Source organism: Ictalurus furcatus, chromosome 19 (assembly GCF_023375685.1).
Source record: "Ictalurus furcatus strain D&B chromosome 19, Billie_1.0, whole genome shotgun sequence".
NCBI classification, from domain to species: Eukaryota; Metazoa; Chordata; class Actinopteri; order Siluriformes; family Ictaluridae; genus Ictalurus; species Ictalurus furcatus.
In genome coordinates this window covers 6,579,262-6,651,350 of record NC_071273.1, presented here as the reverse complement: position 1 = coordinate 6,651,350, position 72,089 = coordinate 6,579,262, and the positions used below count along the sequence as shown (strand labels likewise).

The window sequence follows — 72,089 nt, the reverse complement described above, 5'->3', positions numbered from 1 at the left end:
GACTTTTCACATCAGTAACCGTCACCGTTTTTCTTTTCTTTTTTTAAAAACGACCCTTGCATGCACTCACTTAAGTGGGATAAAAAATGAATATGATTCCCTGGCCTCAGTTCAGTAATGTGCTGGAATGGTTATGCATTGCATTACAGTCTAAAATTATTAGCCCGATTAAGCCGGTATACTGTTCATATTCCATCTCACAAGGATAACAAAATGTTTCAGGTGAGTTCATTTGATTTATTTATTTTTTTGTTGGATGATCTCACACAGGAAGAGAGCGGAGAAAAACTTGCTGTATTACCGCAAGGTCCTTGACTCCCAAGGGCAGCAGGAACTCATCAACCCCCGGCCTTGTGGGCATCTCTGCAGCTGCTGCACATGCCTAGGGTGTAATGGGGTAACATGGACTTAACTATTAGTGTATATTATGAAATTGCAACTTCACTGGACCAAATGGGAAAATCATATGCAATATGAGGGGCCAAGCCAGAATCCAGAGAAAAGCTGCTGCTTAATATTCTATATTATAATACATAATGTTTATGTTCTTATTTCATAATGTCTTGGAATTCTGTAACATAGGTGTACAATACAAACCTTTATACAATGTATGGCACCATTGAAAACACTAACGTTCCTTACAAAGAGCTGTGACTCTAAATATTAATAAGTGGATGTGTGTTTGTGTGTGTGTGCATGTACAGATTGACGCTATAGAATACTACAGTTCTCAGTTGGCTCAAATTGAAGAAGAACTGAGAAAGCAAAAAGACAGTAACATGCAGCGTCCACTGGGAATGGCTTTTGTCACGCTCCAGACTGAATCCATGGCAGCTTAGTAAGTATTCATTTAACAGTGTTTATTAGTGCAGTGAGCAAATGAAGGCTGTTTTTGTAAAAATTGCTCTCAATTGTGTAAATTTCTACACAATGTCCTTCAATGGGAAACATACGAAATTGTTTTAGGGCCACTGTTTAATTTTTTTTTTATACATATCAATCATAATAAATTCATTCTACACATCAGGGCAAAGTTCGTGTGTTAAAATGAGGGACGGTGAGAGTTTGGTGAAGTTATTGTCTCTTTGGTTGATGGAGAAATCATAGGCAGTGAAAGGCATGCCATTCAAGAGGGTATATAGTTGCACAGGAGCCATTGAGAATCAAATTTATCGATCTTGAAGGAATGGAACTCTGGCGCATTCGGCATAGGGTCCCCAATGCATTATGGCATGTGGATGATCAATCTAAGCCTTATGGTGAGTCCATATGCCATAACGCATTGTGTGCTCAATTGCTGTACTAAGTGCACCAGAGTTACAGCTGTTACATCGCAGATGTTGCCATTGATACCATGGTGATCCTTGTTAGTATACTCATGGTTCTTTCTTCTAAATATACTTCTTCTTTCTTCTAAAAATACTGTGTTCATTTTAACATTCATCATTCATCATTTTAACACAATAATGCTCTGATACAATTTTGCCATAGTATTGTTATGACTTTATTCTTGAAATATAGTGACTTTTTTAATACAACTTTGATTATTGTGATATTTCAGTAATACTCAGTTTGTTTCTCATAATGTAAGATATTCTGACTTTTTTTTTTCTCAATATACTAGGACTTTAATCCTTGAAATATTCTGACTTTATTCTCAAAATCTTGTTTTGTTTACATTTTTTAAACAGTGGCCCTAGAACATGCTACCACATCAGTACTCACAATTTATTTTTTATACATCAAATATGGTGCTTATAAACCAGTGTTTATTCCTCATACCGAGTGTGCACTGTGTGATAACGTCCATTGTCCTGATACACAGTGATTTTTGCAGTTGGTCATAACAAGATTGCTGGGTTTTCTAAATGCCAATGCTTAAAAACGTCTGACGAAAGTACATTGTGTTTCTTTCCGAATTTTGTCCTCTGACAGACGAGTCCTTTAAACATTTTTGAATTGTGATGAACTAATTGGTGCTGTAAAATCTACAAGTGCTTAAATATGGTTGACAGAAGTATATTATTTTTGGGGACAGTCTCAAGAATGAAACATAATTAACGAGAAAAGATCAGAGAGAACGCGTCATGCGTTTTCTGACCACACCACATTATGGGTTTTTTTTTTTTGAGCAATTATTCTGACGACAGTCTGCGTTTATTAGTGTGTTAAAATATTTATGAGCTGTGAGATCTCTCAGAAGGAATTTCTGATTACGATATGTGTGCCGTCCCCTCTCACTCTCTCTCTCTCTCTCGTCCTCTCTCAGCATTCTAAAAGATTTCAATGCTCTTGAATGTGGAACTGGGTCTCAGGAAATGTCAAGAGTGAGAGAAATAACATGTGGCTGTCATAGGGAGCCGCAGCCTTCATCCACTAGTGAACAGCTGAAAGTAAAAAAGTGGAGAGTGAGCTATGCGACCCATCCAAATAACATCTATTGGTATAATAATTATTAACTGCCTTTCTTATACAATGTTGTACTTGAGTTGTTTCTTTTGATGGCTTTCCTGTAATATCTTCTATCTTCCTAATGTCATTTTCTCTCTCAGGGAGAACCTGTCGATGCAGAGCTGGTATTGGTGGTCTCGATATTTAATGCTGAACATCTTACTCTTCATTCTGCTCTTCTTCCTCACCACTCCATCGATTATCATCTCTACTATTGACAAGTTCAATGTCACAAAACCCATCCACTACCTGAATGTGTGTGACTGCACAATTGCACTGTAGCTCACATCTGCACAAACAGCACATACTGTGTGCTGCAAATGTGTTCTTACACTGTTGAGGGTTCCTTCTCTTACTTATATTTCCTGTTGTGTATCTGATCCACCAGAGTGCTATCATCAGTCAGTTCTTCCCAACTCTGCTCCTGTGGTCCTTCTCTGCACTATTGCCCACTGTAGTCTACTATTCTACACTGCTGGAGGCCCACTGGACAAGGTATAGACGCGCGCACACACACACACAAACTCACTCTTAGACATACAGAAATTAATTGGAAGACTTTGTGCCTAGGTCGAGTGAGAATATGAGTATGATGTACAAGCTTTACATCTTCCTGCTCTTTATGGTGCTCATCCTGCCATCGATGGGCCTCACCAGGTTAGTCTTTATCTTCTATATCAGATCTGTTACACCTATTACATCCATCATTCTATTCTATTCTATTGCTTTACTTCACAGTTAGCATTCTATTCTGTTCTAAATAAATTGCTGTGTTCATTAAATTACATTGAACACACTATTGTATTATATTGCAACGAACATTCTATTCTATTCTATTACATTACGATAACATACAATAATATTTTGTTACATTACATTCCAATGAGCATTCAGTTGTATTTCATTCTGTTTAATTACATTCGCTTCTCTTTCCTTTTCTTCCCTTCCCTCCTTCTCATTAGTAATCAAATTAAATAGTATGTGGGTGTTTCAACACCGTAACTGTAAAAATTCTAACATAAATATTCAGTTAAATTTTATTTATATATATATAAAAAAAGCTTTTATTACAAACAAAGGCTTCTCCACAAAATATTAAATAAATTTTAGTTAGTGTGTTCAGTACTTTTTTCCCGTGTCATTCCTCTTTATTACACATAACTTCATTTATGGACTTTAATGTTGTGAATTATTTATATTTCCGGATTTCTTGAGTTAATACTGAAGTCTGGTGAAAATTTCATGTGAATAGCCTCATTTTATATATATATATATATATATATATATATATATATATATATATATATATAGGAAATACATTTACGGAAAAAAATTGCCACGTTCAATACTTATTTCCCCCACTGTATTTGTATATTTATTTATTAATTTAACAATATTATTACATTACATTATTGCATATTGTTCCTTTCCACTCACAGTTTAGATGTGTTTTTCCGATGGCTCTTTGATTCTCAGTCAGAGCGGAAGCTGAGATTTGAGTAAGTTAAGCTTGGTGTTCTCTGGTATTTACATCGTTACCTTTACACGACAACACCTTTATATGATTTTATTGATGTTGTTATAAAGTGTGACACATAACAATAATTGATGATTCTTCATTTTTGCCACAGGTGTGTGTTTTTGCCAGATCAGGGCGCGTTCTTTGTGAATTACGTGATCGCTGCTGCGTTGGTAGGTTCCGGGATGGAGCTGCTCAGATTGCCGAGTTTACTGCTCTACACTGTGCGCATGGCTCTTGCACGTTCTGCTGCAGAGAGGAAATATGTTAAACAGGTAAATGTATGACTCCTGACTTATGTTACTTAGTGAATAGCTTTGAGATATTCTCCATTTGTTGTGAGCTTCACTGCTGGTCCTAATATATCAATGTATGATGTTTATTGCAAGTGTTTACTGTATTATATACTGCACCTTTGGTGACAAACATCATCTCTGTTTGTTCTGTGAAGAATCAGGCATACCAGTTTGAATATGGGGCAATGTATGGATGGACTCTGTGTGTCTTCACAGTCATCATGGCCTACAGCATCACCTGTCCCGTTATAGCACCATTCGGTAAGAGAAGTGCGCTCTTTACATAACAAATATGAGCGCTATGTGATGAGTAATAAGGTTGACTCAGACAATTCTAATTAAATACTCTCCCATTTATCTTCCTCTTCAACCCATCCTTTTGCATGTAGTTAGACCTGTGCTTATATGGACAAAAACTGCAATAGCCCTTTGGATGTGCACAGCTTTAACCATGTTTGGAAAAATAATAGTCCATAATTACAGGGATATTGCATCTGTAATTGTAATAATCAAACCAGTTGTAAGGATAATCAAGGGCAGCTGTAGGAGTGCACTAGTAAACAGATGTGGAACGATTATAAATTTACTTTTGGCCTGAACCATTAGAATTCATTTCGCAGCACCCATATTATGGTCCAAAACAATTTTTTGTTAGGTCTTACTTACAATGCATGCATAAGTCATGTATAGATGTTGATGACTCATGATTTATTCAATCACAGGCAGTGTACACTCAGGTAATGGGGCATAATCATTTGTAAATGGCATTATGGTTTAATAAGTAAGTAATACATGTGTATGTTTTTATTCATGAGAAGGGCTAAAGGTATACTGAACTTGAGAAGATTTACAAATGAACCTGAAAGTGTGGATTTCAAACATGTAGCATCTAGTAAGGAAGTTGCAATTAAGTTTCGTTGTAAAATGACACTGAAGATACTCTATACTAGTCTGTTCCATATACATTTCCATTACCTGTCTATATAGGCGGGTGAGTTAAACAGTAGACATGTTATTTTAATCCGTTACTATAGCAGTTCAGCCTCTACCTGCTTTTCACTCACAGTGGGCAGTGACAGTGTGGATAAGCATCTGCCAGATGACATTTCTTTTATTTTTATCGTTACAATTGTGCAGATTCGTACACAAGTCCTGGATTACAGAGAACCTGAATAAATACCTCTTTGTGCTTGAGTTTCTGGGAGGAATGTATGACGTACGGTAGATACTGTGTTTGTGGACCATCATTTGTGGCCAGACAGTCACGATGGGTCAGTATTACGTGGCTGCCACTTGTAATTTAGGTTGAAATCGGCTCAATTTTTTCTGCTGCCACGTAGCGAAAGTCTTACCTGCTCACGGCCCCACAGTCCCTGTATTTTTTACCGCTCCCCTTTTAGAATGAATGGGCACAACATTTCAGATAAAAGATTCTGGATGGCAAATTCCCATTCAGTGTGCTCTTACTGTAATGACTATCAAAATGGCCACTATATACAATATATATATATATATATATATATATATATATATATATATATATATATATATATATATATATAATACGTATGTGTAATATGGATGTATAATATTAGAGCGAGAGACTGTGTGTGCATTGTGTATTGACTTAAACTTGTACTTGGGCATTGGTCTCATTAAATTTATTCTTGCTCTTTACGGAGAGTTTATGAGAAATTATATTTGTGTTGGCCTTTTCGCATGCATGCATTTTGACAACAAACAGCTTAATCATTGGCGCAATGCATAAATGAAGCCAACCAATTGAAGGACAGGCTTGGCCTTGAAAAGGATTTGATGTTTTCAGTCTTGGACTTGACTCGGTCTCACTTTTATTTGGACTCGATCTTGGCTTGGCCTCGACCCTCTTGAGACTCGGGCTTGACTCGATCTCTGCTAGTCCTGATCTTGTAATTGTCTTGGACTTGGTGGTGTTGACTACAGCCCTATTCCTTACATCACACCATACAAACAAATTTGACATGTTTTACAAATACAGTGTCTGTGTACATATGCAGGTTTTCTGTATATAACCTTGAAGTACCTGGTGGACAAACACAATCTGTACTTTGCGTACCTGCCTGCTCGCCTCGACCGACAGGTACACCTGGGAGCTGTCAATCAAGCCCTTGCCGCTCCAATCATCTGTCTGTTCTGGCTCTTCTTCTTCTCTGTGTTGAGGACAGGTAAAACCCATCCATCAAACAATTATTTTATTGTAATAACTTCTGACAATTTTACTTGTAACTGTTTTGACTCCCTATATGTGTGTTTTTGTTTTTCAGGATTCATGGCTGCCACTTCTCTCTTCACGTTGGTGGTTCTGTGTGTGACCATTTTCATTGGCATTAGTCACACATGCTTTGGCCACTTCAAGTACCTCAGTCCTCATAACTATGTTGTAAGATCATTTTGTGTGTGCATATATTTACTCCCTTGTTTACTCAGGAAAATGGACTGTAAAATGCTAGCACTACAGGAAAAGTGTTTCTTCCAAATCAGTCATTTTTTAAACAATCCTTTTCTCTTAGGAATCGTTTGATTACAATTACTTGGAACTACGATATATAAATATAAGTGGAGGCCTGGGAAAACTTTTTCTTTTCTCGTCCTCATAATCTAGGCTAAGATCACATTGAGTAAGGATCCAGTTGTGTGCTAAAAAAAAACAGTCAGTCTGTCTAAATACTGTATGTCTTAAACGTTGTTATTTCCTCACATAATGAATGGCACATGTTCCCAGGGGTGGCTCTGGATCCACTGTGCTTTATCCTGATCAGGACAAAGCTGTTACTGAAAATGAATGATACCTTTACCTTTTGTTGTGATACATGCAAAAAAAAAAAGAAATATATTTCAGTTAAGGGAAGCTGTAGTTCAGAGCCTCATCTAAAGTAAAAAAAAATATATTTTTTTTTTCAATTAATTTTTACATTTTCTCATTTATAACAAGCAAAACACAGTGATTTTTTTCAGTTTTCAATTTTCAGTTCCTGATTCGTGTGTGTGTGTGTGTGTGTGTGTGCGCATGTTCTCACATACCAAATAGGTTAAGGACAAAGATGAAGACTCTGATGCAACTTCAGAAAGTTCCACTGGCTCTGTAAGTTCCCACTTAGTTCACTGAGTCCACTGCTGGTTTATCTGTTCTCTCTCTTTCTCTCTCTCTCTCCATCTCCCGATCGCACACACCCATACACATACACACACACACACACACACACACACACATACACGCATTGCTCTTTTTTGCTGTGAAATGAGAAGCGTCATGAGGAAACAATGCTGCTATTCTCAGTGTCCTATAACAGATGGAATTTCAATTTAACTTCCCTTTTACCCTTTTCTTCAATAAACCTTGTTTATTTTTGCCAAGTCATGTAGTAAACCATACGTTCGTCTTTTTTGCAGGTGTACCTTCCCAAGGTTATGTACCCTGAAGATGCCTCCGAATCTCCTGCGGTGGTCAGCCACCCCCATTCATACGGAACGACGGACGCAAGCCCAGCTGTTCTCAGCACGCAAGAACTGCAGTGAGATTAGGACACTTGACATGGACGTCAAGCAACTAAAAAGCAGTCTAACGTTCACGCCTTTATGCACTTAATCTACAACGCAAGCCGGACGGTGTAAGAAGCTGAGATGACAGGGGTGTGACGCTTGACAGAGTATACAAAGCGGACCTGAAATCTGAAATTAGTCATGGTGTTAATATTTTAATGATGTCACAAAAATGTTGTTTCCAGATGTGGGGTGTCATATTTATGAGTTTTAAAACAAGGAACATGAGTCAATTTTTGATACATTACTGAAGGATGAGAGCAGACCTGTCAACAAATAGTTTGCACTGCCAGTCCAGAGTTGTGTCATAACGATTTACTATCACAGCGTGTGACACAATTATTTAATGCCATCCGCTCCGATAAAGTTGTAAGTAAATATTATGATGTCTTGAAAGCCATGACATCAGTTTGTTTGGTTTTCATACCGTTACACCCTAGACTGTGAGCACATGACAACAAAATGGACACTTTGTAGGGCTAGAATAAATTCAGGGATGGTGGGATGGGATTGTTTGATTATAACTATATACTCTGGGGTTTTCTTCTTCATCAAGAATGGTTTACTCAGTGCTCCACTGAAGGGCGTAATCCAAATGTTGCTCAAGCCTTTTGGAGCTTTTACCAAGGAGAAGAAGCCAAATGAATCACGTCTGTTTGTCTTTGGGTTAAAAGTTACTTTGACCAAATGAGTTCATAGGCTGAACAGCTGTGTTAGAAACGACTGATTACATTTTCTATCAGTGTAATGAATGATGATTGAATTTTTTGTGTTATGTTTATAAATAAATGAAAATCAAAGGTATTGTTAGAAAATGTAAAATTATAGTAGGACATGTTCTGATTTGATATCCTGCTTTTGAAACGGTTTGATATTCTATGTTGATGCTTCTAATATATATATTAAAAAAATCTGATTTCTGAAAAATACACTGTACGAGTTTTATCCATGCTGTCGTGTATGTGGTTGTGTGTGTGTGTGTGTGTGTGTGTGTGTGTGAGTGTGTGTGCATGCGCGTGCATGCTCCTTGACTCCTATACCATTCTGTAAGATGGTAAGTGCTAAAAGTGCTCATTTGAAATACACTCTGTAGATGGCACTGTTTTTCTAGGATGCCTTTTAGAGCTGAAAACAGATTTTAATGGGAACAGTTTCGGACTATCCAACAAGCATCTACATCATAATAATGAAAAGACAAAGGCTGGTAACTTCACAAACTCTTCCAGAACTGCAGACCCACTGACTCTGTAAACAGACCGTGTCTGTTTCAGGCCCTGTGCTTTATTTTCAATAAGAACATTAGTACATTTGATGTTAGATAAGAGTCTGCTGTCTGCCTTGTCTCTGTAGCTGTGTCATCTACTGTAACGTTTTAATGAATGGCACAGATATAAACTCATAGATGTAGACAGTTTAAACATGATATGTCAAAAAAAATTGCCTTGGGATAAACTTATGTATTTCATTTCTCTGAGAGATTTCTATTCTCTAAACCACATGTGCACAGCATCATAAAATGTACATCAACCCGTACATTTATTATATATACAATTTCATAGCTTTATTTCCTGTAAAATACGACAGCTCGAAACAACTTTGTATTAAATAAAAACTTCAGAACATTTAAGAGGCTTAGTAGGGCAATAACCAGAAGATGAACTTGGATATAAAATACCATATAGGTGCCATTTAAACAACCAGCCAACTCAGATGTAAATCCCTGATGGAGTTTGATGGCAGAAAAGTGTGCCTCAGTAAGCACCAAGCACAACTGATACAAAGGTTTTTGGTATATTGTGGTTTATACTTATAAAGCATGTAGCGCAGTAATATTTAAACAGCCAGACAGGTCAAATATAGATTAGCAAAAGATTCTGCCCCAGGGTTGATAAGTGTGCCTCAAAATGAGCTTTAGCTTGGATGCACTTTGCATTCAACTTTGCACTGAGACTCACTATATGCTGTAGCTACACTATATGGCATAAAAGTTTATGAACACCTAACCATTACACTCACGTGCTTGTTGAACATCCCATTCCAGATTTATTCCCACTTTCCTGTTATAATAAGCTCCACTCTTCTGGGAAGGCTTTCCACTAGATTTTGGAGCGTGACTGTGGGGATTTGTGATCATTCAGCTACAAGAGTATTAGTGAGATCAGGTACTGAGGAGGTCTGGGGTGCAGTCGGTGTTCCGGTTCATCCCAAAGGTGTTCAGTGGGGTTGAGGTCAGGACTCTGTGCAGGAAACTCGAAAGTTCCACTTCAAACAGGTCTGGGTTTCTTAGTTCCCGTGAAAGGAAACTGCAGTGCTAAAGCCTGCAAAGACATTCCATACAATTGTGTGCTTCTAACTTGGTGGCAACAGCTTAGGGAAGAACCACATGTAGATGTGATGGTCAGGTGTCCATATACTTTTGGACATACACTGTATGTAGTGGGTATTTGTAGGTGTGCACATGCATGTAGGCTGAAGCCAGATCATGGCATTGTTCAGAGAAGTCATCCTTGACTTTAGGAAATGGCAGAGAAGGTTAAAATGTATAATATGCATATATGCTGTAGATAGAGCTACACTAACCGAGAACATTATTAGGAACACGTGTGCACCTACTCATTCATGCAATTATCTAATCAGCCAATCATGTGGCAGCATTGGAATGCATAAAATCATGCAGATTTGGCCCAACAGCTTCAGGGTAATGTTCACATCAACCATCAGAATGGGGAAAGATGTGATATCTGGGATTTTGACCGTGGCATGAGGTGGTGTAATGGTGTGGGGAATGTTTTCTTGGCACACTTTGGGCCTGTTAATACCAATCACCCATCACTTCAATACCACAGACTATGTGAGTATTGTTGATAACCATATGCACCATGTCTACTTCCAGTATGATAATGCACCATGTCACAAAGCAAAAGTCATCTCAAACTGGTTTCATGAACATGACAGTGAGTTCGGTGTTCTTCAGTGACCATCCCAGTCTGAATCCGATAGAATACATAGATCTGATAGAATACTAATATTGGGATGTGGTAGTATTGGAGATACATAGCATGAAAGTGCACCTGAAAAATCTGCAGGTATTGTGTGATGCAATCATGTCAACATCGACCAGAATCTTAAAGGAATGTTTCAACATCTTGTGGAATCCATGCCACAAAGAATTGAGGCTGTTTTGAGAGCAAAGGGAGGCCCTGCCTAGTATTAGTATAGTGTTCCTAATAAAGTGCTCAGTTTTTGTACATACACAATCCAATTTCTGTATTCTAATCACAAATGAGGATACTGAAGGCACGATCTGATTCTGGCCACATCACACAGTATTTCAATGTATTTGTTGTGTGAGGATCTGAGCATTTTTCCACTAGTGGATAGTCAGACAGGGGTGTTCAAAGTCTAGTCTGGCTCAAGTTATAATTTATGAGAAAACAAAGCCTAGAGGGGGGAAAAAAAACCCACACATTTTATTTTCTCCTTTGCACCATACTTTGTCATAAAATCTTGAAGATATCAAAGTGACACCCTTCTCTTAATACCTAGAGGGAAGAGAGGAGGGAGTCGATAAGCAGAAAAAATGCTTAGTCTTGATGCCAGTGCATTAGGAAAGATCATGGGAACCAGAGGCGATATCCAGAGAGTATTTTGGAGCAGGAGTGGGAGTGATTTGGCCTTGCTGTTCTTCTGGATCATGTCGACATTCTGTTTCCAAACCTTATCCTGAGTTGTGCTTTTCTATAGCACCTTGCACCATGGTTATGGTGTCTTTCAAACGTGGCATGTGGTCTGCTGTAGACTTCAGTTCACCTCAATGGTTAGTGCACATTTTAGATAATCCTGTTCCAGCTGGCTATGGACTACAATTGTTGAAATCCTGTAGCTGAGTAATTGTTTTTACAGAGTGGGTGTGTTGGTTGGATGGTATACAGATTGCAGCGTGGGATATTTCAACATGAACCAACACATTTTGACCATATGTTCAATTATGCTTTTCTCTCACCAACCCCTTTCTTCAACACACACACACACACACACACACACACACACACACACACACACACACAGTTATACCATTCATACCTAGAATAATATTATTTTTAGCATCCAGTGACTAGCACTGATTGGAAATGTATTGCCATTTTTGCGAATTGATGTTCTTTAGCTAAATCACTATGCAGAGAGCCTGAGAGTATTTAGCTTCATAAAAGCCGCATGTTTAGAGGGAAGTATGTCGTAGGCTTGTAAATTTGTTTTTAATTTTATTCAGAATAGCATGGTTTACATAGAGTGGGAGATGTACAAACCACAGTCCCATTCATTTGGCAGATATTATTGTCTTGAACAGATGTTCGAGGGCCCAATAGTGGCAGTTCTCAATATCCACATCCATAGGCCAATTATAAGATAGTACACTTTGTAGCTGAATGATGGTGACATTGAGTTCACCATCTAGCTGACATGTTTAATTTTCCATCTGTTTCTGAAAATACTCTAAATCCTTTCATTTCATAACAACACTAGTGTATTTTCCTTTCATATCCATCTGTTTCTATTCCTCTCGATCCTCTTGTTTGTCTTTCTGGCCAAAGAGCTCACAATTCAATAGAATTCATGTAGAGATGTACACTATTCTCTGTAAATTTGCATTTCCTCAAATTCAGACTCTCTCTGTTTGTTTTTCCCTCTCTCATTTTCCATTTTGAATATCTTTATTGCCAAATTGTTGCCAAAGTAGAATAAAGGAAACAAATAAGTAATCCATTATTGCTTAGATATTGCTAAGATAAGAAATATAATGTCACTACACAATGCAGAAGAATAAGTTCATGCTTTCGTCACCCCTAGGCTGGATTATTGTAATGCCTTACTGTCTGGATGTTCCAGTAGGAGCATAAACAAGCTCCAGTTAGTCCAGAATGTGGCTGGAATAGTCCTTACTAGAACCAGAAAGTATGACCACATCACCCCGATCTTATCCACACTGTGCTGGCTCCCAGTGAAATCCCGCATTGATTATAAAATACTACTATTGGCCTATAAAGCACAAAATGGTCTTGCGCCACAGTACCTGAACAAACTTTTGGTCTTTATGAACTGCCACGCCTACTTAGATCAAAAGGTGCAGGCTATTTGTTGGTACCTTGAATACTGAAGGCTACAGCAGGGGGAAGAGCTTTCTCTTACAAAGCCCCACAGTCATGGAACAGCCTTCCAAATAGTGTTCGGGAATCAAACACAGTCTCAATGTAAGTGTAAGTCTCAGAAAACATATTCTGAACTTCCCCTTCTGCTTTCCACACCTGTCTGACCCATCCTGATGCCCTACTTCTGATTGAAGTTCTCATTAATTGAGAGTCACATGCTGCTGCTGAGGATGACCCCACATTGTGCAGCCTAAAGATCATTGAGATTGCTGAGGATGGTAACACTTACAAACCATAAAGATTTCTTTGGACCTCAATTCATATGAACAGTTATGCTATGATGTCTAGGACCACAATTGTATGATAGCTTTAGGATTGCAATTGCCACAAACAGTTTTGCACTCAAGTCTCCATCAGTGTACAGTGGAGAAGTTCACAAAAACAGACTTCATCTAAAAACTGTAATGAATTTCCTGGTTACACAACTGCACTATTTGCACATGTAATATTAGCACATTTATAGAACGGATTCATACTATCCAGAGTCACTCAGATGAGGATGGGTTCCCTTTTGAGTCTGGTTCCTCTGAAGGTTTCTTCCTCATATCGTCTCAGGGAGTTTTTCCTTCCCACCCTTGTCTGGTTCGCTCATTAGTGATAAATTCATACATTTAAAATCTATATCCTGAATGTATATATTTCTGTTAAGCTGCTTTGGAACAATGTCCATTGTTAAAAGCGCTATACAAATAAAACTGAATTGAACCTCAATATAATTCAGTTCAATTTTATTTATGTAGTGCTTGTAACAAGGAACATGATGACGAAGCAGCTTTACAGAAATCTGGATACGGATAGAGATTTAGATCCCTAATGAGCAATGCTGAGGTGACAATGGCAAGGACAAACTCCCTGAGACAACATGAGGAAGAAATCGCGAGGAGAACCAGACTCAAAAGGGATCGTTACTAATTCACAGCTGTATTACATAATAATATAAGGTCAAACAGCTGTACTGTATTATACTATAAAGTCAAACAGTATTGTGTGTGTTGTAAAGTTGTGAGCATCAGAGTTTTCTTTTTCTTTTTATTTATTAGTTTTTAGTATCAAAGTAAATTTATCCACTGAATAATGAATGAGTACACTGTTTTTTGTAGGTGCAATTTTTTTTTTTTTTTTTTTTTAAATATTTTTATTGAAAGACATGGCACATTGAAAAAAAAGACAAAAAACTTCAGTACACTGAGAACCACATTTATAAAAGGAGAAAAAAGTTACAGAGATTATTTTGTATATCTCAGTGAATCAACAAATCGGGAGCCAAACTTATTTTTTGTACAGATTAGAACACACATTCATACGTTCATACATACCCAATAAAAACACAAAGAAAATAATAATAAAAATAAAATTAAATGACTAAATAAAAATTAACATAAATGAATAAACTAAATAAAATGTAAATAAATAAAATAGGGGGGTTCCCTCAATCAGAAGGCAAAGATGGCAGAGATTTGAAGAAGGTTAAGAAAGGCTGCCACTTCCTGTAAAACTTGTCAGAGTTGGCACCCAGAGAGTACCTAATCTTTTCCAATTTTAGAAAAGACATTACTTCCCTGAGCCACTGAGTGCTGGAGGGAGGCTTTGTGAATTTCCAATGGAAAAGAAGGCGCCGTCTTGCTAACAAGGAAGTGAACGCCAAGAGATCTAATTGGTTCGAGTTGTACCTGTTATAATCCTCCGGATACCCAAATATGGCAATATGGAGAGAGGGTTTAACAGTAATGGACAGTATTTTTGAGATGCTATCGAAATACTTCTACCAGAAGGAGAGTAACAATGGGCAGGCGTAGAACATGTGAGTTAGGTTGCAGGGAGAGGCATGACATTTATCACATCTGTCAATGACAGTGGGATAAATCTGTGACAGACGTGTTTTGGAGAAATGAATCCTGTGAAATACTTTGAACTGTATCAAAGAGAGACGAGCACAAGATGAACTTGAGTGGATCTTGTTAAGAGCAACGTCCCACCAGGCTTCATGCAAGGTCAACCCCAATTCGCCCTCCCAAGCAACCTTGATTTTAGTGATAGGTGAGCTGTTGTAGGATAAAAGTTTATTATAAATTTTTGAAATAAGAGATTTCTGAAGAGGGTCAGAAGAGAGAAAATCATCCCATAGTTGATTTGGGGGTGGGGAGGGAAAAGTACGAAACAGTGATTTTGCGCAGTGTCCAACTTGGAAATAGTGAAAAAGATGGGACGGTGGAAGCTGAAATTCACTCGAGAGATCTGCAAAGCTACGAAAAGCCCCATCCTTATAGAGATCTTTGAAGGTTTTGAGACCTTTGTCATGCCAGATAGCAAATGTGGGGTCAGATGATGCAGGTTGGAATGAGTGATTTTTCAGTAACGGAGCTAAGGCAGATGCGGAAACAAATTTAAAATTCTTGCTGAACTGGTACCAGATTTTTAGAGTTGAGCTAACCACAGGGTTATCTGTAAAGCCAGAGAAGTTGGTAGAAGTAGATGAGGTAAGCAGAGCCATCGGAGAGGACGAGCCACATGAATGTACCTCTAACGTACACCATGGGGAATGCGCTGGTCTCGACCAAAATAAGATTTTATGAATATGTGATGCCCAGTAATACAGCTGGAAATTTGGGAGAGAAAGGCCAGCATTGAGCTTACATCTCTGAAGCATTGACTTACTTATTCTGGGTGTCTTTCCACACCATAAAAACCTAGAAATGTCCTGATCAATAATCATAAAAAAAACGCTTTGATAAGAATAGAGGGAGACATTGGAATAAAAAGAGGAACTTAGGCAGGGTATTCATTTTTACCGTGTTAATCCTTCCTATAAGCGACAGAGCTAAAGACCTCCATCGCTGAAGGTCCGTTTTGATTTTAGACATCAACGGGGAGAAGTTAGCAGAGAAAAGTGAAGTCAGAGTTCTGGTTATATTAATTCCTAAATACTTAAAGCCAGAGAGGCTCATTCTGAAGGGGATATCAGATCGATTTAATTGTAATGCCAAAGTATTAACCGGGTAGCACTCACTTTTGGAAATGTTAACTTTATAACCTGAAAATGAACCAAATCTCTGGATAAAGGAGAGAATTCCAGGTAAAGAGTGACTTGGGTTGGAAACATACAGTAATAAATCATCTGCATAAAGAGATGGTTTAAATTCCATTCCCAAACGTGATATCCCAGTGAAAGAGAGGGAGGACCTCAGATAAACTGACAAGGGCTCTATAGCTAATGCAAAAAGTAAAGGAGACAAGGGACAGCCCTGTTGAGTGCCATGGGATAAAGTAAAATAAGTTGATTGAATACCATTGGTGGAAGTACTAGCTTGCGGGGGTGTGTACAGAAGGCGTATCCAAGAGATAAATGCATCACCTAATTCAAATTTATGTAATACTGTAAGCAGGTAGTCCCATTCAACCCTGTCGAACGCTTTTTCAGCATCAACTGAGATTACCACTTCGGGGGTTGTAGTAGAGCGTTTGGAGTAGATAATGTTCAAAAGGGTGCAGACATTATAAAATAACTGACACCCCTTTATAAATCCAGTTTGTTCTTCTGTAACTATGACAGGAAGAATTCTTTCCAAGAGACTAGCCAAAGCCTTAAGAATAATCTTAGCATCCACATTTATCAAAGAGAGGGGTCTGTAAGAGCTGCAGAGATTTGGATCTTTGTCTTTTTTTTAAAAGCAGATTTATAGAGGCTTGTTGCAAAGTAGGAGGAAGAGAGCCATCCTGCAGAGATCCTTATGTACAGAGTGCAATAAAGGGGACAGTTTAGATTGAAATCTTTTGAAAAATTCTACTGGGAATCCATCAGGGCCAGGAGCTTTATTGTTTTGCATGCTATTTATGGCTAGGTTGATTTCCTCTAAGGTTAATGGAGAATCAAGATCTTTAGCAACATCTGGGTTAATGGTAGGGCAGTTGAGACTGCTTTAAAAAGCATTCATATCAGAAGTCCCAGATGGAAATTCAGACTTATACAAAGAGGAATAGAATGAGCAGAAGACAGAGTTAATGGTATTAGGGTCTGTGTGGAGTATGCCAGATGAATCTTTTATTTGAGGGATTTTGCGCGAAGCTGCCTGACGTCGCAATTGGTGGGCCAAGAGTCGGCTCGGCTTATCACCATGTTCATAATATGCGGAGTGTGAACGTAGTAGAAGGCGCTTTGACCTTACGTAGTAAGGTCAAATAAGGTCCTTATTATAAGGTCAAATAAGGTCCTTATTACAACTGCATTGGCAGTTGTAATAAGGTCAAATTCAGCCTGTAATTCAACCCGATCCTTAAGTAAAGCAGAAGAGGGGCCAGTGACCAATTGTCTATCTATTTCGTCAATTTTACTCGATAGCTCTTGAAGTTTGGCCGTACGTGTTTTGTTTAAATGTGCGGAGTAGGAAATTATTTGGCCCCGCAAGAATGCTTTTAGTGACTCCCACAGCAGGGAACAGGAACTAGGTTCAATCTCGTTCTGACCGATTCCAATAAAATCGTCAATTGAAGCTGCAATAAATGTATTAAATTTGTTGTCTGACAGAAGCAGAGTATTAAACCTCCACGGTGTTGAGTATCGAGGTTGGGGAGAAAGCTGAATATCCAAAGAAAGCGGGGCATGGTCAGAAATCACAATAGGATGATATTTAACCATCGACACTTTGGAGATAAGTTTGGCATCGATGAAAAAATAATCAATTCTAGAGAAGGACTTATGCACCTGCGAAAAGAAAGAATATTCCTTGATACTGGGATTATAGAATCTCCAAGGATCAATGCAACCATTCTTGGCCATGAAATCAGAAAGCGTACTCGACATTAGTGAGGGTGTCATGGTCTTGGGAGTAGAGCGGTCTAACCTAGGATCAACAACGCAATTCATATCTCCTCCAAATATAAGGAGAGTATTATGTAATGAAGGGAGGCGCTCAAAGAGCTTATTCATGAAGTGTGGGTCATCAAAATTTGGGGCGTAAATATTAACTAATAATACAGGGACATGCAACAATTTACCTGAAATTATTAAATATCTGCCATTTTCATCTGATATTACTTCGGAAGATGAAAAGTGAATTGACTTACCAATTAAAATGGCAACTCCCCTGGCCTTAGAGTTGAAATTAGAGTGAAACACCTCAGAAATCCATGGACATTTAAGCCGAACCTGGTCTGTGGTGCGCATATGAGTTTCTTGTAGAAACACTATGTCCGCATTGAGCCGTTTCAGATGAGCAAATACCCTAGATCTCTTCATAGGGCTCCCCATACCTTTAATGTTCCAGCTCACAAAGTTCACATGTGAGCCAGAATTACCAGTATTAGTGGGCATCTATCAAGTGCTTACGGCAGGAAGAGAATGAAAATGAAGCATCGCCTCTGAGAGAAGGAAAAGGGGAGAGGAAACAGGAATGGGAAAAGAAAAGAAAAAAGACAAAAACAAAGATAAAATAAGAAAAAGTAAAAAGTGAAAGTAAATAAATAAATAAAATAAAAATAAATAATAAAAAAATAAAAATAAAACAGAAAACACTCACACACTCCAAACAAACACAGTGAACAGCCCCACCCCCCTCCCCATAGCACTTACATCGTCCCCATCCCCAAACATTGGAGAACCCAGTGCAAACTCCACAAGGAGTCAAATCCCTAAGAGTAAAGCTAACAGCTGTTGACCCAATGGTAATAGTCAACCAAGGTCGGGCTCCTGCAAACTAAACAATAATAAAGAGCAAGGCACATAAACATAGTCACTGCACCATCATGTGTTGTAGAGTCAATAGTCGTCCATTTCACTTCTGGAGACGGATAATCAGCCTGTTATGTTAATAGTGTTCTTACTTGATCAGTGTCTTAATGAAGGCTCTGGCGTCCTCCGCGGATTTAAACTCCCTCTTGGTTCCGTCGTGTGTAACACGTAGGCGTGCCGGATAAAGCAGACCAAACCGTATTCCCGGTATCTCACGGAGCTGGCGGCAGCAGTCATTGAAGGCAGCACGAGCACGGGCTACCTTCGCGGTATGATCGGGAAAGATAGAGATAACCATGTCACCAACCTTCATCTGTTGTTGGGCTCTGGCCCATCGAAGGATGTCCACACAGTCCGCATGATATTGGAGTCGAGCAATTATAGGACGGGGGCGCTCGCCGGGTTTTGGCTTCGGCTGCAGAGTGCGATGAGCATGGTCCAGAAATGGCTCTTTGTCCAGCTTAAAAGCCCCTTTAAGCAGAGTGGAAACAGCTGCCGATGTGGACGTGCTGGTCGAGTTCTCAGGGACACCTACGATTCTCAGATTGTTGCGCCGTGATCTAGCCTCGAGATCCTCGCACTTATTTTCCACCCTCCCCAGGTCGGCAGAAAGGCGCTCCACTTTAGCCTGTAGCGTAGCGATGTCATCACAGCAAGTGGAGAGCAAAGTTTCCATCTCACCCACGGTATTTGGACATTAAAAGTGAAGATTAAGGTGTTGGACACGACTTACAACAAAAACAATCCACAAAAAAGTGCCTATAACATAATATTAAAAGTTGTTGCACGAGCTCCGAAAGTTGCGTCTTACTCCATCTATCGCTCAGCCGGAAGTCGTAGGTGCAATTTTTAGGCTATCCAAGCAGGGCCATCCTCAACAGCGGTGAGTGATTCTCAGGTAAAGGAAGCACCTTCAGGCAGGTCTGGAGGGCAGAAGGATTCAATGTTCCTCTCAATGTAATTACAAAGACACTACTCATTTAAATATAGCATCATCTTTATTTCTATACTCATAGACTCAGTATTTCTACATAGACTATATGGGCAAAAGTATGTGGACATAACCCCTGAAGATTAAGTTCAGGTGTTTCAGCCAAATCCATTGCTAACAGGTGCATAAAATCTGGCACATAGCCATACAATGGGTCATAACTGAAGAGGTCAGTGACTTTAAACATGGTACTGACATAGGATGCTACCATTGCCACAAGTCAGTTCATGAAATATCTGCCCTACTAGATCTGCCCTATTCAACTGTAAGTGCCGTTATTGTGAAATGGAAGTGTCTAGGAGCAATGACAGCTCAGTCAGGAAGTGGCAGTTTATGCAAATTCATAGAATGGGGCCACAGAGTGCTGAAAAGTTGCCTATCCTCTATTGCAACACTCAATGCAGAGTTCCAAACTGCCTCCGGAAGCAACATCAGTGCAAGAACTGTGTGTTGGGAGCTTCATGAAGTGGGCTTCCATGGTCGAGCAGCTGCACACCCAAGATCTCTATGCACAATGCTAAGCACTGGCTGGAGTGGTGTAAAACACACCATCACTGAACTCTGGAGCAGTCTTCTCTGGAGTGATAAATCACACTTCAGTATTTGGCAGTCTGACAGACGAATCTATGTTTGAGCAGATACCAGGAGAATGCTACCTATCTGAATGCAACAGTAAAGTTTGTGGAAGTGGGGATAATAGTCTGGGTCTGTTTTAGACAAGTGTATGCTTCCAACTTTGTGGCAACAGTTTGGGGAAGAACCTTTCTTGTTCCAGCATGACTGTGTGCCTGTAAACAAAGTGAAGAAATGATTTGCCAAGGATGGAGTGAAAGTACTCAAGTGGCCTGTACAGAGCCCTGACCTCAACCCCACTGAACACTTTAGGGATGAACATCGACTGTAAGGCAGGCCTTCTCGTCCAGCATCAGTGCTTAACTTCACAAATGCTATTTTGACTAAATTGGCACAAATTCCCACAGACACACTCCAAAATCATGTTAAAAAAAACCCCAAAAAAACAAAAGGCTTTCCAGAACATTGTTGGCTGTAAGAACTGTAAAAGGGAGACAACACCATATTAATACCCATGGTTTTGGAATGGGATGGGATGTCAAACAAGCTCATATAGGTGTGATGGTCAGGTTTCCACATATATTTGGCTATATAGTGTATTCTATATACTATGCATTGTTTTGAAGTGTTTGGTGATGTATACAAGCATACATGTACCTCTGTACCACTACTTGCACTATATTGTGTTACCTATCATTCATAACATGCACTATTCATATTACATGCAATCTCAAACTTGTGCAATTGTCTCTCATGTTTTTTGTATGTTTTCTCTGTATGTTGTTATTTCTTGTGCAATATATATGTTAGTGGTAGGAAAACACTACTGTAGAACAAGAATTTCATTGTTTTCATATACAAGTTGTATAATTGGATTGACTTGTCTGGTGTTTCTCCTAGACTTACATATTTTTCCTCTTATTTTGGTGTTCACATAAACAGATGTCTATTTCAGTGTATTGGGGAAAAACGTGATGTTTTTGTATTTGGTGCAGGACAAAAGAATATGGTGTTCTGTTTGTGTCTTGTGTATCCTTCCACTGTTTCTTACCCTTTTTATCTCTAAGTTATGAGAAGTGAGTCTGCATATTTTTAAAGTCTGTTTTCTTTCTCTCTCTCTCTCTCTCTCTCTCTCTCTCTCTCTCTCACACACACACACACACACACACACACACACACACACACACACACACACAATAAGATGTCTCCTCAAGCCTGTGTTTCATCATGCAGGGCCAACACTTCCTGGAAGTTCACACAATTTATCGCCTCACATATGAACACATCTGTCAGTCACGGACTAGAAAGGGTTTTTTGGTGGCATCACTGAAGAATGAAATTTGTTATGCACTAATGCTTGTTAGTAATCAGTTTGTTTGAAGTATAACTTATAGTAGTTGTAAATCCCACCGTATTACTTTTTCGCTAGATAAAATAGAAGTCTGGATAATAAAGGTATACATTTTATGATCAGAGAAGCTAACCTGGTGCATCTTTCTGTCTTCCTGACACTGCCATGTAAGGAAATTACTTTAAACAATCTTTCCTGTCATCTACCACTTTGGAATGGAACCTGATGCTGGAACGGGCCTGTCACAAGTGCCGTATATCACTATATGAAAATAAGTGGTGTTGATCATAATGAAAAAGAATAAAAGTTTGCCATGGTTGTGGCCACAATCTGTCTTACAGTCCAATAACTTAACATTTAATCTCAGTTCTTTATAGTTCGCTTGTGGCCTCACAGGTGCAGGATTCATGGTCTGGGATCCTGAGCTCGGGTTACTGTCTGTGCTGAGTTTTCACATGTTCTCGTATCTGAATGCTGTTACGCTACATTTTCTGGTTTCCTCCCACCTCTCAGTGATTTCTTACTAAAGAAGTTGCTGAAGACAAATGTAAAAATAATCGCAGATCAGATTTTATCACATGTTCGTTACACATTCAAATAAAGTTTTCAATTGCATGCTGATTTCGTTGTGATTTATGTTATTAAACGGTTCAGCATCTAATCAGAGAGGATATTTGGATTTACATTCAAAGGTTTGGTTTTGCTCTTGTGTGGTTGGAAATTCTGTTTCATACAGTCTTGTTTTACTTCTTACTGAAGTGTATATTGAAATAAAGTGAGGGAAAAAAGTATGATTAAAAAAAATGTGGTGTTGGTATAAGTATAAATTACACTAATTGTTTAAAATAAATTAGTTTAATCTGTATTGTTAGAAAACCCAGGAACTGCAAATATCTGCATTATGTCTGGGTTGCAGACTTCAGACATTCATTGTCTGATTTGACTGAGCATCATCGAGTCCACAGTTGTGTTACTTTATGTAGCAACATATGGTTCCCTGGAATGGGAGGCCTATGCATAAAGAGGTTAGTAATTCCTGAATCCTCAAATATAGGCTTTAACCTCAAAGCTGACAGTCTGCTCTTTAACCCCACATTCACTTGTTTAAATCCAATGTGCTGGTATATAGAGCCAAAACAATAACCCATTTGGGGTGGAGCGGCATGCATAAAATACAAGCCAGTCATTTTCCTCTAGAATATCAAATAAACCAAATGCACATGACTAGGCAAAATTTATTGCCTTCTTCTTCGGTATTTGGCTCTCCTCATTTCCACTGAGAACGTGTATTAAATCCAGATATCCGTTCACATATAAAACATGAAATGACTATAATCTGCTTTAAGTTGTCTCATATGGTGTAGAACCAATGGATTTGATGCAGAAGACAGGTGAAAAAGCACTATTAAAAACCCACTGAACTTTACCGGGCAGTGAGAATGGTCAGCTTAATTTGATACTTCCCTGTGTGCTTTACAACAGTTAGGTTCTCAGATTTATTAGAAGTTCTCAGATTAGGCTATTAACCAAATAATTTATGTTGTTTAATGAAGCTAAGTTGAAAATGTTGTAGGTTTTTCCAGGTTTACAGTTCAGGTCCGTGGTGTACTGGACATTGGAGGCCCTGCAGGACAGCATGATCTAATAAAACTCTCCAAAGATTTGTACTTCATTTACAAGCAGTTACTTGTAACATAACCACAAAGTTGTAGCAGAATGTTAGAGGCCTGGCTTTGCAGGAACAATATTCCAAACTTTAATTAAATCCAGCAGAGTGGGCATTCTGAAATGTTTACATTCTAATATGTACTTTCTTTCAAGAGACACTAGAAGGGCTTACCACTATTGTTACTATGGTGGTAGGGATTGATCTAGACCTCTAATCGTTTTTTCTAGGTTTTGCCAGACCGCAAGTCTTTTTTTTAAGGTTGGCATAAATGCATGTTCCCATCTATTTAGTAAGGAGCATTTTTCTGCACATAGGCAGGTTTCATTTGGGTTGTTGCAGGTGTACAAATGTGGCTGTTACAAATTAATCAATATTTCAGGATTTATTTTTGTCAACTCATCTTGTAAAAATTTTTATGAGTTGGTGGAATTGCTTTTTAAGCATTGTAGTATGCAGACACATTTCTGTGTCATTCCCAACCTCCTCTATGATGCCTGCATTCATGGGAAGGACTCCATCTAATGGCTTGTTCAGGGATCCCACAGATTTGCAAGATTAAGAGGTCTGTTTTTACTATTCTTGTTACCCTACCTGAATAACTGCTTATTTTTGGCCCTGTGACTGTGAACTAACATGAGTCTCCTAAGAGTTGTACAATTTACATATATCTAGGCTAAATCTCAGTTTTTCACTCCACACTCCACACATTTCATGTTATCATACATTTCTTTTGACATCTAATTTGTTCACATCAGAGGTCATTTTAAAACAATCAATTGAGACAGATTTATTTCACCTTTTTTTCACTATATCAGAATTCCAAAGGGTTCAAAAGTTTACATACAACAAGGTAACTGTCTCTTTAAACAGCCTGGAAGATTCCAGAAATTTATGCAATGACTTTTAAAAGCTCATTATTAGGAGTGAACTGGGAGTGCACCTATGGCTGTAAAAGAGCCACTTTAAGTGGTAAAAGAACCTTTAGAGGCAGTGTGTTTTTGCCCTTGGCACCATGGGACAATCCAAGAAGAAGCCCTTACACCAAGGACGGCATTAAAAAGTTAGATTGAAGTTTGCAGATAATCATCAGCCTTTTGGAAGACTGTTCTCTGGGCAAATGAAACAAAAATTTTTACTTTTTGTCCGTAATGATCAGCATTATGTGTGAAGGAAAAATGGGAGAGGCTTTTAATCTGAAGAATACCACCCCAACTGTGAAGCATAGGGGTGGCAGAATTATATTGTGGGGGTGTTTTCCTAGAAAAGGCACTGGTGCACATAATAAGGGAGGAGGATTATCTAGAAATAATGAAGCAACACCTCAAGTCATCAGACAGAAAGGTAAACTTGATCGCAACTGGGTCTTCCAGCAGGACAATGATCCTATAAGCATACTGCTAAAGACAACAAAGTAAAGTATTGGAGTGACCATCACAAAGCCCTGACCTGAATCCCACAGAAAGTTTGTGGACTGAATTGAAAATGTGTGTCTGATTGAGGGGGCCCACCAACCAGTTCTGTCAGGAGGAATGAGTGAAAATACATTTACATTTATTCATTTAGCAGACGCTTTTATCCAAAGGGACTTACAAATGAGAAAATACAAGCAAAGCGATATATAAAGCAGAGAACAATACAAGTAGTGCTACCATACACGATCCATTAATTGAGTTCCAGAAGAAGCAAAGTGCGCAGAGAATTTTTTAAAATTATTATTATTATTTTTTATGGGTTAGTTAGGTGTTCACGGAACAGGTGGGTCTTTGGCTGTTTTTTGAAGATGGTGAGAGATTCTGTGGTCCGGATTGAGGTTGGAAGTTCATTCCACCACTGAGGAACAGTTTGTTTGAAGGTTCTTGAAAGGAACCTTGAGCCACGCTGAGTAGGTACTACTAAGCGTCGGTTGCTAATCGATCGCAGATTGCGTGAAGGAATGTAAGCCTTCAGGAGATAGTTGAGGTAGGAGGGTGCTGTTCCAGAGAAGGTCTTGTAGGTGAGCATCAAGGCCTTGAATTTGATGCGGGCGGCTACAGGAAGCCAGTGGAGGGAGATGAAGAGGGGTGTGACATGAGTTCTCTTGGGCTGGTTGAAGACGAGGCATGCTGGTGCATTCTGAATAATTTGAAGGGGTTTGATGGAGATGGCCGGGAGGCCTGAGAGTAGTGTGTTGCAGTAGTCCAGTTTTGAGATAACAAGAGCCTGGACTAGTATCTGTGTAGCCTGTTCGGTGAGGTAGGGTCTGATTTTCTTGATGTTGTACAGGATGAACCTACAGGACTGTGCAGTTGTTGAGATGTGGTCTGTAAAGGTCAAGCTGTCATCAAGAATCACCCCAAGTTTCCTGGCCATCCAGGTTGGCTTGAGTGTGGTTGAGCCGAGCTGTACAGTGAGGTTGAGGTTGATTGAGGGACAGGCTGGGATAACGAGAAGCTCAGATTTTGCCAGGTTGAATTTAAGGTGGTGTTCCCTCATCCAGACCGAGATGTCCGACAGGCAAGCAGAGATACGTGCAGAGATGGATGGACCGTCAGGCTGGAAGGACAAATAGAGCTGAGGGTCGTCAGCATAGCAATGATATGAGAAGCCATGAGACTCAATCACCTGCCCTAGAGATGTAGTGTAGAAAGAAAAAAGGAGTGGACCCGGAACTGACCCCTGTGGAACGCCAGTTTTGAGTTGCTGAGTTTCAGAAATAACTCCCCTCCACGATACCTTGAAGGATCTGTCTGAGAGATAGGATTCTACACAGCGCAGAACCATTCCGGTGATGCCCAGGCTACAGAGAGTTGACAGGAGGGTCTGATGGTTCACAGCGTCGAAAGCAGCAGAGAGGTCGAGTAGGATGAGGACAGATGATCTAGAGGTTGCTCTTGCTAGTCGTAAAGCTTCAGTGATGGAAAGCAGAGCAGTCTCTGTGGAGTGATTGCTCTTGAAGCCAGACTTCATGGTGTCCAGGAGGTTGTTCTGTGTGAGAAAACTGGAGAGTTGATTAAAAACTGCTCTTTCAAGAGTTTTGGAAAGAAAAGGGAGGAGGGAAACAGGTCTGTATTTGTCAACTACAGCAGGATTATGTGATGTTTTTTAAGCAGTGGGGTAACCCGGACCTGCTTAAATGAGGTAGGGTATGTGCCAGTAGAGAGGGATGTGTTAAAGATGTGTGTGAGTGCAGGTAATAGTGTGGGAGAGATGGACTGTAGAAGATGAGAAGGGATAGGGTCAAGAGGACAGGTTGTGGGACGGCTAGAGAGGAGGAGTTTAGAGACATCAGTATCTGAGAGGGGAGAGAAGGAAGTCAGTTGGGAGTTACATGGAGGAGGAGCTGGTCTATGCATGTCTGGGGTTGAGAACTGGTTCCTGATTGATGTAACCTTGTTGGAAAAGAAAGTGGCAAAGTCATCTGCAGTGAGAGAGGTAGGGGAAGGGGGAGGAGGGGGACAGAGAAGAGAAGAAAAGGTTTTGAAGAGAGTACGGGTGTTGGGAGAACTGTCAGTCTACTCTTGGTAGTATGTGGCTTTAGCAATGGAGATGCAATTGGAAAAAGAGGAGAGAAGTGTCTGGTAATTGGTTAGGTCAGTTGGATTGTTAGATTTTCACCATTTCCTTTCAGATGCTCTTAGTTTGGCCCGGTTATTACGCAGAGCAAAACAGAGACATAGAAACAATGAGGGAAAAAAATATTGTGAGAAGTTTGTGGAAGGCTACTCCAAGTGTTTGAATCAAGTTAAGCAATTAAAGTTTAGGTTTATGTTTGTTTTGTTTATTTTTAAGGATTAGTTTTAAGGCTTTATTAACCTTACTGACAAATTTAAAAACACTAAACCATAACAAAGAATTTCAAGCTTCAAAGTTCTTTGGTAATATGAATGTTAAATAGCCAGAAATTGTACTTTGCATACAATCAGTTAGCTATCTAATCAGCTGTACTACTATTAACATTCTCTATACCTAAAGGCAGTTTTAATACAGTGATGCACCCTACAGTGGTATTATAAATATATTGCGTCACACTGAATGAGATGATCTTGCATTAAAATCTTGGTCAAATTCAATGTTAGACTGTGAAATATCAGTTATTTTCTCACGCTAGTCTTGTGATGCAGCGTTCTGCTTGAGTCATCCATCTGTTAATCTTTTAAGACATTGGGCAATCGTAGAAGAGTTCACTTTTCAAGATTTTGGTCCAAATTTCCATCATGGCCAGAAGTTCATGTCATGTTAAGTGAAAAGACCACTGATTTTTACTCAGGACCAAGGATTTCTTTTTTTGTTTGGATTTTTTTTTCTCTGGAAAACAAATTGTATGGTGTAAAGCAGCCATAAGACAGTTATTATATGCTGAAACAACAAGGCGCAATTTTGTTTTGGAGCTTCTATGTGTTTGTGTGTGTGTCTGTATTCATTTATGGAGGAGACTTTGTACCAGAGAGAAAAGCAATCATGTGTGTTTGATAACATGAAATGCAATACAAAGACTTTCATTTGTGGCATGTGGGCACCATACCACACTGAGATGTAAGACCTCAATAATGCAGTTCCCTGCTCATTGCTTTTCATTGAAGAGATCAAGCTCTTATGTCGCTTGATCTCTTCAATGAAAAACAAAGAGCGGAGGATGGCTTTTTAAGAAATAAATGCTGAATTTGCGTCAGAGGTAAATGTGATCCAACATTAAAAGCTATCCACACCACTGCACTGCATTTCACTGTGAGATTTTGTTTAAAATAGGAATGCAATCCCAGCAGTAAAAGAACATGAAATGCAGTACTCAAATGGTGATGCATTGCATTATTGACATGCAGAATAATAATGTCCAAGCTAGACATTAAGTCCTACACTGCCTTGACCTTACATCTCTTCAGTAAACAACATGACAGAATAGCAAAAGTAAAGGCTAACTTCGAATCAGAAGTAAATGTAATTCCCAGTCACACGGCATTTCACTTTGATCAGTTTGTGGAAATTGTGCTGCACAGAAATGCAGCCAATGTCCAATAAAAGCCCTGAGCTATTTGAGGGGTTTACTTTTGGGATACATTTTCACTGGTTTAGGCCTTTAACTTAAAAACACCATTTAATACATATACAATCCATCAATTCATCATTCAACCATAGCTTTGGAGTGTTTCATGCATCACTTGATACATGCATTATATCTCTTCACTTTCTCTCACTACACGTTGAAACTGTTCCAATTTACAAACCATGCTTGAAATAAATAAATAAGATTCTAAACATATGTACATAATTTTAACTAACTTGTTGTTTCCTGCTGCCCAGGTGTGTCATGTTAAATTGATTGTTTAAAGAATTAACAGTTCTGAATGTCTACTCTTGGTTTGAACCCCAAGTTTAACCTGTGAAGATTGCGTTTGTTGTTAAAAAGGATATACTAATATGAAGACCAAAGAAAAGCTGAGAAAAGAGGGAAAATCAATCAGAGACATTGCACAAACATTGGAAATAGCCAGTACAACAATTTGGAATGTCCTGAAAAAGAAAGAAACCACTGGTATTCTAGCAACCAGACATGGAACAGGGTGGTCAAGGAAAACAACAGCAGTTGATGACAGAAACATTATGAGAGCTGTGAAGAAAAACCCAAAAACAACAGTCAGTGACATCACCAACGACCTTGAGAGGACGGGGTGAGGGTTTCAAAATCCACCGTTTGAAGAAGACTTCAAGTGCAGAAATATAGAGGCCATACTACAAGATGCAAACCACTCATCAGCAGTAAGAATTGGAAAGCCAGATTTGAATTTGCAAAGAAATATAGAAATGAGATGTAAAAGTTCTGGAACCAAGATTAACCTCTACCAAAGTGATGGAAAGGCCAGAGTGTGGAGAAAGAAAGGATCTGCTCATGATCTGAAACATACAAGCTCATCTGTGAAACATGGTGGAGGTAGTGTCATGGCTTGGGATCGCGTGGCTGCTTCTGGAACATTCACTAATCTTTATTGATGATGTAAACCATGATAGTAGCAGGAAAATTAATTCAGAAGTCTACAGAAACAAGCTGTCTTCCAATTTACAGAGAAATGCATCCAATCTAATTGTGAGGAACGTCGTCATGCAGCAAGACGATGATATAACACACACTGCCAACTCAACAACGGACTTCATCAGGGGGGAAAGTGGAAGGTTTTAGACTGTCAAAGTTGATCACTAGACCTTGATCCAACTAAGCAGCATTTCACCTCCTGAAGAGGAGCCTGAAGGGAGAAACCCCCAAAACAAACAACAACTAAAAAAAGCTGTGGTAAAAGCCTGGAAAAGCATCACAAAAAAAAACCCAACTGATTGGTCATGTCAGTGAGTTGCAGGCTTGACACAGTTATTGCAAGCAAGGGATATGCAACCAAATATTAAATGCTAATTACTTTAATTTACTTCAAGACTGATCTGTTTCTATACTTTTGCATACCTACAAAAGTCTTATACAAAATGTGCTATGTTTTATGTTGTTTAACAAATCGAGATGTAAATACCAGGAAATAAAAGCTGAAAACCTAACCTCTCGTCTCATATCCATTTTTTGATCTCAAACCCAAACAGCCTTGCTGTTCCAATAGTTTCGGAGGGGACCCTACTGATAAAACTACTGATACCTGTTAATATGACAAAAAAAAAAAAAAAAACTTACTCCCCAGAGCATGACATTTGAGATATGTTATCAAATGTTTTAGACCTACCTTCAGTTAGGAGTCGGGCCAACATTTATCAAAGAAATTCCTGCCTGCATTCCTGCATAGGTATTTTATTTCAGTTCTGTGTATGTAACATACACTATATGGTCTCACATTCCAGATTAAGTCTCCTTTCACTGTTATAATAAGCTCCGCTCTTCTGGGAAGGCTTTCCACTAGATTTTGGAGCGTGACTGTGGGGATTTGTGATCAGTCAGCTACAAGAGTATTAGTGAGATCAGGTACTGAGGAGGTCTGGGGTGCAGTCGGTGTTCCAGTTCATCCCAAAGGGGTTCAGTGGGGTTGAGGTCAGGGATCTGTGCAGGACACTCAAGATCTTCTACACCAACCTCCACACACCATGTCTTCATGGAGCTCGCTTTGCGCACAGGGACGTTGTGATGCTGGAACGCTTTGTGTCTCTTAGTTCCACTGAAGGGAAACTGTAATGTTACAGCATACAAATACATCATGTTCAATTCTATGCTTTGGAGAAGAACCACATATGGGTGTGAGGGTCAGGTGTCCACATACGTTTGGCATCTATAGTGTATATGTATAGGTGTACATTACATTCTGCCAAAACTGTGGAATACATGTGTTCTTTTGTCTTATGGCTTTTCGTTTTAATATGTACAAACATATTGCATATATATGGTATTTTAACTGTTTCTTCATAAAAATCTTTTAGATAAAAAAAAAATACATATTAAGTCAACAAGGTCTAACGTGCACACAAGCCATAATAAGGAACTTATCAGTGAGAAACTTAAAATATGCACACATATTCGAAAAAATAAATAAAAATAAACAAATAAAAATAAAAATTCTACACAGCTAAAAACAAGCTCTGCTGTTACGACAGGCGCGCTTCCGTGTCGTGTTGCTACGGCGACTAGTATCCAGGAAGTTTGTTTACCGTAGCAACCACAAACACACTGTTACAGCTAGCAGGCTGCAGACTAGTGTTAACAGCTTCAGATTATTATAATCAGTACTTGTATATGAGCTAACAGAGATGGACTCCAGCACTTTGATGTATTCATTGGATTTAGTGTGTGGGAACGGGCTGACCCTGAGCACCGAGCAGAAGGCAGCTCTGCACACCTCTCTGCTCATTCTGAAGAGAAATTACAAATTCAACCGAGTCCTGTTTTGGGGGAAAATCCTGGGAATTAAAAAGGATTATTTCATTGCTCAGGGGGTTGGAGAAGATGAAATGAGGGACAGGAAGTGTTTATACAGGTAAGAAATACACTCATCGTTCACTTTAATAGGAACACCTGTACACATGCATATGTATACAGTTATCCAATCAGCCAATCATGTGGCAGCAGAACAATAAATAACATCATGCAGATACAGGTCAAAAGCTTCAGGTAATGTTCACATCTAAACATCAGAAAAGGTGTGATCTCTGTGACTGTGACCGTGCCATGGTTGTTGGTGCCAGAAGGGCTGGTTTGAGTATTTCAGAAACTGCTGATCTCGTGGGAATTTCACACACAACAGTCTGTAGAGTTTACACAGAATGGTGCGAAAAACAAAAGACATCCCGTGAGCAGAAGGCCTGCAGGGTGAAATACCGTGTACACTTACATTTACATTTATGGCATTTGACAGTTGCCTTTATCCAAGGTGACTTACAGAAGTGCATTGAAGTCTCGATTAATAAATACACCCTGATACTGGTTTATTTGGTTTGGTTACAGACTAAGAGTATTATCAGCCTAAAAACTTTGTTGCGGAGGTAATATAGTAAGAAAAGTACACAGATAACACAATATTTTTTAAAAATGTATTTAAATAAAGTGCTAATTCAAATACTTCATGAAGAGGTAGGTCTGTAGTCATCGTTTGAAGACTGCCAGTGACTCAGCTGTTCGGACATCTGGGGGAAGTTCGTTCCACCACCTAGGTGCCAGAACAACAAAGGGGCTTCCTTGTACTTGGATGAGAGATGTTGATGAGAGAGATCAGAGGAGAATGACCAGCCTGGTTTGAGCTGACAGAAAGTCTATAATAACTAAAATATGCACTCTTTACAACCACGGTGAGCGGAAAAGCATCTCCGAACCCATGACCACGGACTCACCTGGAAAGTTGCAAAGGGTTAGGGTTAGGGAAAAAAGACCAGGTGATTTGTTTAATAATCTTCAACTGCCCAGTTTGGGTGACTCTATGTCCATGATAGCCTCAGATCCCTGTTCTTGGCTGACAGGAGTGGAACCCGATGTGTTCTTCTGCTGTTGTAGCTCATCCACCTCTAGATTCGATGTTTTGTTTATGCTGAGATGCTTTTCTGCTCACCACAGTTGTAAAGAGTGATTATATGAGTTACTGTTCCCTTCCTGGCACCTCGAACCAATCTATCCATTTTCCTCTGACCTCTCTCATCAACAAGGCTTATTTACTTGAAATACTGTTCCAGCATGACAATAACCCTGGTGCACAAAGCAAGCTCCATGAAGACATGATTTGTTAAGTTTGGAGTGGAAGAACACAGCCACACTATAAAATCTAGTGGAAAGCCTTCTCAGAAAAGTGGAGGTGCTAGCCTTCTTAAGAGCACTGTGAAATCCATTATAACAAAGTGGAGAAAATGTTCCACAACCCAGACACTAACAAGATCAGGCCAAACTGAGTGCTTGGGTAAGAAGGGCAATTGTTAAAGAAGTGTCCAAGAATCCAGCTACAACACTGAACGGATTACAGAGCTCACTGGCTGAAATAGGAGAACCTGTGCAGACCTCAACAATGTCATCAGCTCTTCACAGATCTGGCCTCAGATTCTACTCCTGAGAAAGGCTAACATAAAGACATGCCTAGGGTTTGCTAGAAGGGCATGTAACAAAATCTGTGAGTTTTTTGAAAAGGATTTTGAGATATTTGGTCTAAATGCAAAGTATTGTGTTTGCAATAATACAATCCAACAGCCAGGTAACACCTATCCTACTACCAAGCATGGTGGTGGTAGCATCACAGGCAACATGGATATAGCCAAATCCAAGCTAATTGTTAGGGAGAACCTGTTCTAGTTAGCCAGAAATCTATGTCAGGGTTCTTTAATCTTATCTTCAAAGGGACAGTGAGGCTGCAGGCTTTCACTGCAGTCAAATAGGAGGCACACTTGATAGTTGAATGGAGACCAAGATGAACTGATTAAACAAGTGGAATCAGGTGTAGCTCCTGCTTGGTTGGAATGAAAGCCTGCAGTCACACCTTTCCACCTTTGTGGATAAGATTGAGGACCCATTTAGGGCGAAAATTTACGACCCAACAAGACAATACACAAAGGAATGGCTTGAGAAAAAAAGAGGTTTTGTTTTGAAAGGCCAAGTCAAAGCCCAGACTTAAAACCACTTAAAAAAAAAAAACCCTGGAAGGACTCTCTAAATTGAGAGAGTGGGAGAAATTTTGTGTTGAGATATGGTAGATAGTGAGTAGGTGGGGATACTAATAAATTATGCAATATTTAGATTAATAGATGTTTATGTTTAAATTAATAGATTATCTGAAGACATCTGAAATTATATTTAATTTAATTTCTGGGGGGGGGGGGGGGTTGAATACTTTCCGGAGGCACTGTATATTCATATAAGTGTACACAAAAGGCAATATATGATGTACTGTATGCATATATTATCTTTATGTCTAACCTCTGACATTGGTCAGGGAAACGTCTGGATTTGTCTGCCAGCCAAATAAGCTTTTTGCCCTCCTTCTTATATTATTTCCAGTAAACAGGCAACTCGTTTTTTTTCTCTTGGATATACATGAACATGCATGTTTGTCTCCAGCTCCTTTACACCTACAATACCAGTCAAACGTTTGAAACACATCAGCTCAATAGTACTAGATTTTACTGTTTTAGAATAGTCATAAAGACTTTAGTGCTATGAAATAACACAAATGGGATTAAAACCCTAGTAGCCAAGAAGAATGTTAAGCAAAACAACCCTTTTACATTGCTAACAGCATTCCTGGTGAAGCTTTGTACTGTACATTGTAAACAGTTTCATGAAGGAACTACTCGCTGGAGGCTTTTCCTAAAATTCCACAAATAACCGCTGCTTCTCCAACGTCCTAAATGAAAACTACTTGTTATGCGAAGCAATATAGTTTATAATTAGTTTATAATTATTAAAATGCTTTATTCAGAAATGGACAGAAACAAATGCCAAGTATAAACCGTGTCTTTAAGACAAGCAGACATATATATTCAATCTATTGAGTCCAAACTTTTGACTGGTCGTGTGTGTCTAAAAAAACTCTTCACATAAATATCTTGCTGTAGGAGATATTTAAGAAGATTTGTTAAAGGTTAACTTTGATTCTCATCTAGTTTTAACTGCATGGATTGGCACTTGCTCCCTCTCGCCACCGAGGCCCTGACCGCAGAGGTGGCTGTAGCGGCTCGGGGACGTTTTATGGGTGAACCATCACATGAATACCAGCGCACTGTGATACGGCACCAAGGAGAGGGAGATGATGCTGTGGAGGAGGAAGTCATGGTGAGTCAGAGAAATGCTTGGGACAGTCACTAGCCAGCATACTCAGCCAGTAATAACACAGTCATATCAACCAATAGCGGATATGACTTAAAAAAAAAAAAAAGCCTTGGATGACATTTTGACTTAATATTATCATTGTTGTATATTTACATAAGTCCTTTAAATTGGCAAATGGTTACAGAAACTGGTTGACTTATGAAGTACGAACAATTCTAAATGAATGGTCCAATTTGTAAATCTGGAATCTGTAAAGAATTCAGTCCGAGTAAACATAAATTTGTGATAAACGAGGTGTTTACATTGTAATGTTTAGACTCAGGACATTGTGTGTTGAAGTATGATCTACAAGGCACTTTTAAATACGTGGTTGTTAATATGTTGCAGTGATGCTGTTTCTCCTCTGTAGGTGAAAGTGAGTGAAGAGAAGAGGCTAGCTGTGACTGTCTTTACCATCAATAATGAGGTGGCTGTTGTACCACGTGGCGCATACATTAAGAGCCCTAATGGCATTGTACAGACTAACCGCAGCTTTGAGGGTATGGTTACTGCGTGACTTTCTGTCTTGTGTGTGTGTGTGTGTGTCTGTGTTTACTTTTGGAGATAGGATGCAGCTGTCTGTAAGTATTACAGTGACTCAGCTTTAGTACCTCTTTCTTCATGGTTTAGTTTAAGTAAGTTTTCAGAGTTTTCAGGAAAAATCGAACTGTTTCAAAACTAGTAGTACTGTAGTGTTAAGTTCTTGCCCAATAACAATTCGTCATTATGTGTTAGACAGTATTACGCAGGAACAATACAGGAAACAGTGTGAATAGTCATTCATGTAATTTTCGGTATTCTATCCTTAGGCCTGAACCCCACAGAGGCAGGAAAGTTGAACAATTATTTACACTTCTCTGAGCCCAAGAACCTGAAGAAGAAGTCCATTTTGGAACTGGCTGATCTGAATCCTTCCATTGACTTCTTGGATCCTCTAATCGATGACATTCCCAAAGGTGAAACTTTTATAAACGCAATACATATACCAATGAGCCAAAACCATTGTGACCACTCACAGATGAAGTGAATAACGTTGATTATCTCTTAACAATGGCACGTGTCAAGGTCAGGGAATATATTAGACGCTGAGTGAATAGTTAGTTCTCATAGTACACCCCCTCATGGCAATAGTATTCCCCGATGGCAGTGGCCTCTTTAAGCAGGATTATACACCCTGCCAAGCTGGATATGAACAAATGTATTCATAAATCGTTTGCATGAGCATTTACATAAATGTAAAGTGTAAATTACTTATTTTTTTTATTCTCAGTACTTGACTTTTTTTTTTTCAATTTAGGTTCTAAATTAAGAATCACAGTAATACAATATCTGATAATTGAGTAGAACTTAAACAACTTGGTATCCAGTACACATAACTCTGAAGAATGGGGTGAATGATGATCCTGTGTGCAGTTTGAAGTCAATCGAAGAGATGATGCTGACAGTCAAATGGCACTAATGGCCAAGAGAAATGTGATAATGGGTTAAATATGTCAATGATCAGTGAACATTTTTGCTCTGTGTAGCAGGAACACTCCCATCTGTTGAGTGATGTAAATTGGTAACTGGCCGATCCGAGACACAACGGAGGCATAGTACTGTGAACTGTGATTCCATTGTTCTCTCTTTTTCCATGTCCATTTTTGTTTCCCATAAGAGATGAGCAATAATTCAATCATTCTTTCCCACATATTTTGGTGGTTCTCTTGACACAACCACGAACATGGAGACAACCATGAAAATCCATTATTCCTGTTATTTAACTTTCACTGTGTCTGGCAAGGAAAACTACTAAAACTCATAGTCAGACTAGGTGGTGGTTTTGCTGATGAGTGCTCATATTGTGGTTTATGAGTGGGGAATGAGGTCCAGTCTGAATGACTTTCAACTTGTAGTTTGCCTTTACTAAGCTTCTTCTCATTCCATGGAATGTTTTGCTCATATTCCTAAGCCAGATGGAATCTTAATAGTATAGTATGGCAGGGAAATCCCTGGAGTCCTTGGAAAAGACAGAAGCATGGCTCCCATCCATCGTGGGAACTCTATATATTAGTAATATCTATATAAATCTATATCATAGGGGACCTAGTATCACTCAGCGTGACTGCTGTTTCTAGCCATTATGAGTTCTGCAGTGAAGTCTAGGCATATATTTACTCCAAAATCTCATCTGTTCCAGTCACCACCCATACACTGAAAATGCCAAACTGACAACTCTGTGAACCAGTGCCATATTTTGAATGTCTTCCATTATGATATAGGATTACTTAATAAATAAAATATTTAAGGAATTCCCTAAAGCAAGTCCTTGGGCTTCTATTAAAAAATACTGCACTCGGACATTGGATCACTGCACTGAATGTTAACATGAAGAAATGGCCCTGACACTTGGCCTTGGCCTGGTATTTCATTTGCTTATTTAGAACACACTTTCTCTGGTCCTCATCCCTCAAAACTGTTTTTGCACTTTTTTTTCTTAAGAAGTCCAAACATTTCTTACATTTCCCATGCAGACAAAAACATGTTCTTAAAGTGAATGGGTTCATCTGGATGCTTTCCCATTTGCTTATCCAGGAGTTCCAAAGGTCTGATGTCACATAAAAGTACAATGAACTAATTTATTACTAATTAACTAATGAATTATTTTTTGTCAGGAGATTTTGACATTCATTTGACCCTGATACATAGGAAATATACACTCACTGAACACTTTATTAGGAACACTATACTAATACTAGGCAGGGCCTCTCTTTGCTCTCAAAACAGCCTCAATTCTTTGTGGCATGGATTCCACAAGATGTTGGAAACATTCCTTTAAGATTCTGGTCGATGTTGACATGATTGCATCATGCAATACCTGCAGATTTTTCAGGTGCACTTTCATGCTGCAAATCTCCAGTTCTACCACATCCCAGTGGTGTTCTACTGGATTCAGATCCAGTGACTGGGATGGTCACTGAAGAACACCGAACTCACTGTCATGTTCATGAAACCAGTTTGAGACGACTTTTGCTTTGTGACATGGTGCATTATCATACTGGAAATAGACATGGTGCACATATAGTCTGTGCTATTGAAGTGATGGGTGATTGATATTAACAGGCCCACAGTGTGCCAAGAAAACATTCCCCACACCATTACACCACCTCCACCAGCCTGGACTGTTGACACACCCTTAGATCCATGGATTTATTCTGTTGGTGCTAAATTCTGACCCTACCATCTGTGTGCCTCAGCAGAAATCAAGATTCATCAGACCAGGCTACGTTTCTCCAGTCTTCATCTGTACAGTTTTGGTGAGCCTGTGCCCGCTGCAGCCTCAGCTTTCTGTTCTTGTCTGACAGAAGTGGAACCTGATGTGGTCTTCTGCTGTTGTAACCCATCCACCTCAAGGTTCAATGTGTTGTGCATTCTGAGATGCTTTTCTGCTCACCATAATTGTACAGAGTGGTCATCTGAATTACTGTAGCCTTTCTGTCAGCTCAAACCAGTCTGGCTATTCTCTGTTGTCCTCTCTCATCAACAATGCATTTCCACCTGCAGGACTGATGCTCACTGGATGTTTTTTTTCTTTATTGCACCATTCTAGGTAAACTCTATAGACTGTTGTGTGTGAAAATCCCAGGAGATCAGCAGTTAAGGAAATACTCAAACCACCCGTTTGGCACCAACAAACATGCCACGATCAAAATCATAGAGATCACATTTTTTCCCTATTCTGCCAGCCCGTATCTGCATGATTTTACACATTGCACTGCTGCCACACGATTGGCTGATTACATAATTGCACAAATGAGTAGGTGTACAGGTGTTCCTAATAAACTGTTCTGTGAGTGAATTTAATAATGCAAAATTAGGGTAGGTAATGTCTATTTTACATGTGGCATTCATTTTTAAGGGTTACTCTGGCAATACGTCAGCCAGAGCCTGTGTACATGGCATACACATAAAAAAAAATTACTCCTTACAAAAAAATAAATAAATTCACACTCAACCTGAAAAGACTTTCCACCTTGGCTTTCTCCTTTTTATTTATTTATTTATTTATTTATGTATTTATTTATTTATTATTTATACTTTGACCAAAATGCATGGATTCATGGTAGGAAAGTCCAGTTACATAGGACATAAACAAATTCCATACACAGTGAATTTGTTGATATTTACGGTTCAAATACTTATGCTTATTTATCATGTATCACCTCACTCTTTACGTCAGGCTCTCTGCTGGAGCTTTGACAGCGAATTTCGATCTTGGCATGATTCTTCTTTCCTATAATTCTATTATAATTCCATAATTCTTCAATCTGTTTTTACTTCAGACTTTTCCTCCTTTTGTTGCATCATTGCACTCTTGCTTTTAAACATCTGTTGGAAGGATATCAGTGCATTATGAGATAACTAGTCATCAAAAAGCACATGATCCTTATTTCCTGATAGTGCATTGGTTTCTGCTTGCATTTTCCAGGAATTGTGGTAGGTCTTGTTTCACTCAACTGCCACATCAGTGTTTCGATTTTGGTCAAGTAAAAGTGCCTGTGTGAAATGGGAACGGATTCGAAAGCAGCACTGACACTCATTCACAATGTTCTGTGCACAGGATCGTGGAGTTTGCAGTTTGAGCATGGCAGCAGGGTTTGCGTAATCCGAAGTCTGCTGTGGTTTGGTCTGACCTTCTTCCACGTGCCTGTAACCTCCCAACATGGTTACATCTACATAGGAGACGGCCTCAAGAACATGGACCTGCCTTTCATGATGTAGAGAGATTAAAATCACACCAGTCCGTGTAAATGTCTTATTCTTGTGATGAGCTTTTTTGTAAGTGTACAGAAAAAAGGTAAAGCGTTAAAGCTGTCTTGTCAGTTGAACTTCCCACCCCATTCATATGTACATCCAACATCCATTCACTCACACACCAACTTACACCACCCCTCATCCACACATTCACTCACACACTCCCTCATCCACACATTCACTCACACACCCACTTACACACTCCCTCATCCACACATTCACTCACACACTCCCTCATCCACACATTCACTCACACACCCACTTACACACTCCCTCATCCACACATTCACTCACACACCCACTCACACACTCCCTCATCCACACATTCACTCACACACCCACTCACACACTCCCTCATCCACACATTCACTCACACACCCACTCACACACTCCCTCATCCACACATTCACTCACACACCCACTCACACACTCCCTCATCCACACATTCACTCACACACCCACTCACACACCCACTCACACACTCCCTCATCCACACATTCACTCACACACCCACTCACACACTCCCTCATCCACACATTCACTCACACACTCCCTCATCCACACATTCACTCACACACTCCCTCATCCACACATTCACTCACACACCCCCTCATCCACACACTCACACACCCCCTCATCCACACATTCACTCACACACCCCCTCATCCACACACCCCCTCATCCACACATTCACTCACACACACCCCCTCATCCACACATTCACTCACACACCCCCTCATCCACACACCCACTCACACACCCCCTCATCCACACACCCACTCACACACCCCCTCATCCACACACCCACTCACACACCCCCTCATCCACACATTCACTCACACACCCCCTCATCCACACATTCACTCACACACCCACTCACACACTCCCTCATCCACACATTCACTCACACACTCCCTCATCCACACATTCACTCACACACTCCCTCATCCACACATTCACTCACACACTCCCTCATCCACACATTCACTCACACACCCCCTCATCCACACATTCACTCACACACCCCCTCATCCACACACCCACTCACACACCCCCTCATCCACACACCCACTCACACACCCCCTCATCCACACACTCACTCACACACACCCCCTCATCCACACATTCACTCACACACACCCCCTCATCCACACATTCACTCACACACACCCCCTCATCCACACATTCACTCACACACCCCCTCATCCACACATTCACTCACACACCCCCTCATCCACACACCCACTCACACACCCCCTCATCCACACACCCACTCACACACCCCCTCATCCACACACCCACTCACACACCCCCTCATCCACACACCCACTCACACACCCCCTCATCCACACACCCACTCACACACCCCCTCATCCACACACCCACTCACACACCCCCTCATCCACACACCCACTCACACTCCCCCTCATTCACACACCCACTCACACTCCCCCTCACACACCCCCTCATCCACACACCCTCTCACACACCCCCTCATCCACACACCCCCTCACCCACACACCCCCTCATCCACACACCCCCTCATCCACACACCCCCTCATCCACACACCCCCTCATCCACACACCCACTCACACACCCCCTCATCCACACATTCACTCACACACCCCCTCATCCACACCCCCTCATCCACACATTCACTCACACACTCACTTACACACTCCCTCATCCACACATTCACTCACACACATACACTCATAGCAGTTTCAGTGTGGTACACAAAGCCACAACTTTTTATTTGGAGCTTTTGTAGTTCGGGAAGCTAGGGCCAGCTTCCAACAAACACAGAACTTGTAACAGTAACTGAGGTGACTGTGAAGGCATATTAAAGACAAAAAATGTGTGTTGAGTATGATTCATTCATTTCCAGGGAAGTTATATATCAGATTCAGTTCTCACAGTTTAACAGATTCTGTCAAGTGTGTGTGTGTGTGTGTGTAAACAAGCAGCCTGAGCAGCATCAAAAGCAGCATGTCCTGGCCATGAAAAAACCCCAATAATTATCACTTTGCAGATCTCTGTAGGTTCCAGCTGTTCTGATTACACTGACACTTTTATTGTTGTGTCTGGAAATGCGTCAGTGTTTTGTGTACAGTGGCTTAGGGCTGTATCTGATGTTGTCCTTGAGAGCTGGATGTCCCACAGGCATACGAATCTTACACCACTTCATCCCTTTCCTGTAGATGGGCTTCACCGATTTCACAGAGTAACGAGTCAGGTACCTTTAAAAAAAAATCAATATCAGATTCAAGTCAATACTAAGTTCATCACAGCTCTGCCACCTACATCATTACAGTTGCATTCTTTGTATACATTTTTAAGTTTAAACATTTAACTTGCCTGTTCGGACTTAAAATCTTAAGAAACCATAACCTAATAAAAACCTAGCTACTATAGTTCCTCACAAACAGAAGCACTTATCCATTCACTGTCAGATGTACCAGCATCCTGTCATTCCAAGTATAAACTACCACACTATATGGCCAAAAGTATGTGGACTGATTATCACACCCATATGTGGTTCTTCTCCAAACTGTTGCCACTAATACAGAAGCACGCAATTGTAAGGATTGTCTTTGTATGCTGTAACATTACAGTTTCCTTCACTGGACCTAAGAGACCCAAATCTATACCAGCATTAAACGTCCCTGTGCACAAAGCGAGCTCCATGAAGACATGGTGTGTGAAGGTTGGAGTGGAAGAACTCGAGAGAGTTCTGCACAGAGTCCTGACCTCAACACCACTGAACCCTTTTGGGACGAACTGGAACACCGACTGCACCCCAGACCTCCTCAGTACCTGATCTCACTAATACTCTTGTAGCTGAATGATCACAAATCCCCACAGTCACGCTCCAAAATCTAGTGGAAAGACTTCCCAGAAGATTGGAGGTTATTATAACAGCAAACACAGGGAGACTAAATCTGGAATGGGATGTTCAAAATGATATATGGGTGTGATGGTCAGGTGTCCACAAACTTTTACCCATATAGTGTATGTCTTTGCCTCTCAAGAACTTCTGTACCAACCAGGTCCTCCAGTCTGGGTCTACTGGGGGTCCCAAAGACTGGCCATGCATTTAGGTGTCTTTCCCCAGGAGGAACCTGGACTATTTAAGTTCTAGTTTTTATTAAGTTCACGCTGTAGGTTAGGTATTTTGTGGAACTCACAAGACTTGAGTCACCATGCTATTGCTTTAAAACAGCTGTTTTAAAGGATATCCATGCATCACTGGATATCTAGTCATCCAAAAGCACATCATCTGTTTTTTTCCAGAAAATGTATTAGCTTATTTGCTTAAATTTCCCAGATATTGTTGGGAAATCAGTGTTCTCTGGAATGCACTGATAACACAAAAAGGATTGTCCACAGGCTTGCATTCACACTTAGAGTGGGGGAAATAAGTATTGAACACGTCAGCATTTTTTTTCAGTAGGTTATTCACATGAAATTTTCACCAGACATCAGTATTAATTCAAGAAATCCACACATATAAAGAAATCCAAACATTAATCAGCCGCAGTATTCAGGTGTGATTTTGGCCCATTCTTCTAAACATATTGTCTTTAATTTTTTATAATATTCTATTTTTTTTTATTATTATAATTTCTTGTTCAATTGGATTCGAGTCAGGTGATTGACTGGGCCATTATATCGCCTTGATTTTTTTTCTCTGAAACCAAGTGAGAGTTTCCTTTGCTGTATGCTTTGGATCGTTGTTCTGCTGGAAGCTCCACCCACATCTCATCTTCATCATCCTGGTGGATGGTGGCAGATTCTTCTCAAGAATCTCCAGGTAAAGGGCTCCATTCATCGTTCCTTCAATTATATGAAGTCTGCCAGTACCATGTGATGAAAAACAGCCCCACACCATGATGCTTCCACCTTCAAACTTCACTGTTGGTATAGTGTTTTTAGGGTGATGTTCAATGCCATTTCTTCTCCAAACATGGTGTGTAGTATGACAGCCAAAAAGTTCAATTGTGCTCTCGTCTGACCAGACTACACTCTCCCAGTATTTCACAGGCTTGTCCAAATGAGTTGTAGTAAACTTTAAACGAGCTTCAACATGCCTTTTCTTTAGTAATGGAGTCTTGCGGGGTGAGTGTGAGCAGTGGAGTGCATTGCCTATTGTTTTCTCTGTGACGATGGCACCTGCTGCCTCCAAGTGTTTCTGGAGCTCTTTCTGAGTGGTCCTTGGCTCTTGGGCTACTCTTCTGACTATTCTCCTGACTCCCTGGTCAGAAATCTTGCGAGGAGCTCCTGTGCATGGCCGGTTGATGAGGGAGTGATGCTTCCACTTCCCAATGGTGCTTACTGGAAGATTCAGAAGTTTTGAAATACGTCTGTATCCGATTCTATCAATATGTTCCACAACAATAAGGTTGCGAAGGTCTTGGGAGAGCTCTTTGCTTTTACCCATCATGAGACGTTTCTTGTGTGACACCTTGGTAACGAAAAGCCCTTTTAGAGACAATTTACAAACCCAGCTGATATTAATTTGCACAGATAGGAGGTATAATTACTAATGGATTTCAGCTGATTCCTTGCCTTGGAGAACTGCTTTTTTAAGCCTGTTCAATACTTTTTTTCCCGTGTCATTCTACTTTATTACACATAACTTTATTTATGGACTTTAATGTTGTGAATTCTTTATATTTGTGGATTTCTTGAGTTAATACTGATGTCTGGTGAAATTTTCATGTGAACAGCCTCATTGGAAATATATTTACTGAAAAAAATGTTGAGGCATTCAATACTTATTTCCCCCACTATAACTCATTAATGTTGTTAACACTGCTTGGTTAAAAGCAAGCTTCACAGCATGTTTCCAAAATCATTTTGTTTTTATGCAAGTGCTTTATTCACCCAGAGGAACAAACCAATGAAGTCTTTAGGGTGTTGGATGGAACGTACATACCTGTTGAGTGGCGGGCTGGGTTTGGGCTTTGGTACGCGGCCTTCAGGAAGATGTGGTCTGTGGTCTGGGAGGAGACCTGGAGCAGTAAGAAAGAAGCAATAGAGTAGAGTAGCTCCTTTTTCACTCTGATAACACGTTCACTTCAAACTAGAAGACTGATATAGCATTATATCTGCCAAGAGACAGCCTTCAGGAATGAGAGATTTGTGCTTTCCAGTTTCTCAATAACAGGCTTGACATGTTACAATGTTGTTATGTTATACCTTTGTAGGTTACAAAACTGACTGGAATTTAATGAAAAGTCAAATGCATTTAATTCTGATATTGAATGTGTGTGACAAACGTCCTTGATTCTGATCTTTCCTTTTACAATAGTTGGCAGAAAACATGTATTTCCCGACGCTGTGTAGCCACACACTGTCATTCACTACCTAAAGCCAGTGATGTTACAGACCTGCTCGATGGGCCATCTGCACACATATGGCGATCTTGCGATGTTCCTGAGCACAGAGGCCAGTGATGCGTCTTGGCAACATCCCTCCATCTGAACGAATGAACTGACTCAGTAGTAAAACATCCTATAGATTTAGAAATGGTAGAAGAGTGGAACTCATTAATCAAAATTGTAGAGTACAACATCAGAAATATGACAAATGACAAATATGCTTATCCTACACAGGGACATGGGGGAGCCTGAAGCCTATCCCAGGGGACGCTGGGGACACCCTGGATGGGGTACCAACCCATTCACACACTACGGACAATTTAGAGAAGGAAATCAGCCTACAACGCATGTCTTTGGACTGAGAAAGGAAACCGGAGTACCCGGAGGAAACCCTGAAGCACAGGAAGAACATGCAAATTCCACAAGTTTCCATGGTGGAAGCGCGAATAAACCCTCCAACCCTGGAGGTGCGAGACAAACGTCCTAACCACTAAGCCACCATGCCTGCCTATATAATGTATAAAACAAATTACACAATGGTTTTGTTTCTCCATTTAAAGAGTCCCCAGGATCTCCAAATTCATACAATAGATGTGGCTAGCTAGTATCGGGCTGCTAATTCCATTTTTTTCAGCTTTAAAAAAAGACTCCATGTTAGAATAAAGCTGCTCAGGTCCTGTTTTTCTTAAAAGCCAACGTGTGAGGTATACTTAGTGGGGAGGTTGTGGGAAGGAGAAGACTGGTCACTGTTTTCACTGTAAAACTATAAAAATGGACTTAGCTACTCAGGTAAAATTAGCGGTAGAGCTTCTACAAAGGCATACAAAACCTTGAAACAAATATGCAATTTAATATTTGTGCTAGTAGAATTACTAATTGACAAAAACTCCCCAGGAACGGTAATGAAAAAACAGTGTGTGCTGGTTTGATTTACACCAAGGTGTCGTAATTGTAGTTCTACGGAACCGATGCTGTATACAGGGACAAGTAATAAACCTGATCTAGCTCATGAACAGGCTGGATGAGGTGGATAAAGAAAAATTTACAGCGAGTAGGTTACCGGGGTCTCAAGACTAGACGTGAGAAACACTGCTTTGAGCAACAGTAAAAGGAGAATTGTTTCTGATTTGACAACATTCTCTGTCAGCCCCATTAAAAGACAGCTTTTCCCTTTAGAGGGTGTTCTGGGGAGTGTGAATACTACAAGTCTTGTGAATTTGCTTGAAATCACTCAACTCATAGCACTTACTGTGTATGTGTACTTGTTCTGAAGGTTCCATTGGTAAATCGGACATTTAGCGGTTGGGTTAGGAGGTTGCGGACTCTCGGGTGCAGCCACTGTTAGACCCTCAATCTAGGAGTAAAACAAACAGCTGAAAATCCACTGCTGAAAAACGATACAAAACACCAGTTAATAAATAAAAGAAAACAAAACAAAATTCATTTGTGAAGACCTACCACTGTAGTTTTCCCCTCCTGCTTCTCCACCACTGAAAGAAACAAAAAAAAAAAGACAAACATTACCCAAATCAGTTTAGTGCAAACTCTTGCATCAGGATGAACATGAATCAACACAAGACAAGTGAATTTCCAAGTTTTCTTTAAAACGGGTCATGGTGAGATTCCAGATGAGTCCAGGCACACACAGGGATTGGTGACTCCAAATTCAGCATCACCATCCCTTGACCACATTATTGGATCACTCATTTATTTGTAGAAAATGACAATCCTGATGTGGCAGCACATATGAATATAAAGTGAGATTTTACCCTGCATTATCCCATTACTGCCAATTTAACCAATTTAAACACCATTTCTTTTGATTTAGTTTCTCCGACAAATGGGCTGTGAGTGAAGACAGTGCAGAAACTTTTGAAAACTATTTTGAAGAGATTCAACTGGTTTCAGGTTCATCGACGATGGGGATTTAGTGACCTGAAGGTTGGAAGTTAAAATGCCAGTACTGAAAATTTACACAGCCAGTAACGCAAATCTGTGTACCTAAAAACAAGAACAGTACCACATGACTTTTTCTTCCTTCGAGTAAGGCAGAAAGGTTGGCATTTGAATCATCATCTGTTTTTCCTTTTCTACATAAGACTGTTCAGAGAGTTCAGAGCTAGCAAAAGTGCACGCTTGGATCCAAAATCAGTTGCGTAAAAGCAACCGCAAAACGAATACATGTAAAGTTGAGCAAGATGTTGACGGTTTTACCCCAACTAGGGCTGGGCGATATATAAATATAGTACTGATATCATAAATGTTTTCACGATACACCTTTCTGAGATATTTTTGGTATGGTGATGTATTTTTTAAAAAAAAACATTTTTAATAATTACATATTAAATGGTACTGAACAGATACTGTTGAGCTGACATCATAAAAAAAAAAAAAACTATCTTGTCATTGTAGGCATTAAAGAAAAGTATCATCAAACTCAGTTTAACATTTTTTTTTTGTTTATTTTACTACTGTTTTGCAGACAGTTTGTTAGCTACATTACAGATCGGCATACGCGTTGCGTATCATAGAAATGTCTCCAAGTATCGTGATATGATATTTCTGCCAAATCGCCCAGCGCGTCTATTTGTGCTAGTCTCTAGTCTCAGTGTGAAAAGTTGGCTTTTAATTCACAGGAAGGGTGAGAGTGTGCACAAGTGGCACAAGCCACGCTCGTTTATTTTAAGTGTATAAATAAAATCTTCACTTTTACACACCATGTTCAATTTTAATGTTGAACCCTTTAGATATTGTGTATGCACTCACATCTACCACTGTTGCACAACATGCTCAAATACCTCTCTTGATTAAAAGCAGACTTATACATAGGTTATATTCTAAGTGGTGTTAATACTCAGGATTAATCTGAATTTAATATTAAAAGTAGACTGTGTGAGTGTAAACAGCTGTATATGTGTGATGATAACAGATTTGATGGTGATTTTCCGTGCAGAAAGTATTGAGGAACATTCAACCATCCAACATTTAATCGGATAAGGTTTAGATTTGACATGTAAACAGCACATTCTCACATAGTGCACACACAGGATATGAACTAACTTTTGTGCAGTTTGAGATTCAGTCTGACATTGATCGTTTGCACCATGCACATGTGTCTAACTGAACAGGTTAAATAAATAAACAGCTCATAAATCTTACCTTGCCGGATACCACGACTCGACGTGCAGCCGAAAAACGACAGCTGGGGTCCATTTAATAACCTCGGTATTAAACTGTTGTTGATAGCACAGTGGACGGCACTGAGCGCTGTCCTTACAGACTTCATCACACAGAGCGCCGCCATGTTTCTCACGACCTTCACTTCCTGGTTGTAGCGAAATTCCGCGTCATCAAAGGGGCGTGTCGCTAGCGTTCATTCCCCGCCCACTGGCTCCGAACACTCCCCCAATTTATGGACATATTTTCATACAAGTGCTGCATATTTTTATTTATTTTTTTTAATTCTTGCGCTGTTTTATAAAATTTTTCTTAGACTTTGGTTTGATGTAAGCAACTAGTCATTTCGTCATCATTTTAGTTTTCTCCTTACTAAAACATTTGTAATTGTTTTTAATTACTTCATTTAAAAAAAAAAAAAGAAAGAAAAATAAAGAAAAGTAATAATTTTGGAAGCTTCACATTAGGGCCTGTTGATACAACAATGATTGGTTCACAGTGATTCTCTTTGTGTTATGAAATCAGTGAAATTCCTCTCAAATATCGTCCATCTAGCCTTGTATTGTGGTCACGTGACTGTTTATCACCGTTCAGAGTGGTAGAAGTGCAAAGACTCCTCTACACAAGCTACACAAATACTCTTGTAAAAGTGAAATCACATCTTATAACCTCACAGTCTGCACTTCACATCACACACTGATATTAATCAGTAAGGGTAAATTAGTCATCTTTCACCAAGACATGTGAGCAAGCACAAATTAAAGCTAGATATCTGAATCCCTTATTATATGATGATAATAACAGCAGGCTGTCACAACACAATCTACTCAATTACTCACAATGCAACTAGTGAATACACAGCGATTTTAAATTCCCTAGCTACATAGAGTGCTGCAAAAATGAGTCCTAACACCCGGAAATTAGTTAGCATCTTAGCACTTTGTGGTTTTTCATTTAAATGCCTGAAATAAGGTCTGTGATTAACATAAGCTCAAGAAGCGTTCATGTTTTATTCTACGACATAAAATACATTAGTAATACCCCACTCATGATTTTGTTAAGCTTTCATGCATCTTGAAAAAGACGGTTGATAACAAGTAGCTAAATGGGACTACAGAGGTTGTCGATGACATTAAACGCCATCACGCCAAGCAGGAAAACTCATCTACTACATCCTCGTTGTGTTTATACTCACGCTCTTGCAAACTACTCCAACACAAACTTTCAAACTTGTAGATTTATCAATTTATATTATTTACCAATTGTAGTTTTTTTTTTTCTTTCCAAATTATAGTGCTATAAAGCTTAGTAGTGGTAACGTTGAAGTCATGTAAACCAGGATGTAGTTCGTTTAAAGCCTACGTTTAGCTTTTTACTTCTGGTGATTGTATTTAGGCTTCAAAATTTATAAAAGTTGTGTTAATTTGTGAAGATCATCTTGATGAACGAAAAGTGTAAGAAGCATAAACATTTGTTGGTCACAGAGTTTATTTTCTGCAATAATCCAAAAGCCAATGGAAAAATCCCATTGGCTTTTTGTCAAGGGAACAAGGGTGATGCTAACTTCCAGGTTGACCTACAAAAATACGTCATCCCTGCAGTACTCTATACCTAATGAATTTGGTCTTGTCATGCAGACGGGCCTTCTTACCTGAAATTCTAAATATAACATTTACTGTAACTTCTTGAAAACAATCTTTCCAATTTGTTGAAAAACAACATTAAATACTCATTAAATGTCCTATAGTCAAAGCATTCATCTCAAGTAACAATGTATCTACATGTACTTTAGCACAAGATGGGACTTCAGATCTCACCTGAAAGAACTTTGGTGTTTGACAATATTTTTGAGAATTAAAAAAAATAATAATAAAATGGTCTAATTAAGTTGTACTTCTCATATCAAAGTTTGATCAGTCCACCATATCTATGGAGTTGTGAGAATGAATGAGTTAAACAGTGCATACGTCTCATTTTACCATAATAAACTGTAAGCTGGGTGAGGTAATCAAGGATTGGCAGTTCAGAATTCACTATGTAAATTCGTATTTTATTATGTAACATTTTATTTTGTCATGAAAGACATCGAAAGAGCAAAAATATTTGACCAGACGTTCGTTCGAGCCAACTTCTCCTTGGTGATGATATCCTTACGATTAATGTCACACTTCCACAACTTACTTTTTTTCCAGACAGTGTCTGAGACTCTGAGCCTTGATTAGTAATAACTTTTGGAAGCTTGAAGAAGCCTGACTTGTTTTGTATATTTACTACACAGTGTGGCAGTCTTCCCACAGAGATGCAGCGTTTGTGTGGGGAATCAAAATAGTGGACAGAAAAGTACACACATTTGTGTGACATCACGTGAAAACAAAGGATAGGCTACACAAATACTAAATGTAGCTAACAACAGATATTTGTAGCAATAGATATTATTTACCTCTGTGTATTTTTGTGGTTTGAGAGTGTGTGCGTGGAGTTTGCATGTTCTGCTCGTGGTTTGGTGTTTCCTCCAGGTTCCTCAGTTTCCTTCCCTATCTAAAGGCAAGCGTTGTGCGATTCTGCCCTGCGATGAGTTGGCACCTGACCAGGGTGTTGCATGCCTTGTGCCTAAGAGTCCCCTAGGATACGCTCCCCATGACCCTGTGTAGGATAAGCGGTACAGAAAATGGATGGCTAGATACATGGCTGGATAGTCACACCCATTCAAAACCTTTTGAAGTCTTTTGATTATACTGCAACAAAGTTTTCACATTTTTGAATACAATAATTATAGAGATAGAGTTTGTCACTGTCTCTATTCCTTTACATGTTTGACATCCTAATTATACTGATGAGTATAAATAAGACATGAAGGAATTGTTATAAGGATTAAAACCACCTTATTTCATCTTTACAAAGACCAGTCACTTACTCCTAGGTGCAAATGACTCTAATCTCAGTTGTATAAGTAAAATAATTTTCACATTCATTAGGGAGTTTGACCATAAGACATCCAGTTTATTTTTGTTTTCCACTTAAATGGATCTAACAAAGAAAAATAATTTTTGGCCAACCATACAGTATGCTTACTGTTCTCAGAATGCAAAATACAGTCTGGGCCAACAGACATGAAAAGGGTTTATAGTAACTTTTCTGTGGACAATTCAGACTAAGGAATTTTATAGCTGGTTTAATCAGGACTGCTGCTATGTGCACGGTCTTTTACCTCTTTTATATCCTTTCACTGTTTAGAAGCTCTGTAAACGTCAGTGAACCTTGTTTGGTGGAAACGAATGTGGTGGTAACTTCCAACCACTTGTTGTGATGAGTATAGTCTTCCGGGAACTAATGACAAATTTGGATAAACCATCTGCCCTGACCATTGTCTATTTTTGAGTGAGCATACAAGTTTTCATTGCCAAGTTTAAAGTCAGTAGCAGAACATACAGGAAAAGTCAAAATAAGTAGCCTAAATGGATGGGTAGTCATGTCCTCAAAGCACAGTTTTACAAACATTTCTAGGAATTTACATGACCCATGTTTATACAGTGGCATGAAAAAGTATTTGCCCTATTCTTGCACTCCTGTGAAAAACTAAATGCCCCCTTAAACCTAATAACTGGTTGGACTTGGATAATTTTTAGTGGGAACAACTGCAAATAAATGTTTCCTATAATTTGATCAATTTTGTAAGACAAATTTGAACTGCTCCTGTCAGGTTCTTCCACAGGACAAAGTCAGGACTTTGACTAGGCCACTCCAATATTTACATTTTGCTCTTTCCTAACAATATGAACTTGCTTCGGTGTTTTGAACTATTTTACTGCTGCATCAGACAATTACTCTTCAGGTTCAGCTAACACATACATGGTCAGACATTCACCTTAATAATTTTCTCGTACATCACCACATACATGCTTCCTTCAATAATAGCAAATTGCCCATTTCCCAAGGCAGAAAAACATTTCCATACTATCACACTGCCACCGCCGTGTTTCATTGTAGGTGTGACATCCTTACAGCTGAATGCTGTATTTGTTTTGTCAGGTATAGCAAGATGTGCACCCTCCAAAAAGTACCACTTTTGACCCAACTGTTCATAGAATATTCTCCCAAAAGTCTACTGCTTGTATAGAGTTTGTAGTGACTACTTCTCTCTGATAGTAAGTCTCAATACATTGTATATGCCATTTAAACTCCACCTTTCATCTAATTTCAAACACCTAAATCTAATTAACAATTACTTGATTTTTTTAAGTTGATTTCTTTGTTTCAGTAGTAATACTGAAGGGGTAATCACTTATTCATGTCGGCAAAATGGGAAATTTTTACCTTTTCTATTAAATATATAAATGCATTGTTACAAAACAAGTTTCCCTTGACTAATATTATATTTTATTTGATGATATGAAACTATTCAATTAGATAAATATGCAATAAATGATGCAGTCGGGTTGGGGGAAAGTACTTTTTTAATGTCACTATAAATTATTTAAGGACTGACTAACCTATTAAAGTACAGGTCACTCCAAACTATGTGGCAAAGTATGTTATGGTCTGATGAGACCAAGGTAGAACTTTTTGGGCACAATTCTGAAATATATGTTTGGCAGAAAAACAAGACAGTTTATCACCCAGTGAACACAGTGAAGGATGATGATGGCAGCATGCTATGGGGCTGCTTCTTCAGTTGGCACTGGGACTATTTTTGAAATTATTCAGTAAGAAAAATATGTGATAAAAGAGGAAATATGGATGAGGCAAGTACTTTTTCATGCCACTGATTTCACACCATGCCACAAATGATTAAGGGACTGATTAACGGACAAGAAGTTAGCATATAGATATTATCTTGGAACCTAAAGACTATTTAGAGTAGCGAAAAACACTATATAGTAACCATTGTTGTTACGGGGTTACTTCAGATTTAGCCCATTATGTATATGCAGGAATATAAATATTTAATAATTACACTAGTTCATTAACCAAATGGACTTATTCTTCTAGGAAATCATTTTGATAGATAAAAGTTAGCTTCTTTCCTGCTACAAGAAAATTTGTTTGTAAGATTGTCTTATACAATACACAGTAATCTTCATTTAGAAATGTGCTATCTTATCTGGTGTTTTCATATGTGTGTGTTGATAAAGTTGATTTGCTATCTTGCTTACTTTATTTGTGCTGTGATTTGCCTAGAACTAGATTAACTTGACAGAATCGAGGACCTAAAATTAAATTGAATCTGTTCCAAAACACTCAAAAGTAATGTGTAAGGCAATCAAATTAATTGAATTTTACTTCTGATATGGTTCATTTTGATACCTGTGAACCTATAAAAGTAAGCTAGTCTATGTACCATTAACCTAAACTTTTAGTGTCTGTTGAAAGTATTTGCAACACAAAAACTATTTGGAATGCAACATTTTGAGTGTTTGGGGTTTTATATGTTTATCCTGTTCACTGACTATGAGTAAATTCTTATTATTTACCTCTTCATTTTGTTGTCCACATGATTCTGACTTCTTTAATCACTTTGTAAGGAGTGTGATCCTGTGGTCATGTAAAAAAAACAAAAAAAAAAACAACAAAAAAAACCATTAATATTGTATTTAAAAATAAACAATAAAAAATTGAATATTGAAAAAAAAAAATCACTGAGACAGATGACCACAATGGTAAAACAGTTTTTATGCAAAAGCAGGCTAGATGACAAATTCACTATAGACTCTGCATAATTTTCTTTTCATAAGCTTACTGTCAGATTGTGTACACAATTAGCAACACCAAATTACGATATCTACAAACAAGGGTGCTGGTAGGAATTTTGGGGCCCATGACAGGTTAATCCCCTGGGCCCCTTGTCCATGACAACTTTCATTCACCAGGACAATGTTTGTTCACTAAAGACCCTCTTTGCCTCTCCCATGGCCCCTAATTCTCATTACTCCAACCCCCCATTAGTCCAACTTGTCATTGGTTAAATCTGATTGATAACGTAGCCCCATCTTGAATCTGGGAAATGGTTTGGTGCATGTTTCTTTAAAAAAATTCCCCAGCCCAATGCTAAATAACCACTTTCAGTGTTGAATTACAACCTAGACTGTGTATACTTGTATAACACTAGGTGAATACAAATGAATGCTGAGAAGGGATTTTGTTAGGTTGTTTCATCTAACAAAGAGTAATGTGATTCAAATATAGTGCTAACAAAATGTGTTTCAGATGTGTATGATTTTGAACCAAACAAATATTTCTTAAGTTTTTCATGCCAATACTTACTCCTTTAATTGAAATATGACTGCTCAAGATATGCTTCCCAAAAAGTCTTTTGGTTAACCTCTCATTAATATTTTTCACAGTTGCAATGATGTATAGACTACAGTCTAGACCTCTAGGCAACATGTACACTACAGTGCTGTGACTCGGGATTCTGCAGCCAAACATTCAACAGATTTTTACTAATCTAATCTGGAAAGTGAGAACATACATTCAGCATGATTCTAATGAATGTTTATTCAGTTAAAACATTCAGAATGTTTATTCAATCAGTCTGCGTATGTATTACATCTAGCAAAAACTCATTGAAAAGACAACTATGCCAGATGTCTCAACGAAGTTGAGTTTTTTATTGAAAAGTGAAAGGTGAAAAACTGTCTTTTTCAGGTCGTTTCAGGCCCTCTAAAAGTCTAAATTTGATTTCAGTGTGAAAGTTGAAGACACTTGAATTCAACATTGAATTTCAAACATTAATTCATGATTATATATTCATTATATTATTACATCATCATATTTCCAGCTTATTAGGTGCAAACTGAATAAGGCTCCCAGGCCAGATGGAATTCCAGGTCAGGTCTTGAAAAACCGAGCTCTGGAATTAACCCCCATTCTTTGTTCTCTTTTTCTTCGATCACTTTGTACTTCAACAATACCAGTCACATTTAAAACATCAGCTGTTATTCCTGTTCCCAAAAAACCTCATCCAACAGAGTTAAATCACTACAGGCCGGAATCATTAACTTCGATGATAATGAACTGCTTTGAGAAAATGGTTCAAAACATTATGCTTCCATAAATGTTTCACCCTTTTTGGATTGCCTCTAATTTGCATATAAGCGGAAGAGAGGTTCAGAGGATGCAGTGGCTTGTCTCTTGCACTGTCTACTTCAACACCTGGATATTCCTGGAAATTATGCCAGACTTCTTTTCATTGACGTTAGCTCCACCTTTAACTCAATTCAGCATCATCAGCTAATCAAGAAACTACAGTGTCTGCAAGTCCCATCACCACTAGTACACTGGATTTATAATTTCCTTTCTGAAAGACCACAAGTGATAAATGTGGACAATGCATTATCGCCCATTATTGCTCTCAACACTGGTGCCCCTCAGGGGTGTGTACTTAGTCCACTTCTCTATATTCTCTATTCAAATGACTGTCAGAGTCGAGTCACCACCATTCATTATTTTAAATATGCAGATGATACTGCCATTCTTGCATTGCTTAGTAAGGACAATGATTCTTTTTTGGACTATCAACGCTCCCTAGCACATTTTAGTACATGGTGTGATGATAACTTTCTCCACCATAATATCGCAAAGACTAAGGAACTGGTTTTTAGCTCTTCCAAAAATTCTGACCCATACTTCCAGTATTATCATTAACGGAGAGATGGTTGAAAGAGTGGAGCATTTCAGATATCTGGACATTGCATTGGGTAAGCATCATAACTTCAATCAGCACACTCTAGGTATTTACAAGTGCTGTCAACAGAGACTCACAGTTATTCGTAAACTTAAATATCTGTCAGCCTAGTGTGCTTCTTTTTCTGTATCGAGGTATTATTGAACCAGTTCTTATGTGTGGTTCCATTTGTTTTTTCCATATGCTAACAGTTACTGATAAGAACAAACTCTTGAAGATAACTAATTTAGCGAGAAAAAATATTTGTAGTCCCACCCCTAATTTATCAGACTGTGTCATTTCATATACGCTCCGGAAGGCACATAAAATTTTAAATGATCCAGACCACCCACTTTATCAATATTTCAACACCCTTCCTTCTGGTCGAAGGTATAGACTACGCGTGTGCAGAAAGGCCAGCTATGGTAGGAGTTTTATTCCTATGGCTATACCTATATACACATAGGTAATCAGCCATTGTGATGCCTTCTTATGGTCTGGCATTTTTTGTATTATCCTGATGTTTTCTTTTTTTGTCCCCTTCTCCCCTCTATGTCTGTGATTGTTTTTGATGGTTAATATGTATGGTGTTGTTGTGTTTATGTTTTTCTATGCACCCACGGTGGAAACAATTTTCCTCTTTGAGGACAAATAAAATTATCTATCTATCTATCTATCTATCTATCTATCTATCTATCCATCCATCTATCTATCTATCTATATTTGACAAAAAAGTACCAATAAAACATTTATTGATACATACAGGACATACAGAACATACAGGCCATGTTATTGTATGTGCAATAAAAAAATAAATATAAACTTTTCTCTGAGCACGTCTTGAGTAGTAAATGCCAGATAACGTCAACAGACTTACACGCCACTCTGCCACAGATCCGTGAGGAACCTCAGTCTGTGTAAATAATAAGAGGAAATTTCATACTAAATAGGCTGTAACTTTGGAATTATTAAAACTAATTCCAAATAAATTTGGCTGTCACATTCCTAGATGAAAGACAGCCCAAGAATATGTCATTTTATGTGTCTGCCTTCTCAGAGTGCTTTGATATGCAAAATACTAAACTCAGAGCTGAGTGCAAATTAAAGGAGATTAATTTGCAGGACTGCAGGCAATAAAAAGAGCATGTGTATGGAAAGGTTAGCTCTTCCAGAGGCATAAGGATTGAAGCAGCTGGAGTGATAGTAGAAAAAACCAAGGGAAAGTTCCATGTAGCAGCTTGTATATTGCTCAATGCTACTCAATTTATTGAAAGTTTCTGGAGTTGAATCTTGTACTGCACCACAAAGATATATATATATATATATATATATATATATATATATATATATATATATATATATATATATATATACATATATATATATATATATATATATATATATATATATAGAGAGAGAGAGAGAGAGAGAGAGAGAGAGAGAGATAGAAAAAGAAAAAAACCTTACAATAACCTGGTTGCATAAGTGAGCAAACCCTTTTTTATAATGGGTCATGTGACTGTTCTCAGATTGAACCCATCACATTCAACTCATGTTCAAAAGTAAATATCATACACCTGTAATCAATGAAGTGATTCTGATTAACCCCTTAATAAAGAGCAGCTGTTTCTGTAGAATTCTTTCTTGACATTTTCTTGGTTTCATCTGACTGCTGAAGCTACCACAAAGAGCTGACAATGCATATACTGGATCTCATTGTTGATAGGCGGTATCGATCTGGAGAGGGGTACAAAAGAATTTCCATAACATTAGATTTACCATGGAGCACCACATTGACTTTACCAAGAACAGAATGTCCTTTCAAATTTGACAAAAGCACAGGAAGAAAACTTATCTGGGAGGCTGCCAAGAGACGTACAATGACATTAAAGGAGCTGCAGGAATATCTGGCAAGTATTGATCACTCCCCACATGTGACAAAATTTTTTTGTATTCTTCACATCTGGGTTATAGGGTAATGTGGCTAGACAGAAGCCCTTTGTCATGAAAATAAAAAAACAATCAGCCAAGCAGCCTAAATCACTCCAAACCATGAGGCAAAATGTTCTGTGGTCTGATGAGGCCACTGTAGTGACCAAACAGTTTGGACCAAATTCTAAAAGATATGTTTGGTGCAAAAACAAAACAGATTATCACCTAAAGAACACCATACTCACAGTGAAGCATGGTGGTGGCAGCATCATGCTATGGGTCTGTTGCTCTTCGGCTGAGACTGGGGCTCTAGTGAAGATGGTCAGGTCTAGTCTAGTCAGGTTATTCTAATTTTTTTTCCTAAAACATTTGTATTTGTTTTTTCACTTGGATTTTGTTGGTATATCACATGAAATGTGGAAAAAAATTGTTACACTTAATTTTCTTTTTTTCTTTTTTTACATCATTAAAACTTTAATTTTAAGAGGTTATGTAGACCTTTTCCATTAGAGATACAGTGGATATAAAACGCTTACACACCCCTGTTAAAATGGCAGGTTTTTGTGAAGTAAAAGAGTGATGCTACTTGTTGGATTCAGGTCTGGACTCTGGCTAGCCATTCAAAAACATTGATCTTCTTTTGATCAAGCCATTCCTCTGTTGACTTGGATGTATGCTTTGGGTCACTGTTGTGCTCAAGGTGAAATTCCTTTAAATCTTGACCTTGCTAGCAGACAGCTGAAGATTTTGCACCAAAATTGACTGGTATTTAATAGTAGCAATCTATGATTCCCTTCACCTTGATAAAATCCCCAGTTCTGGCTGAAGAGAAGCAGAACTAAAACATGATGCTGCCACCATCATGCTTCACCGTGTTTTTATGGTGTTCGTTTGTTGGTGTGCTTTTTTTCCACCAAACATATCTATTGGAATTGGTATAATAATGCCATATATTCCAATTCCAGCTCATCAGACCATAATAAATTTTGCCACTTGGTTTGGGGTGATTTAGTTGAACTTGGATGTTTTTTGTGAGAAGGGCTTCCGTCTAGCCACCAGACCCCACAGCCCAGATATATGAAGAATACTAGAGATTGTTGTCACATGCAGAGAGCAATCAGTACTTGTCAGATATTCCTGCAGCTCATTTAATGTTGCTGTAGGTCTCTTGGCAGCCTCCCTGGTAAGTTTTTGTCTATTGTACATTTTGGAGGGACATCCTGTTATTGGTAATGTCAAAGTGGTACTCCATTTTCTCCACTTGTTGATGATTGCCTTTATGGAACATCGAATGTTTTGGAAATTCTTTTATACCCATCTCCTGATACCTTTCAACAGCTGAGATAGAGTACATGCTTTGTAAGCTCTTTGTGGACCATGGCTTCATCAGTCAGCCAAGATGTCAATAAACTCCTACAGAAACAGCTGATCTTTATTTGGGGTTAATCAGAATAATTTTATAGATGATAGCTGTATCATAATTATTTTAGAATACAGAATTTAAGCAAAACAATTTCATCCATCCATCCATCTTCTACCACTTACTCCTTCTTCAGGGTCACGGGGGAACCTGGAGCCTATCCCAGGGAACATCGGGCACGGGGGGGGGGGTACACCCTAGACAGGGTGCCAGTCCATCACAGGACAAAATCACATACACACTTACACCCACCCATTCATACACTACGGACACTTTAGACACGCCAATCAGCCTACCATGCATGTCTTTGGACTGGGGGAGGAAACCAGAATACCCGGAGGAACCCCCACAGCACGGGGAGAACATGCAAACTCCACACACACATGGCCCCAGCGGGAATCAAACCCCGGACCCTGGAGGTGTGAGGCGAACGTGCTAACCACTAAGCCACCGTGTGCCCCCAAAACAATTTAAATTAAATAAAATTTTATTTGTATAGCACTTTTAACAATGGACATTGCCTCAAAGCAGCTTTACAGAAACATATAAACACAGGATACAGATTTTAAATGTGTGAGTTTATCCCTACAAGGCGGTGGCGTTGATAAGATGGCGTGGCAGTGGCATTCATAAGATGATATGAAAACTGCATGTGGTAATCGCAGTCCCAAGGCCATAGTAACAACCGAAGTCCCAGCACCACAGCGAGAATGTCCATGTGGAATTGAGGTCCAAAACCATTTCCATGGTAGTTCAAGCGGTACCATCCTAAGCAATCTCCAGTCTGTAGCCTGAAGTTGATGAGAGCTCCATCCAGAGGTAGAGCATCAGGACGGATCAGGCAGGTCCAGAGAGCAGAAAGGGTCAGGATCACTGGCATCTCCATAAAATCATGTGTGGCTCAATAGAATGAGAGAGGGAGAGGGAGGTAAAGAGAGGGAGAGATTATTAGGTATGCTTACTATCCCGTGATGGATAAGACTGTAAACCTTGCGTAAAAGAAAGTCTATTCATGGTAAGCTTGAGTAAACAAATATGTTTTCAGCCTAGAGTTAAACACTGAGCCTGTGTCTGAGTCCCGAACACTAATTGGAAGGCTGTTCCATAACTCTCTCAGCTGTAAGAGAAAGCTCTTCCCCCTGCTGTAGCCTTCACTATTCATGGTACCAACAAATATCCTGCACCTTTTGATCTAAGCAGGCGTGGCGGATCATAAAAAACCAAAAGTTCACTCAGGTACTGTGGTGCGAGATCATTTAATGCTTTATAAGTTAATAATAGTATTTTATAATCAATGCGAGATTTCACTGGGAGCCAATGCAGTGTTGATAAGATCGGGGTGATGTGGTCGTATCTTCTGGTTCTAGTTAGGACTCTAGCAGCTGCATTCTGCACTGACTGGAGTTTATGCTCCTACTGGAACATCCAGACAGTAAGGCATTACAGTAATCTAGTCTAGAGGTGACGAAAGCATGAACTAATATTTCTGCATCATGTAGTGACAATATATTTCTTATCTTAGACATATTTCTGAGATGAAAGAAGGCTATCCTAGTAATATTATCTACATGAGCTTTAAATGAAAGACAGAGTCAATAATCACACTTTTACTGCTGTACATGATGAAACAGAAAGGCCATCCAGAGTTAATATGCAATCAGAAAGTTTACTTATCGCTGCACGTGGTCCCAGTACAAGTACTCTTGTCTTGTCAGAATTAAGTAAAAGGAAGTTAATAAGCATCTGAAGTGTAATGTCCTTTACACATTCCTCAACTTTATGCAGCTGCTGTCTGTCCTCTGGCTTCGCTGAAACATACAACTGTGTAACAAAGTATTTTGTCAATGAGTGACAGTGGACTAAATATGATGATGCAACACCTTTCAACATCTTCACTGGTAGTATTTTATTTGGACCAGATATCTTTGGGAATGATGATTCCATCACTGGCCAGATTGATGGGTGGGTGGCTTGAAATTTACTGTTTTGCATCTTATAAACTGTGGATGCAAGGAAGTCAACTGAATGTTTGGCTTAAAGGATCCTACTTAGATATGCTGAGAAAAAAATCTATTTAACCCCATACATCTGAATTTATGTTTTTCAGAAGGGCCATTTCTGAAATCCAGACTTTCCTAGTATATTCTGTGTATTCACTATGATCAGAAATCTGGGAAATGTCAGTGTGCCAGTGACGGAAAATTTCACCAGTCAGAGTACCAACAAAGGTCTCTCTTTCATCCATTCTATTTCCCTTCCTCGTGCTTTTTTTGCTCCTTCCCTCCTATTCTCTCCATCTCTCCTTCCCTTTTTTCTTCTCTCACACTCTGAGGCCAGGCAGCTGGAGAGGATTCGGGTGTACGTGCAGAGTGGCAGAGTCTCTTCTGAAAGAATCAATGTGCTTTGAGAGGTCTCTGGAGAGTTAGGCCTCTCTCTGTTTTTCAATGTCTTATTCTCTCTCTTTCTTTCTTCAGTAGGCACTGCCTTCCTGCAAGACGTCTGCCAGCCCCATTAGAGTTAATGCTATGCAGGACACAGCATGGGCGGGACAATGATAGAATCCTGAGAACTTACATTTTTGTAATATTCCCCTTCCCTGTTTTGTTTGCGTTGTGTGAATGGATTGTTTCTGTTTAGTGTTTACATTCTTTTGAGCTCTTCACAACACTTCACTTACTGACTTTCTTTTTTTGTGGCAGTGGCGAATTATATCGATTCACAGCTCAGTAGTAAATGACATGCAGAAAAGGCTTTGCCAATTTACTCTGCTAAAGTGTGGCCCATTATATGTGTGAACTCAGCATCAGCCTGTACAACTCATTTTCATTCAAAAGTCTAACGAGCAAAGGTATTTCTTTTCATTATATAAAAAGTAAGTCATAAGAAACAGTGCTCTTTATATATTATTTGATTGGAAATAATGCGGCTGCCTGTGTCTAAAGACCTGAGTGACTTGGAAAAGATCACAGATAAAGCACTTTTAGACATATGAAGGGTTACAAGATATTCATCTGCACTAACTAAATCAACAGGCTCATTTTACAAGTTTGCAAGTTTCAAAATGGGTTTTGAGTGATGACGTCAGGAGTAAAGAGCCACTGCTGCGTTTCCCACCACGACCCCACACACTCTTTCAGGGCGTTTCCATGGTGCCCAGAGAAGCACGTCCAAAAAAATCAGATGACCATTGCAGAGTCAGATGACATGAATATATATGCAAACACACACACACACACACACACACACACACACACACACACACACACACACACACTCTCTCTCTCTCCCTCTCTCTCTCCCTCTCTCTCCCTCTTTTATTAAAACCATAACACTTATATAACTAGAACATTAAAGTGAAGGGTAAAGTCAGACACTGCAAAACTGACACAAGAGTGAAAATTGGGAATTAGCAATGCAAACTGCATCATCATCATCATCATCTGTCCACATAAAGCCCTTTCGACTCCATAAATTATTACACTAAAGTCTTGCCACATGTGTCCCACAAGAATTATGCTGATGGGTTGTTTGAGGAAATCTTATCTATCATCAGACTCACCCAAGTGTAATGTACGTTACCCAGAATTTTTAGAATTTCGCAATTTTAAATATTTCAAAATCCATAAACCTGCAGAGAATATTTGTGTTGTAAGTCTTGCTCTTTTACAAAGGAGCCAATAGGGGGCGGTATGGTGACTGCGGTGAGGTTTCATGTAGAAATTTGGGATATCCTAATCTCTACCAGGAGTCTTTATAAATCGTTCCAACTTTTTCTTGGGCAATCCTGTATTTTGAGACGTTCACACACCATGACACCATTGTGCAGCTTCTCCCACTTGTTGTGTTTAACTTCAAAACAACTTACTGACCATCTAATCCTGTAAGAGTGGGTTATATAGCCACAGATTATTTGACAGGTTGGTAGATAACAATAAATTTGATCTGCAGATAGCAAACAGACTCAATGCCTGAGATATGCTTTCCTAATCTTATATGGAGTGTAGTGGGCAATTATAAGTGGCAAATGATAGGTGGCAGCTGTTTCCACCACAAAACTAGCACAATCTTTAAAATACAGTACATATAAAGATGTAAGTGACATAGAAACAAACCAGCTGAAATGTATTAACAAATTAACACGATTATTTAAAAAGTCTTTTACTATCCCCCTATTTCTAATTTCACATGCAACATAATGAAAGCCTACAATTTGTCAAACTGAAGGACACTCAAATGTACTCGGAGGATGTACTGTTCGTTTCAAAGGCCAAGTTCTGTGAAAACGCTCTTTGGAGAGTGCAGCACTGTTTCAGCCTGGTGATCTTTGTCCTCTGCCCCCTTTTCTGTCTCAGCTGGGGGTCATTCATTGCAGCAACTTGAGTCTGTTCCTCTCTCTGTCCTTAACCTCTATGTGCAGTGAGTTTTCTGTGACCAGGACGTCAAAGCCACGGCCTGATTACGTATCCTGTGTTGTTATTTGAGGGCTGCAAGTAGGTGTTGAGAAATGACTGTACAGTGGAAGGCAGTCGATCAAGTGCTTCTTCAGGCTGAAGCATCTGGCTAATTAGGAGACATACTATTGCAAAAAGGTAAAAGACAAAAAGAAACAAGCAGAAAAAAAGGAAATATAAACACTGGACTTCTTGTCTAACATGGGAATGTACAACTTCCATCAGTTTGAAACTACATAAAATACATTTACTATACAATTTTTTGTGTACAGTTTTATGTGTCTGGTAGAACCAAGATGTAAAGGTAATAGCACAAATCCTAACATAAGCTCAACATCAGTATTACTTCATGACAACAAAAAACGACCCTCTTTGTAGTGTTAAAATATTATATGTATAATATGTATGTTCAATGTCCATGCATATTCATCAATAACCTTTGTGAGCTAATGATCAAGTGTATATTTGATTACATGTACTACATTCTTAAAAAGTTTCATCTAGCATATTAAAGATTTCTTTGGTTGTTTGGCTCCATAGCAGAAGGTTTTCATTTCAGAAAAGATCCACTAGAACCCTAACCCATCCAAGAACCAGTTCTCCCCAAAGTTTACAGCAGTAGTAATAACAGCCGACTGCAACAGATTGAATCTGAATTGACACCTCTGGAACAGTCGTCATAGGAAGAAACCAATTGCTTTGGTTCATTTATGGATTAAACTATTGAGGTTCAAAGAATAGTAATTCAATAATAGAGGCCAGAGTTTATGTATGCCAGCTGTTTCATGTTTTTCTTATTTGTTGTTTGCACTATTCACTGTGGGAACATCTAACCACTTTTTGTCCCAGATAAGGCCTCCTGCCTCTATCAGCATCCATTTACTCTGTGGTCTTCTGCCAGGCCCTTAGGTGCATCTGGAATTGTGTTAGTCATGTATTTACAATATTTTCTGCTTCCTTTGATTTATTTTGTTAATGTTTTGTTTGAAGTGCCACAGGGAACCCTGCCATTGAAATGAACCCCATAGACTTGGACTATAAGATTTATTTATGAAGTACTGGTTTTGAGGAAAGGGTTAGTTTTACCACTTTAGCATGCTGTTTTTCTCTAGGTAATGATGGTTTAAAGTGAAGCCATTCAGAATGGTGTGCCTTTTCAAAAAGGTTCAGGTGTGACCATGCTACTTAAGCTTCATGGTGTGGCAAGAACCTCGCCTGTGTATTCACTTTGACAGGAGGGAGCTAGGGAGCTTATCTTGCACATCACTCCTGGGAGACCCGAATATAGAAGATCTTCTTGACTGGGTTTCTTGTCCAGACGCCTGGAAGCAATAGTCTAATTTTACTTATCTTGGATGAAGATCAATACCCAACATATGGTTCTGGGGCAAGGTTACATTAATCTTGGTTTACATATGAGAAATGACTGCCTGCAAATTGAATGCAGAAATATGTAAATGCTGCTATGAATATACCTTCTGGCAATTACTATTAGACATAGCTATGGATAATAAAATTTGTACATTTTTAATGGTGAACTGCAATATACAATATACATCATTCTCACAGTTGTGCATGGACAGTATTTAAACCTAAACGGAAATTCCAGATGCCATACAGAGTTGATTAAACATGCTGTCACCTAACATATAACTTTAGTGATTAAAATGTTTCATTTAATGATTCTGGCACCTGAGCTGCAGTTTTGTAATCTAATTATGCCTATTACAATTGCTTAAGGCTAGTCAATTAGAGTGTCATATAGAAGACATCATATATTAAACATATATTAAAACCACTGTAAATAGCTGTCAAAAGATCGGGAATAGAAAACCGTTAAATTAAAGACAAATCCGTTTATTTCACAGTAATTATTTTTTTTAAATAATGTTTCTTAATTATCATTCTATCAATTATTATTATAATAAAACATAAATGTTATATTATAGTAGGTAAACCTTCAGAAAAGAAAAAAAATATTTTCTGTTTTACTGTATTTTGACTAAAATTACTGTTATTTTACCTGAAGGTCTTAATGCTAGTTTTGTATGTATCTGTGGTTTTATGAACATCAGATAAATGCCAGGGGCAGAGTTTAACACCTGGTTAACTGGATTCTTGTGTGTGTGTGTGTGTGTGTGTGTGTGTGTGTGTGTGTGTGTGCATGCCTTACCACAAACTTACAGTGGGGATTAATAAGTATTGAACGTGTTAACATATCTTTCAGTAAATATATTTTCAATGAGGCTATTCACATGAAATTTTCACCAGACTCGTATTAACTCAGGAAATACAGAAATATAAAGAATTCACAACATTAATGTCCATAAATAAAGTTATGTGTAATAAAGTAGAATGACACGGGAAAAAAAGTACTGAACATTCTAAGAAAACACAGTTCTCCAATGCAAGGCAAGGCACCAGCTGAAATCCATAAGTAATTATACCCCCTATCTGTGCAAATTAATATCAGCTGGGTTTGTAAATTGATGGTCTATAAAAAGATTTTTCATTACCAAGGTGTCACACAAGAAACATCTCATGATGGGTAAAAGCAAAGAGCTCTCCCAAGACCTTTGAAACCTTATTGTTGTGAAACATATTGATGGAATTGGATACAGACGTATTTCAAAACTTCTGAATCCTCCAGTAAGCACCATTGGGGCCATTATCCGCAAGTGGAAGCAACATCACTCCGTCATCAACCGGCCAAGCACAGGAGCTCCTCACAAGATTTCTGACCAGGGAGTCAGGAGAATAGTCAGAAGAGTAGCCCAAGAGCCAAGGACCACTCAGAAAGAGCTCCAGAAACACTTGGAGGCAGCAGGTGCCATCGTCACAGAGAAAACAATAGGCAATGCACTCCACTGCTCATGCTCACCCTGTAAGACTCCATTACTAAAGAAAAGGCATGGCGAAGCTAATTTAAAGTTTGCTACAACTCATTTGGACAAGCCTATGAAAAACTGGGAGAGTGTGGTCTGGTCAGACGAGAATATCTTTTTGGCTGTCATACTACACACCATGTTTGGAGAAGAAATGGCCCTGCACATCACCCTAAAAACACTATACCAACAGTGAAGTTTGAACGTGGAAGCAACATGGTGTGGGGCTGTTTTTCATCAAACGGTACTAGCAGACTTCATATAATTAAAGGAACGATGAATGGAGCCCTTTACCGGGATATTCTTGAGAAGCAACTGCTGCCATCCACCAGGATCATGAAGATGAGATGTGGGTGGAGCTTCCAGCAGGACAATGATCCAAAGCATACAGCAAATGAAACTGTCAGTTGGTTTCAGAGAAAACAATTAAATCACACCTGAATACTGTGGCTGATTAATTTCTTCATACAGGAAGTGTCTTGAAGCTGTCATTACAAACAAAAGCTTCTCCACGAAGTATTAACTACATTTCAGTTAGCGTGATCAATACTTTTTTCCTGTGTCATTCCACTTTATTACACATAACTTAATTTATGGACTGTAATGTTTGGAGTTCTTTATGTGTGTGGATTACTTGAGTTAATACAAAGTCTGGTGAATATTTCATGTGAATAACCTCATTGGAAATATATTTACTGAAATTTTTTTTGACGTGTTCAAAAAATACCACCATCAGTGTTACTATAAAATACCACCATCAATGGATATCTGTCCTTGAAACCTTGCCGAGTTCCTGCCGGTTCAGCAATGTTTCTGAGTGACAGGAAACCCTGGTGTTCATAGAACCACAGTTACATATAGGTAGTGTTCTAGTTCACCCCAAGGGTGGTGTTTAACAACTGGATAACCTATATCAAAATGTTATGAGGAACCAACTCAGAACTGTTTGGATATGATCATCATACTCTTCTCACTGGGAGGGCCAATGCTAACCTTTAAGTGCATCTATTATGGTTTTTAAACATGCCTAATTTTGTTTTAAAGTTATCTTTCAATAGATTTACATGTATCAAAGGTCAAAAAACACTTTAATGTGCTCATAATTTAAATTGCAACATTACCTTTCCCCCCAGTGTCACAAATGACTCGTTCAATGATCCGTTCTAAAGGATTTATTCTAAACTCCTCCTTTCTAAGAGCATACTCTGCTCTGATTGGTCAGATGTCCCAGTCTGTTGTGATTGGTCTACCATTATCAGTTTGGGCTAAAAAGGAAATGCCCACTACCATAGCAAGTTTCATCTCCACCTGTTCACGAGCAGCCAGTAAAGACCAGAGGTGGGGGGTGGGGTTTTTGTTACAAACCTATGTAGGTTTGTACAGGAAGTAAGTCTGGAATTACTAACGACTCGTTTCAGGTGTTCAGAATCGATTCCTTCTTTTGGGAGTCAATAACTCAGTTTGTTGTGTGCTTTGATTTTTGATACTTTGCAGACATTTTTACATTAATAAACAGCTATATAGCACACAAAGGTAATATTTGAAAAACCATAATAGGTTCACTTCAAATCACCAGGCCCCTGCAAAAAGGTCTAGCACTTTAGTTATTGAGCAGAACACTGGCTTGACTCAACATGGTGCACAGCATTTTTGGAACACTTTCCAGTGGAGGGCATACAAGGTCCTCATGCTACAGTTCTAGTGTTAAGGATCATTGAACTGCTATGACAATCCTCAATTTACCCACCATTCCAAGGGGCTGCCACACCTCTGTGTTAATCTGTGATAATGTGTCTGCATGGGGAGGAGGTTCTCTGTGCATCCCAACCACAAACAAGAGCAGTAGTGTGAATTAAATGAATCTCTGGCTATTTCTGGAGCCTTGATTAGAAATCTGTGTTTTGACTGCAAAATGCTGTGTAGCATTGGCAGAATCCAAAAAGAAGGTGGAAAAATATACAGAAGGCCACAAGGAACAGTCTTACCTTCTGCCACGGGGTTGTTCGGCTACACTAAGGAGACCCACACTCGACAGTGAACTGACTCACTGTCAGAAAAAGGTCCATCTGTCTGGATGAATTTCCCAGATCTGCTGCACCACCTCTTGGTGCAAGCATTACTCTCCTGGGTGTTTGCACTGCCTCATCGGTGCGTCTGCTGCACCATTTCACTGCCAGAGTAAGTACTTTGCTCTTAGTAAAGCAAACTGTCAATGGGCCCACTTACAGAGCTCCTGTGTTAGGCCGAAAACATTCTTTTAATCTTATGCCACCCTGGTGATTTATCTATTTGATGGTTACTATGATCAGATGTGACATTGTCCCCCAAACAGATAGGAAAAACTTGTGAAGTGAGGTTTGTGACATGCTTAAAACATCACCATTATTAAATACATGGTCAGTGAGCTATCGCCCTACCACAGTATATAAGCTTGTTGTTCAGGCCTCACTAAGTGTGTCATGGTCGAAAACCCGCCTCTTCCTTTTGTTGCTATGGACTATGGAGGTATGTATTTTTAGCTGTGTAGCTTAGCTCAGAATATGGGATAGTAAAGTCCCATATAATTCAGTTGTTGGAAGCGGAGATCATTCAAGAACATTGCAGTCCATATGCTTCACCGTTTGTGTTGGTTAAAAAGAAAGACGGTAGTCTGCGCATGTGTGTAGACTACCACCAACTTAATGCTAGAACTAAGAAAGACGTGTTTCCTTTGCCCCAAACTGATGAGTCCCTGGACTCCCTGAGTGGTGCTTGTTGGTTTTCGACCCTAGAATTGGCCAGTGGGTATAACAAGATTCTAGTCACAGAAAAAGATCCATTTAGACAGTTTTATGAATGCCTTTTGGACTCTTTGAGTGGAACAATATGCCCTTTGGCCTGTGTAATGCTCCAGGCACATTTCAGAGGTTAATGGAGAGGTTGCTCGGGGACCAACAGTGCCAATCCTTGCTTTTATACCTGAACAATGTGATTGTATTTTCTGCCTCGGTAGCTCAACACCTGGAGTGCTTGGAGGTACTCCTGAGTTGCTTAGTACGTGAAGGACTTAAGGTCAAGTTAAGCAAGTGTGTGATCTTCGAAAGTATTTGGGCCATGTCATATCTGCTGAAGGGGTATCAACTGATCCTTCAAAGATTGAGGCTGTGACTGAATGGTGACGTCCATCCAATGTGGCAGAGTTGCAGTGGTTTCTGGGTTTCGCCAGCTATTATCGCCACTTTGTAGAAGGAGTTTGCCAAATTGATGGACCCCCTGCATAAGCTGGTTGTGGCATGTGCTGGATCAGGACCCTGAACATGAACCAACCAGGGGTTTTCGAAGGCTTGGACAGAGCAGTGTCAGACGAGCTTTGAGGGACTGAAGAACAGGCTTTCTACTGCCCCAGTGTTGGCCTATGCTAAATTTTCCTTGCCCTTTATCCTAGAGGTGGATGCTAGCCATAGTGGGCTTGGTGCAGTCCTCTCACAAGAGCAAGAAAGTAAGGTGCGCCCTATAGCGTATGCCAGTCGCAGTCTTAGGCCCACTGAGTGCAATATGACAAACTATAGTTCCATGAAATTGGAGTTTGTGGTACTCAAGTGGGCCATAACTGAGAAGTTCAGCTGGGCCAGAAGTGCATTGTCTATATAGACAATAATCCCTTTAGCCACCTGGCATCTGCTAAACTGGGAGCTATTGAACAATGTTGGCCTCATTCGACTTGAGGTTCGGTATAGTTCTGGGATGAGCAACCGGAATGCTGACGCTCTCTCTAGACAGACTCAGTTTTGTCAGGAGACATGGGAGAGTTTCTTACAAGGTACTGTTATTCCAGTAGTGGTGAGGCAGGCAGCGGAGGCAGAACCGGTAGTAAAGGTCAATCAAGCAGTGATAACTGAATTGCCCAGTTTTTCCTTTGAGGACCTGAGTTCGCTACAGGAGGTGGATCCTGATATTCAGATGGTTTTGGCATTTTGGAAGCAGGGGTCATTTCCCAGCTTTGCGGAGCACCAGCAGCTCCCCAAGTTTGTGTTGACTTTGCTTCGGCAATGGAATCGTCTCTTGAAAAAGGACAGAGTCCTTTATCACAGTGTGTCACGCTCTGAATGGGGGTGAGGAGGTGCTACATTTGATTTTCCTGCAACTTTAAAATGTGAAGTATTGACTCAACAATACAGTTGCATCAACACCATAGACACCTGGGTGTTGAGTGCACTACTGAACTAATACATCAGCTGTGTTATTGGCCAGGGATGTCTTTAGAAGTGACACAATAGTGTCAGGAATGCGAGCGATGTCAGATGTCCAGAAACACCCAAATGCTTGCCCTGGGCTTTATGGGTCAAGTTTTATCAGTTGGCTGAGACGGTAGCACAAGCCTTGGTCACAGAGTGTTTTTTTAGGTTTGGGGTCCCAGGTTGTATCCACTTTGACCAGGGCTAGAATTTTGTGTCTTCCCTTATGAAACAACTCTGTAGGTTTTATGGGATTGACAAATCTCATACTATGCCCTATCATTCAACTGGTAACAGCCAGTGCGAACGGTTCATCTGAATCCTTCATGACCTTCTACGCACTCAGTCTGCTTCCCGGAAGTGGGATTGGGCATCTTGCCTTCCGCAGATCTTGTTCTGCTATAACATCACTCCTCACCAGGCCACCGGTGAGTCTCCATATCTCCTGATGTTTGGCCAGGAACCTAGACTCCCTGTTGACTTCCTGTTGGGTAGCGTTCAGGAACCTGGTGAGGGGGAAGTTCATGAGTGGACTGTAGAGCATCGAGCAAGGATGAATGTGGCATTTGTGGGGGAGCCAACAGAGACCATCTGGAGCATGACCAACACGTTCGTGATCCACCACTGAGGGAGGGTCAACTGGTTTATCTCCGGGATCATAGCATGTCATAAAATCCAGGAGCTTTGGAGCTCAGTGGTGTATCAGGTTATGTGGGCATCAAATGATGGAGGGTCTGTGTATGCTGTTGCACCCGTGGATGATCTGGGTAGGATCAGGCATGTCCATTGTTTTCTGATGAAGACTCAAATACAGTGAGGTTTCCCAGTTGTTGTTCCTCCTGAAAGCCCCCCAGCAGTTAGACAACTGTCTTGGCCATTCCATTCCAGAGGCCTCCCAGGTCGGGTTAGGTCGAATCATGGAATTATGTACTGCTGCTTCAGAACTACCAGCATCTCTTGTGGTTCTAGAAGCACCAGTGCCACCTCCTCCAGAAGTAGCAGGGCCCGCTGACATAGTGTCTTTGCCCTATGGGTACATCTGTTTTTCTCCCCCCGGGCCAGCCTAGGGATGGTGTTGGAGCTGTGCGAAGAACGAAATGAACCACAGCAGGACAACATTCTAATGTCCACCATCTTCCATGAGTGGTGGAGAATGTAAGGGATGCGGCATTTGTTCCAGGGTCTGTATCTAGGTCTGGGTTGTTTAGGCCTCAGGACTGATACCAATGACTTGTAACCCATTGTTGAGGCAATGATACAAAAATAGGAGGTAGAATGTAGTGAGGTTTGTGACGTGCTTAAAATGTCAGCATTATTAAATACGTGGCCAATGAGCTATAGCCCTACCACAGTATATTACCTTGTTGTTTATGCCTCACAGAGTGCATCATGGTCAAAAACCTGCCCCTTCCTTTCGTTGCTACGGGCTACAGAGATATGTGTTTTTAGCTATGTAGCTTAGCTGTTTGATGCTAGTGTTGTCCAGCCATATCATGCGATTTACTTGTATAGTGTGACGTTGGGCTACCAAGACTGTGTGCATGTGTGGTGTGCTGCTCATTCTTAGT

General features: G+C 39.5%; 3 protein-coding genes and 2 long non-coding RNA genes across 17 annotated transcripts in view; 4 read left to right on the top strand and 1 right to left on the bottom strand.

Annotated features, from left to right (window-relative positions):
• The window catches only part of tmem63a (transmembrane protein 63A), a 25,285-nt gene extending 16,329 nt beyond the window's left edge, over nucleotides 1–8,956 (top strand). For 2 of the 3 annotated variants that reach the window (XM_053650092.1, XM_053650095.1), the window contains exons 11-23: nucleotides 271–397; nucleotides 705–838; nucleotides 2,270–2,443; nucleotides 2,553–2,706; nucleotides 2,840–2,946; nucleotides 3,022–3,108; nucleotides 3,891–3,950; nucleotides 4,083–4,245; nucleotides 4,422–4,527; nucleotides 6,303–6,470; nucleotides 6,570–6,685; nucleotides 7,334–7,387; nucleotides 7,696–8,956. In XM_053650092.1, coding sequence (XP_053506067.1) covers nucleotides 271–397; nucleotides 705–838; nucleotides 2,270–2,443; nucleotides 2,553–2,706; nucleotides 2,840–2,946; nucleotides 3,022–3,108; nucleotides 3,891–3,950; nucleotides 4,083–4,245; nucleotides 4,422–4,527; nucleotides 6,303–6,470; nucleotides 6,570–6,685; nucleotides 7,334–7,387; nucleotides 7,696–7,821 — 1,576 coding nt within the window. In that variant the 3' untranslated portion in view covers nucleotides 7,822–8,956. The remainder of the gene's footprint in view (nucleotides 1–270; nucleotides 398–704; nucleotides 839–2,269; nucleotides 2,444–2,552; nucleotides 2,707–2,839; nucleotides 2,947–3,021; nucleotides 3,109–3,890; nucleotides 3,951–4,082; nucleotides 4,246–4,421; nucleotides 4,528–6,302; nucleotides 6,471–6,569; nucleotides 6,686–7,333; nucleotides 7,388–7,695) is intronic. The other variant, XM_053650094.1, reaches the window with a different exon arrangement.
• A 22,010-nt stretch (nucleotides 8,957–30,966) lies between these two features.
• rsph9 (radial spoke head component 9) lies at nucleotides 30,967–41,256 on the top strand. Of its 10 annotated transcripts, none has more exons than XR_008388538.1 (7): nucleotides 30,967–31,295; nucleotides 34,396–34,564; nucleotides 34,971–35,100; nucleotides 35,410–35,556; nucleotides 37,840–37,993; nucleotides 38,923–39,076; nucleotides 39,201–39,340. XR_008388538.1 is itself a non-coding variant. In XM_053650111.1 (7 exons), the coding sequence occupies exons 1-7, from the start codon at nucleotides 31,069–31,071 to the stop codon at nucleotides 38,435–38,437; spliced, it is 975 nt and encodes a 324-aa protein (XP_053506086.1). In that variant the 5' UTR covers nucleotides 30,967–31,068; the 3' UTR covers nucleotides 38,438–38,847. The 10 variants fall into 10 exon arrangements, 8 of the variants coding, with proteins under 8 accessions (XP_053506086.1, XP_053506087.1, XP_053506089.1 ...); XR_008388537.1 differs by having other exon boundaries at nucleotides 37,837–37,993; XM_053650111.1 differs by lacking the exons at nucleotides 38,923–39,076; nucleotides 39,201–39,340 and adding exons at nucleotides 35,169–35,235; nucleotides 38,190–38,847 and having other exon boundaries at nucleotides 34,971–35,027; nucleotides 37,837–37,896.
• Nucleotides 31,424–33,057, top strand: LOC128623198 (uncharacterized). Its single transcript, XR_008388539.1, has 3 exons — nucleotides 31,424–31,627; nucleotides 31,763–31,800; nucleotides 31,887–33,057. It is a non-coding gene; the product is annotated as an uncharacterized LOC128623198 (long non-coding RNA).
• Nucleotides 41,124–48,189, bottom strand: mrps18a (mitochondrial ribosomal protein S18A). The gene is made up of 6 exons (XM_053650121.1): nucleotides 47,939–48,189; nucleotides 46,238–46,269; nucleotides 46,029–46,133; nucleotides 44,789–44,912; nucleotides 44,335–44,410; nucleotides 41,124–41,635 (listed from the first exon to the last, which is right to left on the bottom strand). The coding sequence occupies exons 1-6, from the start codon at nucleotides 48,081–48,083 to the stop codon at nucleotides 41,491–41,493; spliced, it is 627 nt and encodes a 208-aa protein (XP_053506096.1). The 5' UTR covers nucleotides 48,084–48,189; the 3' UTR covers nucleotides 41,124–41,490.
• Nucleotides 44,287–47,932, top strand: LOC128623199 (uncharacterized). 2 transcript variants are annotated; one of them, XR_008388540.1, is made up of 4 exons: nucleotides 44,287–44,437; nucleotides 44,710–44,929; nucleotides 45,014–45,246; nucleotides 46,608–47,932. It is a non-coding gene; the product is annotated as an uncharacterized LOC128623199 (long non-coding RNA). The 2 variants fall into 2 exon arrangements; XR_008388541.1 differs by lacking the exon at nucleotides 46,608–47,932 and having other exon boundaries at nucleotides 45,014–45,662.
• Nucleotides 48,190–72,089: the final 23,900 nt, after the last annotated feature.

Bases quoted from the DNA above. Each gene is read 5' to 3' on its own strand.
- rsph9 (XM_053650109.1), top strand. From the start codon at position 31,069: ATGGACTCCAGCACTTTGATGTATTCATTGGATTTAGTGTGTGGGAAC. The intron at 35,101-35,409 runs GTATGGTTACTG...TTCTATCCTTAG, and splicing joins GACTAACCGCAGCTTTGAGG to GCCTGAACCCCACAGAGGCA. The intron at 35,557-37,836 runs GTGAAACTTTTA...TGTGTGCCTCAG, and splicing joins AATCGATGACATTCCCAAAG to CAGAAATCAAGATTCATCAG.
- mrps18a (XM_053650121.1), bottom strand. From the start codon at position 48,083: ATGGCGGCGCTCTGTGTGATGAAGTCTGTAAGGACAGCGCTCAGTGCC. The intron at 44,913-46,028 runs GTAAGTGCTATG...CTAAATCTATAG, and splicing joins AGAACAAGTACACATACACA to GATGTTTTACTACTGAGTCA. The intron at 41,636-44,334 runs GTATGTACGTTC...TTTTTTTTAAAG, and splicing joins CCCAGCCCGCCACTCAACAG to GTACCTGACTCGTTACTCTG.